A 72,089-nucleotide genomic window follows, 5' to 3' on the forward strand; every position below is an offset into this window, starting at 1 on the left:
CTGTAGGAGGACACACTGATCCCTGCCCTGGCAGGGGGCTCCACTTCAGGGGTCAATTCATCGTTCTCAACCAGAGGTTGTACCAGAGGAAGGTCTTCTCCAGGCCCTTCCACCTTATTATCCTATCCTGTGGCTTTAACCAGTGACTGCTGAGTTTCTGCCTAGGCTCTCAGCACATTTGGATCTCCCCCTTGGTGGTGCAACTCCTGGCTTAAAGCTCCTTCTCTTTGCAGAAAACCTTGAGCTGGGCCATGTTGGTCAGCTCAAACTCCATTCTTACAGGTGTGGACTCAAGCACAGCAGTCAGAGAGCATTCAGAGAAAGCAAAAAGACCTACCAAGAAGAATTAAAAATTTGAATTGGTCTCAGATATAGGCTGGTAGTGTACACAAATTCACTGTATGGCACTGCACAAACGCAAGTCATAATCCTCACCACTGATCATCAATGTAAGTATTTAGGTTGGTTGACTGAGGTGTGAACCCTGGTCAAGCAGCAAACACAATCCTTGTCAGGGTGAGGCACAAGTCAATTAACCCATGGTCAACTCTCCGGTAGCATGGCACAGAGCACTTAGGCTTAACTAAGAGGCAATGTGTAAAGTATTTGTCCAACACTTCAAACAGTAATATAGTGAAACCACCACACAAAAAGGATGCATCACTAAGTTAGAATAATAGAACTTCTTTTAATAAATAAAAGAAAACCAAAACGACAAAAATCCAATCAGTAGAACCAGAGATATCCATTTTTAAAGATTGTGGTGAAAATAGCTCTAAAACGCATGAAGCGCCAACTGTGGCTATCTGGAAGCACCAGACTGGGACAAAATCACAAGTTCAGGCCGACTGTGATGGAGTGTGAGCAAACTACAGGGGCCCAATTAGGACAGCTGAACAGAGTGTGTTAAATCCTGATTTGTGGAGCGTTGTGAGGACCCGTGTCGAAGATGCGCTGCAGAGGCAATGTATAGGTTCTGAGATGCAGTGAGACTGTGATGTGAGGGCCTGCATCATCATCAATGATCCCACTGACAGGGCTTGTGATCCAAAATTCGTCTTTGAGGATGCAGTGCACAATTGGGGCGATGTGTCAGTGCTGAAGAGCTGTGACGCTGCAATGCAGAGTCCGGCGTCTGGCCTGCCATTGATGAGGGATGCTAGGGCTTGCACTGAGGATATGTCAATCAGTGGCATTTCTGATGGAGCTGCGGCAGAGATGTGGGTCTCGGATCAAGAGATGCAGGCCCAGTCCCTCTCACCCAGGCAAGAGCACATCAGGCAGCACAGCCGGGCAGCAGTCCTTCAGAGTAGCAGTTCAGCAAAGTGGAAGTCCTTTCAGCAGCACAGCAGTCCTTCTTATTGACAGAGAATCCACAAGTAGAAGTGGGATGAAGTGGTGGTGTATGAGGTCCAATATTTATAACCAGTTGTGCCTTTGAAGTGGGAGAAGCTTTTAGAGGCATGCCTTTGAAGTGTACAGGTGCGCTACCTTTCTGGCCCTGGCTTCAGACTAACTACAGGGGATGTGCAGCCCTTTGTGTGGAGGCAGGACACAGACTATTCTAGGGTAAGTGGAGCTGGGCCATGCTTCTCCCTCCTGTCTTGCGAGTGATGTCCATCCAGTAACACCTAAGCTCCCTGTTGTATGTGACTGTCTAGGAGAAATGCACAAAGCTCAACTGTCAACTACATCTACTCATGTGACCCAGAGACAAGCTGCAGGCACTCAATCTTAAAGCAGGAAAATTGAAAAAAAAATAAAGTGTCAGTTTCAAAATTGTAATTTAAAACTCGACTTCACCATAAGGTGTGATTTTTCATTACAATTCCAAATACATAAAACATGCACTGGGTACCTGTTCCCATTTGGAAATTATAATTAAAAAATGTAAGAAAGTGACTCCAATGTTATCATATAGGAGAGGTAGCCAATCCAGTAGTAAAAAACTACTTTAGGAGAATGGGACATGTAAAACTTAAAAGTATATGTCCAACTTTTTAAAAACACAGCAACCTTCCCTCTTGGGTGTCCAGGGCCTACCCTGGGGTGACATATGTATAAAATGTGAGGTCTGGGCATGGCAAAAGGTTTCATTTGCACAGGTGGTGCCATTTTATTAGGGACCTGCAAGTAAATTAAATATGCCAATTGGATATAAACTAATCTTGCTATGTTTTAAGGAGAGAGCACAAGCTCCGTAGCACTGTTTAATAGTGGTAAAGTGCTCAGAATCCTAAAGCCAGCAAAAACAAAGTTAGCAAACAGAAAGTCTGAAGCAAACAAATTAGGGGGCAAGGATGCCAAGTTTGACACACACATTTGGGCACTTGGCAATAGATCATGCCCCTGTGCCACATTATGCAAAAAGCTGCTGAAGAAATATCAAAACTACTTTATATGTGGTTAATTTCTTGTTCTTACAGTTGCTATGGTGTTTTGAGGAAGGGTATTCAAAGCTGCCAGAAGTTGGGTCCATCCCTGAAACACCACACCCAACATCCTGTTTGGCAAGTAAAAAACAGTCCAAGGTTATCAGATGATCTGAAAGCCAAACGAGATGTGAAGTGTCTCCGGAGTCTTAGGCTCCTCCCACTTTGATTTTCTGTTTAGAGATGCTTTTTCTCTCTCTGTTGTGCTGCTATGGTTTTAGTATTCATGAAATCTGCGTGATTTGTAGGGAGTGCACAGAGATCATTGTCCTTAGCATGCACCTTCGCTGACCCCAGAATCTCTTCTGCTTCCACGCACAAGGACAAATAGTGTGTGTGTGATTTTTTAAAGGGGAACCCTCAACGTGAGATGTATTTTGTTCTTGGAGGAAAGACGTCACTTTTTTCACAGTCCTTTTAGTCCGCATTAGTTCAGTCACCTGCTGAAAAACTGATATATGATCTGCTTGGAATGTGAGGTTGGTGTTCCCTAGCAGTTTCTGGAAGTCTTTTATTGCTTTATAGAAATAAGTCGACTCTAATTGAATGTCCACAATGAAGCTATTTTGTCTGTTAAAAACGAGACAATATTTCGAAAAAGGGGTTGCCACCAGCTCTTTGACTAATAAATGGGCAGATTCCTCCGGTTCCTTGCATTTTACAGATTGTAAAAAAGTACAAGTTATGTATAGCATCTGGATCAGTCCTCAGGATCTTCCAGTTTGTATGAATCTTTAAGTAAACTAAGTTAGGTGCATGGAGATGTCCTACTTTGGTCACACGCCCTTTTCCGAATTCAGTCGGCAGGTTGTTCAAAATCTCTCTTTGTAAATGATGGATGTTTCATCTGATGATGTATGGTGGCGATACCCTGTCTCTAAAGCCCACCCTGAGGAAGTTATTGTCATATCTTCCGACCTACAGAACGAAAGTAAAGTAGCTAGACTTAAATTACGATTTCTTGCTGCTCTATATATTGCGCGCTCGGCCCAAACACGTTGGAGCACGTTACACAGAGCACCAGTTACATCACACAAGGTCAGGGTAATTCTCTCCTTGACAGGTCAGACTCCTTAAAGACAATTGCCCATTGCAGAGTGTTATTTTACAGGGATTAGATCTAGCGTTGACTAATGTATGGAGACATTCCAGCCCGACGAGAGAGGCTACTTACATGTATTTTTAACATTTAAAAAATGTTTATTGAGCTCATAAATTACATCACCATCCCACACAATACATTACATTAAACATTTAGCTAAAGCAAATAAAACCAAGCATGAGCTACTCTTGGTGCATTCCACAATTCACAAAAATTGAAGAATGTGAGTAGTAAGACCATACGCATCACTATCCATCACTATCTAAGTAAAGTGCAAGGGGTAGATGGCGTGGCACTTCAGTCATATAGTGCACGGTGGGTTTGGTGTTACTATGGCAATCAATAGCGAGGGAATTATTACAAGAACACTAGACTCTATGAAGCAGTGAATGTGATGTGATGTAGATAAGCCACGAAGTGAGGACTTTTGCAGAGGCACACTGAGTGTTCTTTAAAGTTAAGTTTCAACAGCAGGTCCTCTGGGGATCTGAGCCATGACTAACTTTTGAAGGTGGGATGCAGCTAACTCTGAGTTGTTGATGGGTGTGGCCATCATGGACCCTCCTGCTCTAATAAGTTCATATATGGGGGTTTGTGTGTCTGATGTCTTGTAGTCACAAGCTCTAGTCCCAGTGTGGCGGTGAAATTACTCTGCTGTTTGTCAATTGTTTAGGTCTCTCTAGCATTCAGTGCAAGTGGGAACATTCTTGGTGGATTCGTAGGCAACTCTCTTTGGGGACTAAGGGCCAGATTTATCAAAGCTTTTTGCATTCGCAAACGGTGCGAATGCCCGTTTGCGAATGTAAAAAGCCATTTCAGAATGTATCAAAGGCATTCTGAATGCAATTTTGAGGAATCGCTAAAATAGCGATTCCTTAAAATTGCGACCCTGTTAAGAGAGTCGAAAATTGCGACTCTCTAAATAAGAAATCACAAATAAGGAATCCTTATTTACGATTTCTAAAGCACATGTAACAAGCAATTCCTTAATGCGAATTGGGCATTAAGGAATCACTATTTACCACCAAGTTGAACTTGGTGGTAACCATGTGCAAATTTTAAAAATGCATTTAAAATGCATTTTTAAAATTTACATGTAAAGCACACATGCCCTTTTGGCATGTGTGCACCTTACATGTTGTAAAAAAATATTTTCGGGTGCAGTAGAGGGGGCCTAAGGCCCCAAGCACCCTGGACTTTGCATTTCCCAAAATTGCGAATTCCAGGTAGGAATTCGCAATTTTGGAAATACAAACATTCGCAAATATGGGCCTAAAGGCCCATAGGTGCAAATGGGGGCCGGTATCGCAATTTGCGATTCGGTAATAGCATTTGTGATTTTTAAGAAATCGCTATTACCGAATCGCAAATGTGATACATTGCATTTGGCGAATGAGAAATAGCGATTTCTTAAAAATCGCTATTTCCGATTCGCAAAAGGCCTTTTTCATACATCTGGCCCCATGTGCTGCCGGTGGAGAATCACCTATATTGTTTTAGGTGCTGCATGGGGGAATTACCCCTGTTGTTGTGGGTGCCCCCCCTCCACCATCACCAAGCATTCAAGAAATATGGATCCCAAGTTTTGGGGTCAATGTGCGTCATTGAGTCAACCACAGGTAAGAAATCAGGGCCAAGAGTGCAACTGGCATCAGACCCAGGCTACACCACTGAGTAGCATAGTGCCATTGAAGGTATTGCGAATGTACAAAAGAGGGTGAAATAGTGAGTAGATGGCGCTCCTGTTGTCACTTCTATCTATCCCTAGCAAATTCTAATAATCACGGTGCACAAAACTAAGGTTACACCCCCCAACACCTATACATGATGACAAAGTCATCCAACTAAACAAACATGTAATGGCACACGTGTAAATACAATAGATTCAGTACACAAAGCGTCCATGCTGTAAAAGCGTAATATTAGGTTCAAACTGTAGTCCTTCCCAAAGTTCGAAAGGTGTTTAATTCACAAAATTTAAGTTATACATCCTCATCATTGTATTCCATCCGTAAATTTTCACAATCAATTTGTTCCTATATTCCAATAGCATTATTTAATCCCAAATGGTCTTTTCCAATGACTTTTTCTGATCCCAAATTGGTCTCTGATCCCAAATAGTCTTTTTCAATCTCATTCACTGATCCCAAACGGTCAACACGTGTTTCATCCGGGGAGTGCCCCTGGATTTCTTCAGGACCTCCTTTAAATTCGTAGTTTCTTTGAAGTATCCAATTTTCTAAAGTTATACACTCTTTCCAAATTAGTCCGTTTGGACTATGTATTTCTCTGGCCCAGATTAATATCCGACATATCTCCCGTATAGAAACGTCCGATTCCAAATTAGGATTTCCTTGTTGCCGCGAGTACGCCGACGTTCATCTAACTAAAACTTTAGTTAGAGGAGGAGAAAAAGACCATTTGGGATTAAATAATGCTATTGGAATATAGGAACAAATTGATTGTGAAAATTTACGGATGGAATACAATGATGAGGATGTATAACTTCAATTTTGTGAATTAAACACCTTTCGAACTTTGGGAAGGACTACTGTTTGAACTTAATATTAGGCTTTTAAAGCATGGACGCTTTGTGTACTGAATCTGTTGTATTTACACGTGTGCCATTATATATTTGTTCCATTGAAGGTATTGCTAGTGCTAGTGCTAATGTGTAAAACTGTACTTTCCAGAGCCCAAATGGTTTCTTAGGGGATTGCCACTAGAGCCCCTCAACACAGCTGACACCACCTAGTCTACATTTAAGGCACATGCCTACAAGCAATTCCAAGACATTATTCACTTATGTTGTGGATAGTCCATATATAAAGTAATGATCATTCATCAGATGACACTTAAGCTCCAGATCCAAAGCCCAATTGGCTCGATTCAATTTGGCCTATCACAAATTGAAACTCCAGTCCTTCAGTGCAGTTCAGTCGATTTTAATCGGATTCAAATCAGCCTCTGATCAGCCAACAAGTGTTTTGTCCTGGGAAATATCCCACCAACTTTGGCAGGGCTGGTAATCAATGAAATCCCAATAGAATATATTATATCTGTCCAGTCTCTTCTGATTCTGAGTCCTTCAACTCTTCAAAAGTCTAAAGTAACTTCGTATCAGCACTCCCTGAGGGAAGTAAATCTCCATGTGCTGCGAGTACGCTGCCATAATATCTATTTACAGCTGACACCGCGGACCAGCGCCATGGATGCAAGGGCATATTTAAATTCAGAGTGCAAGATGACGATTCGTCTTGAATGGCTTAACGGGCAATGCTGGGTATGACTAAGGATTGCTCCTGTTTCTATTGTGAAGCGGAGGGTGATTTCTAGTTATTCAGGAATACCAGCCCTATTAGCCTGGCGTAGCATACAGTAACACTGAAGCGCTCACAAAAACGCCCTGGGGCTTAGCACCATCACAAACTAGACTCTAGGTAGAGAAAGATTGGAGATTGTGCACATCCAAGCAACTCTTACAGTCCCCGTTCAGTCAATTAACTGAGCCCTCTGAGGGGATCTTCCAGGTGGCTCACCAATTAGGAAGTTCATGAGTTGGGTTTCCTCAATGCTGGCCCCGGAAAACAGCAGGATTGTTCTTACTTCCCTGTAGGGGCGCAGACAGGGCATCCAACAGTTTCCACTCAAATTATCTGGCAGCGCAGGAGAGGTATCTGCACTCTCCCATGGGTGGACCAATATAATGATGTTGTGATCTTGATTTTTTGTAATATTGCTGCGCTATACTCTCATTCAGTCTTATAACATGGTTTTAAGTTTTATTTTGGAAGAATGCAGTGTTGCCAGGTTTCCCCAGGTTAAATTCCAATGAGCTATTGAAGGTAACAGGGCCAGGCCATATGTTTTATTTTACTAGTAGAATGGCCTCTATTATTCTCTCTTTGTAGCACTTTGCATTCTTCGACTTGAGGTTTTCCTTTTCCCATTATAAATATGGGTTCCTAGGCACAAGCATGCTGGTGGCTAAAACACCAGAACTGGTTGAAGGCTTCACACTAGCGATAAGGCCTATTGTAGCTATGAGAGCAGAACCCAGCCTCGTCCCTGGGGAAACTAAGGGCGAGATGTATAATTTTATTAAATGCCATTACATAATAGCGATTCCCTGCGAATTGCAATTAGGTAATCGCAATTCTAATGTATGAAACTCATGGAGTTTCATTTTGCGTTTCCTAATGGGTTGCAAAGCAACATGCCTCATTAATATTCATGAGGTTGGCCGCAATTTGCGACCCATTAGGGAATGCTAAAATCACAGGGATGGTGGCCTTCTCGACTCAGCAGACCACCATATCTTTGATTGCTTTTCAATAAAGCAATCTTTTGTTTTTTAAATACAGCCCGTTTTCCTTAAAGGAAAATGGGAGATGTTTTAAAAAGTAAAATGAAAAGTTTTCTTTTACTTTTTTAAGAGTAGGCAGTGGTCCCCTTCCGCTTTGCAATTGAGTTACCATCTATTGAAGTAGGTGGTAAAATGCGAATGTTTTCGCGACGACATTTCGGTCACAAAACATTCCTGCATACCGCTGTGATTTGGTATTAGGGAGGGACGCCCTCGACACGTCCCTTCCTAATATTGATTCGCTATGTAGTTGCAATTCCAATTTGTGATTCAGTGACAAGTTACCGAATTGCAAATTGGAATTCATACATAACAAAATGCATTTTTGCAGTCGCAAACGGTCCAATTGGGCAGTTTCCGATCGCAAAAAATGCATGATACATCTGGCCCTTAAACCTGTGGCTTCGCTTTGTTTCCTAAATGGATTCAAAGCGTAGTGATCTTGATGCTCTTGGAGGGCAAGTGTCTTCACAGAAGAGTCTGGAGCCACGCATGTAGGAGGTCAGTTATGTATTTCATGTTATGCCCAAAAGATACAGATACATCCTGAAAAGTCTTGTTAGGGCTTCATTCTCACTCCAACTGTAGCCTCAGTTCACAAACCCCAATATTCTATCATCCGCATGTTCTTTCAGCATCCACACAACATTCTCCTGTATTCCCACTTAGCCCAAGCATCACAGGTGCACCAGGTCACTACAGGCTCCCTTTGCAAAACATGTTGAAAATTGTTCTGAGCAAAGTATTTGTGGCCTTTCACCCTGACATGTGGCACAATAAGTAAATGAAGCAAGCAGGAAGATTGTAGTGGTGATTTTTAGCTTTTCTGAATTTTGACCCAACAGCAGTAAGCATTCTAGGACCCTTTGACCCATGTCTACACTGAATACAGTGAAACTAGCTATTGCACCATATAAGGTGTGGACGAAAATGCAATTTCTTACAGAGATATATATGTAATTTTCATGAAAATTGCATGTGTTGATTCAAATGCACGTGGCCGGTATATTTTTTCTGAAACAGATTTTATTGATTTTAATTGAAATTCAGCCATCATTAACACAGACCATATAAGTGACAATTTTCCAGTTCCCCATGTAGGCACTTTGTACGGTCGATCAGTAACATCAAACAGTCATTTATTCAGCAGTTCTGGATTATCACTTTAGGATAAGCAACCATATGACCTGTTATCGTAAAAAAAACAATACAACATTAACCCCCTTCCTGCCCCAGTTCGACCTGTTTTTATACATGTACGGGTCATAGTTAGCAAATCATACTCGCATAATAATGGATATCAATGTGGTTGTGTGGACCCTTAAGATATCAGCATATTGTTCTAGCTATTGTAGCCTTCCGCAGTGTTTTGGGGCATGATTCAGGCAGTGCTTTAAATGGAAAAATAGAAGTGCAGGTACTCTGTAACAGAGTACCTGCTTGTTTCTGAGAAGTGCCGGTACTCTCCAATTAAAAGTATTACGTTTTTCCTGAGATATGCCGGTACTCTCCCTCTCAAAATAAAAAAGTGCCGGTACTCAGTACTGGAGAGTACCGGCCCATTTAAAGCACTGGATTCAGGGGAATCGGGTTCAGGTTCTCTAAGAAAGTCAACCAAGTGATCCCAGGCCCCGACCTTGTCCATGGTGCTTTGGTCTTTCGCCACCTCCCGAAACAGTGTCTGTCTCTCAAGCCCTGCCCAGAGGGTCAAAATGTTTTTGCATCTAACCAGGCGGGGACATCTTGGGGCTTTCCATTGGGACGTAATCTCTCGTTGTGCTAATAGGAGGGCCACGTCTTTGAATTGTGTAGTGAGTTTGCAATTGCCAGGGTGAAATAACCCACCCAAGAGGCCAGCCAGGGGGCCCAGTGGAATCTGTTTATCAGTGACATACTTAATGCAGTCAAATACTCCTTCCCAAAAGTCTAATAGGGCAGGGCAGGACCACAACATAAGTTCTGCCCCATGTTCATTACATCAGGGGCAGTTGGCTGTCGTCGCTCCAAACGTCCTAATTATTTTACCCAGGGTAAGGTATGCTCTATGTAATATGTAAAAATCTATCAGTTTGAACCAAGTGTTTCGTGATAATGCATTGTTATAGGATGAGATAGATGTCCATTGTTCCTCCGTTATAAGGGACTCTACTTCATCTTCCTATTTAAGACGCAGTGTGTCTAGGGGGAGTAGCATCTCGGATGGCCTGGTACCTGAGTGATTGCTTTGTTCCTTTGTGGCACAAAGCACTCAGCAGCCCTGATGAATAACTGGTTCTGTTGTACCCTGTTTCCAGTGTTCCCTAATGCTGGCTACCAGTGCCCTATGTAATAAAAACTGTCCCTGTGGCAAACCAAATTCTTCAGTCAGGTCTTCAAAGGAGAACAATTCCCCATCTCTATATAAGCCTCCTATTTTTTTGGTGTCATGTATCACCTAAACTACAAGTCCCATATTGCCCTCTCTCCAGGTAGTATGGGTAAGCATTTCAGAGGGATTTCTGGGTAGTAAGGCTAAGTGGCAAAGTGGTTCTTGTGCGCTGTAGATAGCGAAGCCAACAACACTCAAGGTCCCTCCGGTGGAGTCTTTCTAGGCAGTAAGACGATGCGAGAGAGGGTATCGAAGGCAGGGGTTTCTTCAGGAATCATCCCCTCAGGTCGAAAGTGCTTGTAAAGCCACTGGGTGAACCACTGCAGTTGTGCAGCCAGGTAGCAGGCTTCCATGTCTGGAGCAGCCAATCCCCCCTCCAAAGTCGGGCGCTGTAGATTACTTGACGCCACCTGTCGTCTCCCAAGCCCCCAGATAAGCTCTATTAATGGTGTATCTAGATCGTGGAAGGTTGATCGCCGAATATAGACTGGTAGGGCAGAGAAAAAATACAGCAGGCGCGGTAGCGCTACCATTTTGGCAACTGCTATATAGCCGACCACCATGAGTGGAAGCGTTTTCCAAAAGGATACATGAGCCCACAATCTCCTCTTTGCAGTGCCAATATTGCCCTCCAGTATGTCCTGAGGGGCATGGTAGGTGTGTACTCTCAGGTATTTAATGATAGACTCCTCCCATGTTAGGTCATATAAGTTCTGGGTTGGAGGTATTCCCTGACATTTAGGGAAAAGGTGGGATTTCTGCCAATTGGTACTGATTCCTGACTCATTCCCAAACCATTCCAGAAGGGAGGCTGCACTTTGCAAATCAGTCTCCGCCTCCCAACGGAAGAGAATCATGTCATTTGCAATATAATGCCTTGATGGTGTGACCCACTAACGTATGTTTCTGATTTAGCTCCACTTGCCAAGGGCCCCACCATGACTGCAACAATAACGTGGATAGTGGCCGTCCGAGCCAGCTTCCCGTCCCGACAATGTAGGAATTTTAGATAGTTCAACCTGTTTTTACTCATGCTGTAGGTGAAGCATAAAGGCATTTAGTCCAATGGATGAATCCATTGCCAAGACCCAATTGTGACATGACCTGATAAAGGTAGTCTCATCTGAGGCTATCAAAAGCCTTTTCAAGGTTGATTGTCCTATTGAGAGCTCCTTCTACCTCCAGGTTTGGAGATTCTAGGAAACCCAGGAAACGTTGCATATTAATGGCTGTATTACGACCTGGGATGAAGCCTGTCTGATCAGTGTGGATCCATGTGGACAGAATGGTGAGAGGCGAGAGGCAAGGATCTTGCTAAGAATTTTGTAGTCCGTATTTAGCATTGATAAGGGGTGGTAAGCACTAACATAATTTTTGGGCCTCCCTGGTTTTAGCAACAGGACTACAAATGGCTCATTTGTGGAGGGGGAGGCATCCCATCTGTAGTGCTGCTGTATATAGTTCTACGAGCTTCGGGGGAAAGTCATCCAGATATGGTGCATAAAATTCCACTGGGAAGCCTTCAGATCCTGGTACTTTTCCCTGGGCCATTGACTTAGTGGCAGCTCTCACTTCTGACAGTGTAATGGGACCACCAAAGTCTTCTGCTTCTTGATCTCCTAAATGGGGCAATCCCATTTCTTCAATAAAGTCTGTTTGAGTCTGGGAAGGGGCATCTAGGGGAGATGCTCATAAGGAGATGTGTTACACTCCCAAAAAAGGGTGTTGATGGCCTCCTGGGTAAACAGCCCCTCTCCAGTGGAGGACTGTATCTCCAGGATCATGGAGCTTTGGGATGTGGGATTGACCAACCATGCCAGAAGGGTCTCTGCCTTATCACATTCAGCATGGGCCTGTGCCATGTAAGCTCGGTGTTCGAAACATCGCAGTTTCTTTATACAGACTGTTACTTGTTTTTTGGCCTCCAGGAGGGGCTGTTCCAAGTCTGGGTTCTCTGGCCTGTCTATCTCTAATGTACTTAGAGCTTTTTCTTCTTCCTCGATTTCATTCTCCAGAGTGTGCCAGGCCCCAATTATTTCTGTTATACACTTCCAACAAATGACTGCTTTAAAGGTTTCCCATTCCACTGCAAGTCAGTCAGTGGAGGAAGCATTTTCTAAGAAATAATTTCAAATGGCACCTCCAATCGAAAGAAAGCCGGATCTTCAAGGGCATTGATCTGCAACTGCCAGTCTAAGATACAAGGGTGTTCTCTGTGACATTTCAACAACATAAGTATGGGGTTGTGATCTGATGCCCTGCGGGACAGAGATATTCAGCATGGCAAATTGGTCCATGCACCTCCGGGGAAGCTAGAAAGGTGTCAAGTCTGCCTTTGAGATCATGCAACCCAGAGTAGAAGGAGCAGCCTCTAACATCTTGGTTTAAATGTCTCCTGGTGTTGCCACTTCCTAAAGACCTTTGATGTTCGCACTACTGGGGAGTCCTTCAGTGGTGGATGCAATCTGTCAAATAATGGATCTGTGACACAGTTATAGTCTCCTCCAATTAGGATAGGTTGTGTCATAAATGGGGCCAGTACTCGAGATAAATCAGTCAAAAATGTCCCCAGGTCCGAGTTGGGGGCATATACCCCACCCATAGTCAGATCTCTTCATGCCAGTCTGCCAGACACTTCTACAAATCTGCCGCTGGGGTCTTTCACTTCCCCAGTAAATTTGAAAGGTATTCCTGAGCTGACCCACACCAAAACCCCCCTAGCAAAAGCCAAGTACTTCATGGCGTAGACCTGGCCGTGCCACCATCTCTTTATAGTGTCTCTCTCTGGAACACTAAGGTGAGTCTCCTGAAGCAAGGTTACATAAACCCTTCTCCTTTTCAGGTAGGAGTAAATTTTGTATCTTTTGGGTCATGTTATTTAGTACCCTGATGTCCCAGCTGATAACCTTATAAGTCGTGGAAAGCGCCGTTGGGAGGTACTAAGGGGGTGAGGTAAGTTTCTGGGTAGCAACCCTCAAAAGCCCTCCTGGTTCCAGGGGATAATATGCATGTATTGGTATAGTGATAAGCTAGCAGAGGCGAGATGATGCAAAAATGAAACCAAGAAAAACATCAAAACTCCCCACCCCATGAGACGGAAATAAAACCTCTCCATCCAAACCGTCAAGCAATCATACAACATGCATGCCCACATACTATGCACAATGTCTAAGTGGGGTGTGGAGTGCAATCAGTGAGATTCCTCCTGGCTCCATATCACACCGTTCATATTTATTCCACCGGATGTGAAGAGCCCAATCCCCCTTCCTTGACCTCCCAACATGGGGCAACAGTTCTCTTGTGGCTCGACTTTTTGACATTTAGGGCCTGATTCTAACTTTGGAGGACGGTGTTAAACCGTCCCAAAAGTGGCGGATATACCACCTACCGTATTACGAGTCCATTATATCCTATGGAACTCGTAATACGGTAGGTGGTATATCCGCCACTTTTGGGACGGTTTAACACCGTCCTCCAAAGTTAGAATCAGGCCCTTAGTCCTATATGTCTTTTATGTTGTGGAATGTAGCCTTGTACAGAACATCAAAATGACTGTCTAAAAAAAAAACAAGGTCATGGCAATTAGAACATGTGACTTAAATATGAACATCAGTGCCATTGCTACATTATATAATTTCATCTGAGTTATCAGGCGTCACTGCTGGTGGGGAGATAGTGAGATTAAAAGAAGAGATTGAGGCAATGTCAGAGTCTGTTTCTCCTCTTGTGTCTTATACAGGGTCTGGAGATGGGTCAAAGTGTGCCCCGCTGAGGGCTGCCACAATATCAACTGTCTGTTGGCATTCCTTCAGGGCTTAGGTGCGGAACCGTTCACCTGGCACGGTGCTGAGTTTCGTGGTGGTGGTGATTTTTTCCGTGAGACAGCAGCTTCTTCATCCGTTTGTCGAGGTATGGATTCAATCCAGTACCATAGTTGAGGGGGATGTGAAAAAACGGACTTTGCAGGGAAGAATATGGTGGTATTTATCCTTAGAGCTGTCATATGGAGGCACCTGAACCTGGCCTTCAGGAGGCCGAAGGTCCTCTCTATAACCCTACTAGTTCGCCCATGTGCCTCATTGTAGCGTTCCTCTGCCCTTGTCATGGGATTTCTCACTGGGGTCAGTAGCCATGACAGGTTGGGGTACCCACAGTCACCTGCAAATGTCAAGGGACAACTGTTAGACACACACTAACCCTTAGGGACAACCCCAGACCCAGACACCTAGTCACACTGTATAGGGTCCATGTCTTCACCTAATAGCCACACACGGTGCCCTTGGAGTTGCCCCATCACATAAGGGATGCTGCTATTCCTCAGAATGTAAGCGTCATGCACTGAGCCAGGAAATTTGGCGTTCACATGGGAGATGTACTGGTCGGCCAAACACACCATCTGCACATTCATAGAATGGTAACTCTTTCAGTTTCTGTACACCTGTTCACTCCTGCGGGAGGGGGCCAAGGCCACATGTGTCCCATCAATGGCACCTATGATGTTGGGGATATGTCCCAGGGCATAGAAGTCACCTTTCACTGTAGGCAAATCCTCCACCTGAGGGAAAATGATGTAGCTGTGCATGTGTTTCAGCAGGGCAGACAACACTCTGGACCACACGTTGGACAACATAGGCTGGGACATCCCTGATGCTATGGCCACTGTCATCTGAAAAGACCCACTTGCCAGGAAATGGAGTACTGACAGCACCTGCACTAGAGGGGGGATACCTGTGGGATGGCGGATAGCTGACATCAGGTCCGGCTCCAACTGGGCACACAGTTCCTGGATTGTGGCACAATCCAGTCTTTAGGTGACAATTACATGTCGCTCTTCCATTGTCGACAGGTCCACCAGCGGTCTGTACACCGGAGGATGCCGCCATCTCCCCACCTGCCCCAGCGAACGTGCTCTATGGAGGAACAGCCAACACTGAGGTACGAAAACACTACTTTATTGCACACATTTTTAAATCCGCTATGTCCCTGTCTTAATGTGTACGCAAGGCCTAGATATGTGTGACGCATTTAAAATTAATGCCATGTGGCCCCCTGAAATGGCGGCTGCCTGACCTGTAATGTGGGACAAGGTGACATGAGGAACTGTGTTGGCGTTGTACACCGTCGCGGTAGGCGGTCGAAGACCGCGGCGCAATCCTGCATTGGTTAACATTGGACCCTATGGGTCCCAAGAGCCAATGACGATGTACGCCGGTGGTGAGGGTACGCACCGCCGTAGACGTGACCACCATTTTCTATCTGTTCACTCACTTGATACCTGATCTTCAACAGGAGAGGACCTACACTGCAAGTGCTGCTGTGATCTCAGTCTGGAAGAGACAATGGCTCATGTGTCTGGGGAAAGGGCCCCTGCCTTCACCACGGAGGAGTTGGAGAAACTAGTGGATGGGTCCTCCCCCAGTACACGCTACTCTACGGTCCTCCAGACAAACAGGTAAGTACACTGTGAGCATGCTGTGTGGGCAATGCCTGTGTGGATTGGTGTAGATGGAAGATAGGGGTGGGAGATTGAGGCGTGCATGAAACAACGGTGAGTGCATGTGCGTCATGGCAAGGGTAGGAACGCGGGCCAATGACTGTGACGGTCCAGACTGTTATATCTTCTCCTTTTCCCCTTACTATTCCTGTAGGTCAGCGCCCACCGGAAGAAGGATATTTGGCGTGCCATCGCCAAGGAAGTCCGGACCCTGGGGGTCCACCACAGACGGAGCACCCAATGCCGGAAAAGATGGGAGGACATTCACCGCTGGAGCAAGAAGACGGCGGAGGCCCAGCTGGGGATGGCCTCCCAACGTGGGAGGGGTGCCCGTCGCACCATGACCCCCCTGATGTTCCGGATCCTGGTGGTGGCGTATCCGGAGTTGGATGGGCGCTTAAGAGCATCACAGCAGCCACAAGGGGGTGAGTACACTCTCATTCAGCTGATTCAGCGTGCATTACAAAGTGTCTGGGTGGGGGAAGTGGGCTGTGGGTTCCCCTAGGCCAGGGCAAGTTTAGTAGGCAAGGTCCCTTCGTAAGGCAGGCCATGTGGCACCCCACCCTACCAGTGTTCAGAGCCAACTACACCTAGTCAGGCTCCTGTGACTTCCATGTGTGCATCAATCAGGCATAGGCCTTGTACCCCATGTCCCTGTGATTAATTAGGGAACTCTAAGTGCACGGCGTAGTGCAGAGGTCTTCTGTGTCTGTAGTGTCCGCCAACGGTAGCGGTATTGCATGCATTCAACATGTCTTTCTTCTGTCCCCCCCCCCTTTTTTTTTGGTGTCCCTGATCTTGTGTGCAATAGCATCATCAGGCGAAGGAGCAGTGGCACCGGAGCAGGAGGGAGCTGCATCCCACATAGCCCTGGAGGGCGAGACAACGGAGTCTGAAGGCACCAGTGGGACGGAGGGCGAGGGGAGCTCCATGGCAGTGACAGGAGCTGAGCCCAGTGACACGGACTCCTCCTCTGATGAGAGCTCCCTTGCGGTGGTGGGCCCCTCTGTGCCCCCCACATCTACAGGTACAGCCGCCACCCCTCCTACCAGCACCCCCTCCCAGCAGCCCCTCAGAGTGCGCCCTGTGGCTGCTCAACCAGGAGGGTGGGCATCTCCTTCGCCCCAGGCATCTCAGTCCTTGCCCCTGTCAGCCCTGCTGCCCTCAGTGAGGAGGCCATTGACCTCCTCAGATCCCTCAATGTTGGGCAGTCTACCATTCTGAATGTCATCCAGGGTGTAGAGAGGCAGTTGCAACAGACCAATCCATACCTGGAGGGCATTCATTGTAGTCAGGCAGCCCAACAGCGAGCTTTTCAGACTATGGCCTCAGCACTGATAGCAGCCATTGTCCCTGTGTCCAGCCTCCCCCCTCCAACTTCCACCGCCCAGACCCAAACCCCTGTACCTCAGCCTATCCCAAGCACACAATCAGACCAGCATGCACACACCTCAACACACAAGGGAAACTCTGGCAAACATAAGCACCACACATCACACAGGCTCTCACACAAGCATCATACCCATACAGACATACCAACAGCTTCTGCCTCCACTGTGTCCCCCTCCTCCTCGTCTCCCTCCTCCCTCCCTGTCACGTCTCCACTCACACCTGCATGCACTACATCTTCATCCATTACGTCCATCACCAGCACACCCATCACCACACACCGCTCACGTGGACTCACCACCCCCACTACCATTCACACATCCCCTGTGTCCTCTCCCAGTGTGTATGTGAGCCCACCTCCCAAGGAACACAAACGCAGTCACACACCCACCCAACAGCCATCCACCTCACGACAGCCTCCAGCCCATGCACCTTCACCCAATGTCAGCAAACATACACCTCCTACAACCACTACCTCTTCCTCCACTCCCAAACCCCCTCCATCTACCTTTCCCAGTGTGTCTAAAAAACTTTTCATGTCCAACCTTGACCTCAACCCAGCACCTCAGCCACCACATCAGCAGGAACAGTGGTGCCAGCAGTAACCGGCTTCTGGAGTGCGCCAAGCAGCAGGGCAGCCAGTATGCCAAGGAGCCAGACCACGGACAGTCCCCCACCTCAGAAGTATAAGAAGTTGGCCACTGCCCGAAGGGAGAAGGGTAAAACACCTGCCACCAAGGGCCCTCCCAGGACTACAGTTGGGAGTGGGAAGAAAGCTGCGCCACTATCTAAGGTGGGGAAGGGGCACAGAAAGAAAGGTAAGTCGCCGCCAACCTGCACGGCGGACCAGACCGCTACCAGCACCGCTGCCCAGGACACCGCCGCCAGCAGCACCGCTGCCCAGGACACCGCCACCACCAGCACCGCTCCCAAGCACACCCCCGCCACCAGCACCGCTGCCAAGGACACCGCCGCCAGCAGCACGCTCACTGAGCCACCCACCAGCACAGCAGGCCAATGAGCGCCGCAAGCACCGCTGCTACTGAGGCCGCCACGAGCAGGATGAAGCACTCTGGGCACGAAGCCCCGTCCAGAACCAGTGGAGAAAGGCATCCACTACCTCTGTCCTTGGCAGGATGAAGCACTCTGGGCACAAAGCCCCCTCCAGAATCAGTGGAGACTGTTATCCACTTGAGAGACTGTGGCTTTGCACTCCCCAGGATAAAGCAGTGGGCAAACCACCCACTTAAGAGACTTGAGAGACTGTGGCTTTGCACTCCCCAGGATAAAGCAGTGGGCAAACCACCCACTTGAGAGACTTGAGAGACTGTGGCTTTGCACTCCCCAGGATAAAGCAGTGGGCAAACCACCCACTGGAGAGACTTGAGAGACTGTGGCTTTGCACTCCCCAGGAAAAAGCAGTGAGCAAACCACCCACTTGAGAGACTGTGGCTTTGCACTCCCCAGGATAAAGCAGTGGGCAAACCACCCACTTGAGAGACTTGAGAGACTGTGGCTTTGCACTCCCCAGGATAAAGCAGTGGGCATGGAGCCCCCTTGTGGATCTGGCGTCGTGCACTCATCTGGCTGAGGTGCCCCCCCCTTCCCTTCCCCCTGAGGTGCCTTTTGTATTTCTATCTGATGCCCCTGCAGTGTTCTATCCATTTTGATCGGGTATCAAGTGTGGGCCTCGCCCACGCATTTTGGGCCCAGTGGTCCATGGACTATAAATGGTGCAATACCTGGACTTGTATTATTGGTGTATATATTTGTTTATAGTGTATATATATTTTTGAGTACTGGATTTTAATTGATTACAATCGTTACAATCATTTCCTTTTGTCTTTGCATTCTTCCAGGGGGGTTAGGGGTGTAACTGTAATGTATCAACATGTATTAGTGTGTGTGTTGTAGTGGGTGAGGGTGGAGGTGTTGTGTGTTGCATGTGTGTGTCACTCTCTTTTCCCTCTCCCCTCCCCTGTGTCGTGGGTGCAGTACTCACTGTGGTCTTTGCTGCCGGCGTTCGTGCTCCTGGTAGAGGAGCAGGAAAACAAAGGCAGGTAGAATATGGAGTTCTGGCTCCATGGCGTCCTAGTCCTAGTTACCTCCGCGGTGTTTGTTTGTACCGCAGTGGCAGTTGGAGTGTTAAAGTGTCTGTCTATGTTGGCGGTTTCCGCCATGGTCGTGATTCCATTTTTTCCGCCAGCCTGTTGGCGGTTTTACCGCTGCTTTAACACCGACCGCCAGGGTTGTAATGAGGGCCTATGTAATGTAGCTTCAAGATGGGCACTCGGATAGTCGCTGGGAGACGCCACTATATCATGTTGAGGTGAAATCTCAGTGCCAATCTGTGGTCTAGGGGTATCAGGTTCTCCTTTCTTACCAATTTTGCCCATTTTAACCCAGTAAAGGTATTCTCTTGATCAAAGGTCAATGCTAAAGCACCCTGTCCCCAGCAGGTCTGATCACTATCACAGGCTCAGCAGGGAACCACAAAACGTTATAATGCCTTTGGGGCACTTACAGCATACAGTTGTTCTGTGTGAGTAGAAGGTGATGGGGCTGCCAGTCCACCCAGTGTTGACCATCAGCAAGAGGAGGGAAAGATACCCCACTAGGCTCTGTAGTCATGTAGATATTGAGCTTCAGGTCTTATGTACCTATAGGAGCTTCAGCGCATGTTATTTAGTAGCAGGCCCCAGGGTTGGGTACTTCAGTGAAATCAAGGGTGTGGGAGCCCTGTCTTATAATTAGGGTGCCACTAGGAAATGGTTCAAAATTCAAAATCAGAGGGTGGCCCCTTGTCTCGGCCCCCATTGCTGTGGCTCCAAAGCAATAGTTAAACATGTGTTCCCTGGGTGCCTCTCTGTTGTTGTGCTCCCACATATGTAAAATAGAGAGGTAGTTGAGCCCTCTCTACCACTGCCTTTTCTTCTATGGTCTCCCAAACACTCCTTTGGGCCGACTCTGCTCTCCTGCCGATGCAGTGCCTCCTGCTCAAATGTGTGGTCCCAATGCCAGGCAGTTGGCTATTGGACATCCTCTCCCCAGACCAGGAGATTGGGCCATTCGCGTTGGACTGGTGCATGCTCCTCTCTCCGCAGAACAGCAGACCCAACCGGAGGCCATTGCTCTCCTCTGTCAGGAGGAAGAAGGGCCTAACAGGAGGTTTGCTACTCTCTCCCACGTCCCTCGCAGCTCTCATTGAGCCTCTGGCTCGTCCCCAAGAAACATCAGAGCCTCCATGTGCTAGGAGCCACCATCTTGCCTCCGCAGTCTTCGTCAGCAAGTTCAGCTACAGAGGGGTTCTGAAATCACCAAATGGCCCCTTGTATTCACAAGCACAGCTGCGGCCCCCTGGTATTGTGTATGGGGGTTCTAGTCACCGATCGGGCCACAGGATAGTCATAGATGGTGGGGTTTAGAATGAGGCTTGGACACTCGTGTGCTACTCCATTGATGCACAAGCCACTTGGCGGGCATCTTGTATAGAAAATTAAACTCAAGGGTATTGCCAGGGATCCTAGCATTCATGCTCACTGGGGACCGTGTCGAGAGTCACAGGAAAGCGGGCACATTTCTCAGGCTCCACAAAAAAACTTGCTATGGGCCTGCCTTAGAGTCTGGCAGATGGCCCAGTACAGGCTGGAGGGAGGAATCACAGAGTAACACGGTTCAACACTTCCCAGGCAAGGTGTAAAGCACCAGAACATTCTGAAAGAATCAGAACATTCCAGAAAAGCTTGAACATTTTGTAAGGAGCCAGAAGGTTCTCGACACTTCGGGACAGTAAGAGTTAAAAGGATCTAAGCACAAGTCAGAGCACTCTACTTTATCTGGCAACAACAGTTGTCGGGTTCTCTACTTCGGTCGCATTTTTCGCACAGTTTGAGTTCTCTGCACCTTTGTAGCTAGGGTTAACACTTTCCTCCACAGATTCTGAGCTGTGCTTGCTACCATTATGGAATTCCTGCTCTAGCTTGAAACTCTTAAAGTCATGTTGACTCCTGGTTTCTCTACTATTGGATAAGGTCCCTTATATGCGGTTCCTGGGCTGTATCCTGGTCACCTGGGTCCTAGCCATGGCCTCTTAGCCTCTATCCCCTGCTAAACCATTCTACTGTTAGTTACAAAGATTGTAACTTAGTGTACACTAGTATATATAGATTAATGATACCTTGTCGTATATGATTACAGGAGTTAACAGTCCATTGCAGACCGAGTGTCCTTGCCACATGCCTCCCAACAGCAATGCTCCAGAGTTCAGAGGGTCAAGACGCTTCTGGAGTGTTCCTTTTCTCACCATCTCCCTTCCCCTTTATACCCCTGTACTGTTGCTCCCGATTCTGGAATTCTTTACAGATCTTTGACTGAAAGGGGAAGGATTGGTTTAGCATTTAAGTCCTTGGCCTGCATTTCAGTGAAATCCTGACAGGTATACCTTGGGTGCAGAACTCTCATGAGATACCAGCAGGAGTCTGTTTTGAGCACAAGACATCTTTTATCCACAGTTTGTGCTATTCATGTGACAGTTTGTGCTCAAACCTCTCCTATGGGCAAAAAGTGCACACAATAATGTAACTATGTAATGGCAGAACGTTCCAAAAATTCGTGCAATAGGAAATATGTGAATTGTGTGGAATTTTGCAAGCAAAGTAACTGTTTTGCTTGGCCTCAAATAAGCAGCATAGTTGAAAGTCAACCTTATGACGTGGAGTTGGTTGACAGCCATGGATGTTCCTGGTGTTTTCAGTAAAGGTATGATTCCTAGTAAACGTGCACGCTTTGTACCTCCTGCTTTGGCATAATTCACAATGTCCAACCCATAATACTCAGATTATGTTATGTTAGAGAATTGTATCATGCTCTACAACCATTAGTATGCATTGCCTTAGGAATTAGGTTCCTTGACGTCCCTGACACGAGTATTCTTTTTTTTTAAACTTTTTCATTTTGATCCTCAGTAGTTTGGTGTTTAGTGTATATACGCTTGCGAGTGCACCATTATAAAGTGTTTACTTTCAGGATTTGCAATGTTGAAATGTCTTGCTCAGATTCGCAATGGATAAATAAAAGAATTCAGAACCACCAAAGATAAAATTATTTAAAAAGAGTATTTTTTGAGACAGCATGTTGGTAGGCATTTTATAATATATGTGTCCCTTTAAACTAGAACAGCTGGGTGGGAGGGAAGTATCTGTTTAATGTTATGTGATGTCATGTACTGGCCTTTTGTTTTTACGAATAATTAATTGTCACGAATTAGCCGAGGCTGCAGAATGTGGCACTTTCGAGCTGTTTGGATGAGTGTGCTTTGTCCAGATTAATATCTTTTATTTGGGGATCGTTATTGCATGTTTTTATTGTCGGTGATTTTGTAGTCTTGAAATAACACTGACGATATTCAGAAAAGCTCTTCCATTTCAAATGTGTGTAAGACACTCATCCTATGTTGGTATTTCCTTTGTTTTCTGTTAAATGTATTGCTGTTTATCTCTTTATATCTTTAGGGCGACAATTACCAAATTACAAAGAGAAAACCTAGATGACATTCGCCCTTGTGGCCCAGACAAACTTGAAAGCACTGTCACTTTAAGGGAACCTTTGCAGCACTGGTCCACTTCGTCAAAATATTGCAGCTCGTATGTCCCAGACCAGAACAAGCCGATCTCTAAAGTTGTCCCATTTGAGGCACCCAGTCCTGCCCAGTTCTAGTTCATGTATTTTCACTTTTCCAAAAAGATGACTGGGTTGGCTACATGTGCTTAACATGGGACAGCCAACTTCCATACGCTAATTTAACAACTTTTCCCATGTTTTCATATCCGGCATACATATCATTGTGAATACGCTTTTGTATACCAAACACGCTTGTTGAAGTACTTCCATATAGACCAATTCAAATACGTAAATGTGCTAGGTCACTACTGTATCCATGGGTGTTTTTTAGGAAGCACCACCCCAATTTGTCATTGCCAACCTTCCACTTTAACGTACTGTTGAAAAAACTGGAAAGTGTGTCACATGACTTTTGCCTCAAGAGTAACCACTGAAAATCACATGACATGAACTGGATTAAAGATCGGTGGAAAGGATTGTGTGGTAGATTACATTTTGCGATGCAATAAAGAAGACAACATATGTGATCACCTTAAAACACTGTGGCAGCCCCAATCGCACTAGCACAGTGTCACTATCTTCAGCATCAGCTTTGAGGCATCCATTTAAAAAGACCTTACAGGTGTCAGAAGTTTGTTGGTTATTTTCTTAAGCCCTTCGCTGCCACGCCTTTTCCCCCTCAGGTGCAGGCCTTTTTTTTGGCTATTTGAGGCAGTTCGCGCTTAGGCCTTGATAACGTTTTGTCCACATAAGCTATCCATGCAAAATTTGTGTCCTTTTTCCAACATCCTAGGGATTCTAGAGGTACCCAGAGTTTGTGGGCTTCCCTGGAGGAGACCAAGAAATTAGCCAAAATACGGTGAAAATTTAGTTTTTTTTGCAAAAAATGGGGGAAAAAGGCTGTAGAAGAAAGCTTATGGTTTTTTCCCTGGCAATGGCATCAACAAATGGTTTGAGGTGCTAAAATCACCATCTACCCAGATTTCAGGAATAGGCAGACTTGAATCAGGAAACCATATTTTTCAAAACAATTTTGTTATTTTACTGGGACATACCCCATGTTTACTATTTTTGTGCTTTCAGCCTCCTTCCAGTTAGTGCCAGAAATGGGTATGAAACCAATGCTGGATCCTGAACAGCTAAATATTTCTGAAAAGTAGACAAAAGTCTGAATTCAGCAATGGGTCATTTGTGTAGATCCTTCAAGGTACACAAAGTAACAGATAAAAAATCTTTATTGAAGTTGAGGTGAAAGAAAGTGCAATTTCTGTCCATGTTTTCTTCTATAACTTTTTCCAGCTGTGGCAAATTTTTTAAAGCAATATACCATTACGTCTGCTGGACTCTTCTGGTTTTGGGTATATATAGGGCTTGTAGGTTCATCAAGAACCCTAGGACCCAGAGCCAATAAAGGAGCTGCACCTTGCAATGGGTTTTCATTGTATACCAGGTATACAGCTATTCATTTGGTGAAATATAAAGAGTGACAAATAGGTGTCAAGGATACCTTTGTATTTCCAAAATGGGCACAAGATAAGGTGTTGAGAAGCAGTGGTTATTTGCACATCTCTGATTTTCAGGGTCCCCATACTAGCATGTGAATTACAAGGGATCTCTCAAATAGATGTCTTTTTTACACACTGTCTTACATTTGGAAGGACAAAATGTAGAGAAAGACAAGGGGGTATAACACTTGTTCTTCTATTCTATGTTCCCCCAAGTCTCCCAATAAAAATTGTGCCTCACTTGCATGGGTAGGCCTAATGCCCGCGACATGAAACGCAACATGTGCACATCATGTTTTTACAATGAAAGCTGACCTTTTTTTTTTTTAAAGTGCCTAGCTGTGGATTTGGCCTCAAGCTCAGCCGGCAGCTAGGGAAACCTACCAAATCTGTGCATTTTTTAAAACTAGACACCTAGGGGAATCCAGGATGGGGTGACTTGTGGGGCTCTCACCAGGTTCTGTTACCCAGAATCCTTTGCAAACCTAAACATTTGGCAAAAAAACACCTTTTCCTCACATTTCAGTGATAGAAAGTTCTGGAATCTGAGGGGAGGCACAAACTTCCTTCTACCCAGCATTCCCCCACATCTCCTGATAAAAATGGCCCCTCATTTATGTGGGAAGGCCTACTGCCCGTGACAGGAAGTGTCCCAAAGCACTACGTGGACACATCAAAATTATCAAATACAAAACAACCTGTTTTAGTGGGTGGAGCAGCTTTGTTTTTGGTCCTGGGCTCAGCAGCCATCTAGGGAATCCTACCAAACCCAGACATTTCTGAAAACTTGACACCCAGGGGTGTCCAGGGAGGTGTGACTTGCGTGGATCCCCCAGTGTTTTCTTATTCAGAATCCTCAGCAAACCTCAAATTTTGCTAAAAAAAAATACCTTTTTCCCACATTTCAGTGTAGGCTCACCGCACCGGCACAAATTTCCTACCACCCAACGTTCCCCTCAGTCTTCTGATAAAAATGATACCTCACTGTGTAGGTGGGCCAAGTTCCTGTGGCACGGAAGAGCTAAAAAGATGTCAAAATTTAGGGGGAACCAAAGCAGGTTCAAAAGGGCAGTTTGGAAAATAACGTTTTTAGGCCGACAAGTGGGGCAGAATTTTTATCGGTATAGATGCAACAATGCTGGGTGGTAGGAATTTAGTGGATTCCTGTAGATTCCAGAAGGTTCCATCACAAAAATGTGGGGGAAATGTGTGATTTCAAGCAATGTTGGAGGTTTGCAGGGTATTTTAGGTAAGAAAATGGTGCGGGGTGCATGTGAAGCACACCACGCTGGACTCACCAAGACGTTTAGTTTTCAGATGTGCCTAGGTCTCGTAGATTTTTTTACATGGCAGAGTCCCAAAGTCCAAAAAGTGCAGCCCTCACCATTCCAAGTGGGACGATTTTGAGAGTTAGACAAGTTCTCATGGCCCAAATGTAAAACCAAAACCCAAAATAATGAAATGTTCTCTTGCTTGCCGTTTGGATAAGATCATTTTGTGTGGGGGGAGAGCTGAAAGACTGTTACCCTCTTCAGTTGGGGCATAACCATGCCAATACTGGTTGGTAGCCACCACGCCACTATTTTCTTTTCCCCCTGGCATCTATTAGGCTTTTTGCCCCCCCTGGGGAGTGGATCAGGGGTAATTGCCCCATCTTTCCACCGGTGGGCAGAACAACTTTGTCCCCATTTACTGGGGGTGGCGGTATGTCCATACCCCACTGTCTTTAAAAAAAAATAATAATCTTCCCTGGTGTCTGGTGGGCTTTCTGCCCCCTTGGGGGCAAATGAGCCTTACAAAAATAGGCTGATCTGTCCCCAAGGGGGGAAGAAATGGCCTAAAATAAATTTGCCCCCCATGGGAGAGACCCTTGCCTAAGGGGTCGCTCCCCTTGTGTAAAATTCGTGCTAAAAAATACCTGGTGTTTAGTGGTTTCTGTCCCCCTTGAGGGCAGATTGGCCTAAGAAAAATAGGTCGATCTGCCCTCAAGGTGGGCAGAAATGGCCTAAAATAAATGTGCCCCCCAGGGGAGCGACCATTGCCTAAGGCGTCTCTCCTGTTGTGTAAAATTGGTTCAAAAACAAATCCCTGGTGTCTAGTGGTTTCTGCCCCCCTTGGGGACAGATTGGCCTAATAAGAATAGGCACCCCATTTGGCAGTGTAGGGGACAGTAGCGTCATTTTTCATGGCACTATTGATGTACTCTGCAGGAGTAGTGCCAAAATATTGGCACTACTTCTGCAGAGTACATAGGGCCCCATTCTAAAGAATGGAAGACCCCTTTTAACGCCTGCTCTTGAACTCTTGAGCAGGCGTTAAAAGTGCTGTAAAAAATGGCACAAGGAAATCTCATAGATTTCCTTGTGCCATTTTTGCGGCTCCCCTAACGGGGGAATGCCCCCTTTGCATACATTATGCCTGGCGCAGGCATAATGTAGCGCAAAGGGTTACAGAGTGGCACAATACATGCATTGCGCCACTCTGTAAATAAAGCGCTAAGTGTGTCATGGCCCAAAGACAAAAAGGCTGCCAAAATGTTCCAGAAGCAACATTCTACGCATGCCTACAAGGCCCAGCAGTAACATCAGTTGAAGCAAATAGATACTAAACAAAGTTGATAGTCATTTAAATCATCGTCAAACAGTTCTTCCTCCTCAATAATAATTGAAAGTGAAGAAAGTGATTGTACCATGTCGATGTTTACCTCAGAGAAACGTGCACATGTCAAACTGGTCACATGTGAAGGAAAGGGTCAGTCAAAGAAAAGTCGACGTGCCAAAGCAACAAAATCATACAAACACTGTCCAAAGATTACATTGAAAATAAATGAATGTTCAATACCTTTCACTATTGACAGTGGTGCATCAATAAATATGACGCCTGAAGAGAAATACAATAAACTGTCTCCATTACTGTTGCTTACATCGTCAAAGACTTGAAGTTTATACTTGGGCTGCATTGATGCCCATGAAGAGTCAAGGTTAATTTGTGGCAATAGTGATACAAAAGAAAACAAAGGTACACGCTCTGATCCATGTGCTTCAAGGCACGGCGGCAAGTGCCTGTTTGCTCATTTTCAACACAGCTGATGACATGGGACTGATTTCTGTGAATTACAACATGAATGCTCATCATGAAATAGTAAGGCATGTCCCTTTATTGTTTAGTGGTTCAGGAAAGCTAAAGACTATGCAAGTAAAGCTGCACATTGATGAGGTTGTCCGTCCTGTTGCACAGAGACAGACGAGTTGCTTTTCATTTTCAAGAAGCTGTTGAAAAAGAACTTAAAACATTACTTAAGCATGACATTATTGAGTGTTCTACTAGTCCGACACCACGGGTTTCTCCCATATTAGTAATGCCTAAAAAGGAAAGAGAAGGAGATGTGCACCTTTGTGTTGACATGCGTCAGGCAAACAAAGAAATTGAATGAGAACGACATACAGAGCTGCACATTGATGACTTGATAACACAGTTGAATGGTGCCAAGGTCTTTTCTTGACTTGATTTGAATAAGGGTTATCATCAATTGGAATTTGAAGAAAGCTGCAGGTATGTTATGACCTTTTCTAATCATGTTGGTTGTTTAGATACCAAAGACTTAGGCCCATATTTATATTTTATTTGCACCGCATTTGCATCATTTTTTGACATAAAAGTGGCGCAAACTTACAAAATACAATTATATTTTGTAAGTTTGCGCCGCTTTTGCATCAAACAATGATGCAAATGCAGCGCAAAAAAGTATTAATATGGGCCTTAGTTTTGGTGTGTGATCGGCTGCAGAACTTTCCCAAGACTTAATTCGATGCATCATACAGCCTGTTGTGAATGCATTAAACTATAGCAATGACATTAGTTTTTGGAGCTACACAGAAGGAGAACGATAGAGCTCTCACACAAGTATGTCAACTACTCAGTGATACAGGTTTAACTATGCAGACAAGTGAGAGTTCAACAAGATAAAACTGAAATTTTTTGGCCATATCTTTTCAGATAGGGGTATGACGCTTGATCCTGCAAAAGTACAAGCTTTGTTAAATGCTGACACCCCCCAAGATGTTTAAGTGGTATGTTCTTTTCTTGGCATGACCAGTTACTGTTTTAGATACATACAAGACTTTGCCACTGTTAGTGCGTCATTACAAAAGTTGACAAAGAAAATATGTTTCTTTTTAATAGTCACAAGAATGTGAGAAGCATTTAAAGAGAATCAAACACGGCATTGAAAATGTTATGGAAATTACATACTTTAATCCAAAGCTTAATACAGAGGTTGTGGTCGATGTTAGCCTGGTTGGGATAGGCGCTATCCTTACACAGCTCAAGGTGGGTGGGATAAGCCGGCATGCTGACTGGAACTCTCATGTCTAGGGCTGGATGCTGTCATGGGACTGCTCTAGGGGAACCCTATTCCTTGCTGCCTCCCGCAATTGACAGCAGTGGGTCATAGGGTGTGGAAGGCCGCCCTAGATTCATAGGGTGGGGCAAAGCACTTACACGACTGACTCCATTGTGGGAGGGCACATAACTTAACCACTCAACCCACCTCACAAGTTTCCAGACCTGGGATAGAGTAGGTCTCACAACTCTCTGTGATGTTTGGCGAAATGGGCACCTCTGTTCCTTTCATTATCTGCAACAGCAGTTCTCCTTCGCACATACTCAATTTTGCCAATATTTATAACTCTGCCACACATTTTCCTTCCACCTAAGCGACTTTGCTGATATACCCAAGTTTAGCCTGCTGGAGGGCAAACTTTTAATGGGTCACCTTGGCTAAGGCACAATATCCGATATATATATATCGTACTTTGGTGGTTCATGCACCAGATAACTTATTAATGCTTAAATAGAGATGGAAGAAGTGGGTGTCTCCTTTGGACGATGCAGACTGGCAAGATGCCTGTCAGACCTCCTGCAACATTGGTATTTCCTCCAAGATGAGACTGATCCAGCTTCATTTCCTCCATATCACATACCTCACGCCAAAGCACCTATAGCATGCAGGTATAGTACCCCAACCACGATGCTTTCGTTGTACCCACACTGACACAGATTTTTTTTTTCATGTGGTTTGGTCTTCCCCAGGATAACGTGCTGCTGGCAGGAGCTGGAGAGATCACTATCACAGCTCCTTAATAGTATTGTAGGGTCAGGAAATAAAAGAACGACACAACTCTGTTTGGCAGATAATATGAGCATTTATGAATATCAGCCGGGAGGGCAGCACAGCTCTGTGACTGATACTGCACTCAACTTTGTCAGTACAAACAGCTTCTTTTATATCATCACGATACCTTGAATTCATCTTATCACTTGTCATGCATTTTGATTTAAGTGCTTACTTTGTACATTGTTATCTCTACGTACGTTAGCACAAAGCCACATTTCTCCTTGGGAAAGCATCTAATTACACATTTAAAGAAATGCGAAGGTTATACATCTGTCATGGACACATATACTAATAACCACAGTGCCTTTTAATCTCACGTTCTGAAGCCTATTGGTACGTTCTTCCTCAGCTAACTCCACGCTTGGAAACATTTCTGTCTGTCCTCCCTTGCACAGCTGCTGTCCTTCAAGCATCAAAGCTTATTGTGTTCCCTTTCCAAAACCACCATGGTGTACACTTTCCCTTGCGAACGTGGATTGGAATGTGCGCCCTCCCTGTGCATGTGTTATCAAGCTATGGCTCAAGCTTTCTATGGCCTTCTACTTGCATCTGCATTATGAATAAATGTTTCTGCTTGTCCCTGTCCTTGACTCCCTGCATCCTATCCTGGGCTCTCTATTTGGACATCATGAACATTCTAGGCCTGTATCCTTTTCTGATCATGTATGATTCTGCACTTTTTCTCCTAATTCATGCATTAGCAAAAGTGGGCCTTCTCCTTTTTCCTTATTTTTAGTAACAATAGACAATTGGAACTCTCTCCACGAGTGGGACTGTTGGGCATATTAGAAGACTTGGGTAGCCCGAGATGTGACAGGATTATGGTGGGGGTTGGCCACAATTGTGACCTAGAGAGATATTGCCCACAAACGGAAGTCCACTTGGCCTCCTGCACAAGCAGAGTGAGGCATGGATTTGTGCGCTAATATGGAGCAGCTGCTTAACCGAGCAAGGGGATGCCCACAGAAACACAAAAAGATCTGGGGCAAGTAGTGGGAGGACTACCGACTTGAGGGAGTTCGGTGAAAAGGTATTGGTGGAAATGTGACGTATTGGAATATGCTTGCTATTACTGCAGTGGATACGAAATGCGTTATATTAATGGTTGTGAGGAAAAATAGAAATTTTTTATAAAAAAAAACTACTCACAAAGCCCCATAAAACCTATTCTGAGAGTGCCCAGCTAGCTGCCCAGTGTATGGATAGAACAAGATCAAGCACCTCCCATTCTTCCACAAAGTTCACTGGGACAAAAGCTAAGAGAACAAGCAGAAACTAACACTCTAGTACACCACAGATTTGTCAAACATTGATCCTTGAAGCGTCTGAAGCACAGAGACTTATTTCTGACAGTGTGAGGTCCCAGGCTGCGAAATTCCCTAAACCTCAGACTAGAATTGACCCACAACAGTCCTTGAAGCATCTGAAAACAAAGCTATTCAACCTTGCTGTCTACTGAAATCCTTGCAGAACAAGGGTGGCGATTGATGACCGTAGGGTAGGATCCCCTTTACTCATTTTGATTCTAATTTCGTTCATTTCTGCATGAAGTTGACGTACTGAAAATCCTCAGGACCCTGATATAAACTAAAAGTAAAGTACAGTGCGTCATCAAAACACGAAATAAATTCTGCAGTCTGCTTCCCTTAGCAGGCATCAATCCTTTACAACATCTAGAGCTCCATTTCCAGTGATATTTAACATTTTTTAATCTGCTGTAAACAACTCCACTGTCATGGCAAGAAAAAATTGAGAACAGTCATTGATCATGGTTTTCCCTGGGTAAGAGACATAAATTATCTTGGCACTCTCTCTCTCAGGATACATAAACCGGAGCAGAATCGGCTTTAGGGCAGGATGACTGGTGCAGCCGCACTGGGCGCTGGCCTGGAAAGGGGAGTGGGGGCACTGGCCTCAGAGAAGGACACTATATTTACCAATAACTTACAATTTAAAAGCACCTGCTGCAGAGTTCCTTGTGTGTCCAGCTTGCAGGCAGCAAAAAAATGTCAAGTTAACTCCTGTGATTAATGTTCCTGCTAGAGAGAAAGATCAGAGGCCCGAATTTATACTTTTTTAGCGCCGCGTTTGCGTCACTTTTTTACGCCAAAGCGGCGCAAACTTGCAAAATCCAATTGTATTTTGTAAGTTTGCGCCGTTTTTGCGTCAAAAAGCGGCGCAAATGCGGCGCTAAAAAAGTATAAATACGGGCCAGAGTTTTGCCTTTTGACTCGCCATAAAGTAGAACAGAGGGTTAATGTTCCTTCTGCAAAGAATATATCTTTATTTTATGTGAATAGCTGAGTGAATAAGTAAAGACAGTGCTTAAAAACAAATGAAATGTATGCGAGAGAGAGGCTATGGAGAGTTTTGGGGCATTTCTGTTAGGTGGTACTGAGGGAATCCGAAGAGGTCATGGGGGGCAAAAAAAGATTGTCGCACCGCGTGCCACTAGCGCTAAAGAATCGGCCCTGAGCCCGAGGTCCTCAGATGAAAATTGACTAAGGGGAGATGTGAGGGAGATGGTTTTGTTCTGCTATGTTTATAACTTTGGGGCCCTGCTCTCGTATGCGTTTTTACTACAGCTACTAGTTGTAAGATGTAGACCTGCAGACAGACACGATATCAAATGATGAAATGTACAGAAGCTCTTGCAGCACATATTCTAACGTTACTTCCTTCAATAAATATACAAAGCGTTGTGAAAGAAGGAAATCGTGTCAGAGTCTTTCAGTAAATGGAAAAATGAAGTAACAAGAGGCAAAACCGGAAACTATTCAAGAGGATTTGCTAATTGTAACGAAAACAGATCTGTAGAACTTAATAACGCATGGGGGCCTGATTTCAGGTAAGGTGTAAATTTGGGTGCTTAATCCCTTTAGGGGGAATTATATTTTCATTACAACTTTAGCGGTTTTATCGTTTGATTTAAATATGTAGTTGACTAATGGATGTACACAGCTTTTGACCATATTTTGTCTTTTTTTCCCCACGAGCTTTTAAATTGTGCTACTATGCGGCACAATATCTAAGCGAGTGATCTTTTAATGTAAGCAGTGGTAATAACATGCATGCAAATAATTTCAGGTCACTATTTTGCTTATCAAATCACTTACAGAAAACCACTTTGACCAGGCATTGATAAGTGAATGGTTATGCATAAAATAAATGAACCCTATACACGAGAGACAGTGGCTGCCCCATATAGGTGCTGACCACGAAAAGGTGATGTTAAAAATAAGTGACTCAGATCATTGGAGGATGCTGTCAAAAATCTAGGTTCTGGATGTTACATAGCCATTGCAGAAACCTTCCCTACAAAGGGATTTAGCAAAGTAGCTTGTCTCATATACTTGAAATAATATAAACATTTTCGGGGCTATTTACAAAGGCATTTTGGAGTGTGGAAACAATGTCACTGTATGACTCTTTTACACACAATGACATGCCTTTGTGAATGAGAATATTCAGGGAAGAGTCCGATGAAAAATAGAAAGGACTGTGCTCTATTTGCTCGTTAGTAATAGGGATGGCTCTGTTAGGGTCAAATCATAAAGACGTGCAAGAGTAATACAAAAAATACTTCCATATAGTACTATGTCCCGTATTCATAAACACTTATATGAATCAGCCCCCTTGGCACTGCAGGAGCAGGAAGACATCGGTAACAGGATGGAGCCTTACTTAGAGAAGACAAATAATGTATAATTACAAGGGACATGCCAGTTTCAACAGATATGAGTAATTGTTGCAAGAAAACCACGGCTACCGGTTAAAGAAAAGACCCAGTGAGTGAGGGTTGAGCAATAATCTCCTGTGATTCAAATTGGAGACCCCATTGTATTTTTCCACTAGGTGGCGCCACACACCAAACAATTTTCGGAAGCCTCACGTTACAATGGAATATGTTCCATTATAGAACAAGCATGGTAAATAGTGTTCACTCACTATTTGAGACGCATGGGGAACGAAAACCTCACATGACCGTCAGGCATCCGCAACAAGGTGGATATTTGTATCACCTTAGGGCGCTTCGTTAAAACTTATCTTTGCTTACATTGGACCCAGGTCACATTGCTCAATTTGGAAAAGGCAAATCTGATTCCGTACGTTTTCCTCTACTTTGGGGTAGATTTACGAATTTCACACGATTCGCCAATAAACCAGGACGTATTGTATTGATATGGACATTGCACTTTGCGTACCACTGCAAAGTAATTTTGGAACTATACAACCACAGAGTTCCAGGAGTACTGTCAAAGTTGATTTATGCACATTTCCCACTTAGCAAACTACGCAGAAAAGTTTATTTTAATGCCCAGACCATTGGGGCATTACAGTTATGGACTGAAGGGCCCCGTGGAGAGCCGACGCAGTCTAGACTCGCCACGGGATCCTTCGTGGCCGAGATGACGTCACGGGACAGGGGATTGGAGGGGTGGGAAGCAGGGGATGGCTCTGAGGGTGGGTATAAATAGTCAGTTAGGGAAAGGGGCTGGCCTCTTCGGCGCAAATCACTTGCGCTGCTGAAGTTGGCCACCCACCCGCCAAACATAGATTACGAGATGGGGCGGTATTAAAGTTGGGAATTACTAGGTAGGGTAAACTGGGATCACCAGTTTAGGGCAGGTTGCAGCGAGTGTGGCAGTTGATGGGGGAGGTTGGAGAGTTAGATGCGGGCCTGGCCACCCTTCCAGGGGGGAAGAAGAGGCAGGTAAAGGATGACAGTGGGGGGCAGGATGCCCGAATGAAGCAGGGGATGAAAGGAAAGTGTAGATAAGAGGTGAATGAAGGCGGAGAATGGGTGAACGAAGCAAACTGGGGGAACGAAGTGGAAGACTGAAAGGTGGGGCGTGTCAAAAGGGGTAGTATAGGAAATAGGCTGGGAAGCGGAATGTACTTAAGTTGTTCAAATGTTTTGTTATTAATTACAACCGTATCCTAATAAATGACTTTTTACACTACTATGGAGAGTGATTGTGATTCTATCACGATGCGCTGTAGCAAGGTTTCTCCTCATGCCTGATATCTCTTTTGCAGCTGCCCAGAACTGCGATAACCAGCCTCCTATTTTTGCCTCACAAACATGAACCTGTGGTTCGCCATCTTGAAATCCTTCTAGCTGCCTGTCATATAATCTCGCATTAGGAAATCTATGTCATTGCCAGTCTGTTTTTTCAAAACTTTTTTTCGCTTATAACCTAGCACTAGTTATTAAATGTTCCCTGTTTTTGTTACCAGCCCTAGGATGCCGCTCTTCCTCGTTTGCTTCTCCCACTTTATAGAGGTGGGCGAACCAACAAAGTAACCGGGAAAGCCGAGACGGAGTCGAGAACAAGGCTCTGGCTCAGATCTTAGAACCAATGACTGCGGAGACACGAAAATATGTGTTGTGTAAATCATACAACAAACCACGTGAAATATGATAAAGTCTCTTTAAAGTTAAAGAAGTGCATTTCTTTAACATGTGGAAGCTTGACATTATTAGGGGACATTATAGCACTGCACTGAGAAGGTCTTCTTGATTCTGATAATTTTGTACAACTGGTTGTCTCAATTCACATGTTCGAAAGTGCTTTCATAAACAATATTGAAGAAAAAAGAGTTATCGTGAAATAAAATATTTGCCTAAGAGCACGCAATTTAAGCAGCGGAGCCACGATTTATCCAGGTCTTCTGGTTTCACTTTGTACAAATCAGCCAGTAAATGAGTATCTGTATGTTTTTCTGGTACTGAAGTGCTTTACATGAGCACCGGTTACACTACACAAGGTCACACCCATTGTTTATTGGCATGGGAAGATTAAGGGCCATATTTATGCCATTGGGAAAGGGCAGAAATGAGCTGTATCTACAAGATACTGCAAATTTCTGTCCTCTCCACCTGCTGTGGCATACAAATGGCTGCCTTGTGCCATTGCTGACACTCTTGCAGCAGTGGATGCCACTTGTCAACTGGGGTGACGGGGCAAGGGGTATTAAAAAAAAAAAATACAAAAAATGTACCTTTTATGTTGGGAGAGACGGTTCTATCTCTCCTTCCTCCTCTGACTCCCGGAATCACACAGGCTTCCAGACTCCCCTCCAATCACGACGCTGCTGTCAGCAGCATGACAGCAGCATCGTGATTGCTCCCAGCGCCCTGTTTCGGAACTCAGACAGGGAGTAGGGACCTGTGCACTTTCTCTTCCCAGCTGTTCAATGCAGCCGAGCAGAGAAATGCAAAGTGTGCATAACAGTTTGGCTGACCGAACATAGCCGGCCAAAGCATCATGCGCATTTCGGTGCACATAGCCCTCCTCCAGCCCAGCCCGGCTCTAACTGTGCTCCAGAAGAAAAATAAAATTATAATAACATTAAGTTATTATCATTTTATTTTTCCCTTTCATCACTTGCATAAAGCAGTGGTTTGACACTCCTCTGCCTTAGTGGAGGAACCACCCCTACATGCACCATGGTGCCTGTGTTGTTGGGGTGTTTATGTGCAGGAAGGGGCACCTTCCTCCACAAAAACAATCAATGGAGGTGATTTCTTTATTCTATGTGTGCTGCAGAATGCAGGACACAAAGAAAGAGATAAAAAAGGGGAGAAATAAAGACTGTTGCGTCACTCTTACACCACCTCTGAGGTGGTGTAGGCTTTTGATGCATTCCCCGGTTGCAAAACCTTGTAAAACTGGGAATGTGTCAAAATCCATAGATGTTGCGTGGGAACACCTGCGCAAACACCCAAGGAAACGCCTCCCTGATGCAAAATAAGGCAACACAGTGACTTGCGCTGCACTACCTTACTCCATATCTACAAGGCCATGTAAAGCCATGCAAAGTGGCTGTGAGTGGCACGGTAGATATGGGTGTGGAGCCTGCGCTACCAGTGCATAACAAAAAGTGTTTTGCCCAGAATCACATGATGGTGAGCCAACTCTAAGCTTCTTGAACATGGTTCCCGAGTTCCATAGTCGGCTGCTCTGGCTGTAACACCACATCCTGGGTAGAAGCCACCTGAAAGTTCGACATGTTATTGTCATGAGGTTCCAACAGGACCTTGAACTGAACCAGAGTCACGCTTCAGACTCAAGCGTGGCTCCAGCTCTCAGTGGCTCAACCACCTCTACCACATTATGGTACAATCTGCCATTGGACTTATGACCACTTCCTCCTCTGGGGAAAATGGAATAACTCCTATTTACCCATCAGCATAGACAAATAATGGCTGCAAGCTTCTAGCACCTTGATATCTTATGGTGCACTTGTGCTAAACTATTGGCAATGGATGCATCAAAGATGCTGAAATCTCAAGAACCACTGTGCACTTAAATGTTCTGACATGTTTTTACTTTTCATTCACCGATCCAACTTGTAGCAGAAAATAAAAAGATAAAAAAGCACCTACTTCATTTTATAAGCATACACATGCGTACGCTCAGAAAATGACACAAGCTACTGTGGCAGTAGCTAGAGTATAGCAGGGTGCAAGCCCTGCTTTTTGACCTTTTGTAATCTATTCTGTGGGCTTTAACCACACCCATCTCACACCCATCATTTTCATTTGTTCCGGGGCTTGGCTTTCAAAAATCCCTTGATGTCATTGGTAAATGCCTTACGTTTGTCATCCTTGGGACTCTTTTCTTATGCCTTGAAGACTGACCCTGTTATATGGATTATTGCAGGATTGGCAATATACATTAGCGAGGGTGAACTACTTTTTTCTTTTGTCTCTCCTGTTCATGCTCCATGGTGGCCATGGCACTTTGAAGTTTCATAGAGCGCGAACAGCACAAAATCAATCTGCTGTATTGGAGCACTCGTCACATTGTTCACGCTGTTACCTAATTGAAGTCATTTCAATTTCGCTTTTGTCTCTCCCCTTCGTGCTCCATGTCTTTCAAATATCCCTTGTAATTGATAAATACTTTAGTAAAAGCACAGGAATCATGAAAGTGGATGTCCCAGCACAGCGGGAGAGCCGATACTACAATATTCACTGCACCCGGGAAACTCGCCCTATAATGCTTTGCGGGGCATTCCGTTTACAAAACATTTTTGCTCATAACTCAGCCTGTGGTGGTCCTAGGACAATGGGACCTCCTTCAAAATGTTCAACACAAGGTGCTCTTTCTAACTACTCTGGGCCTCCACACTGGGTTAGTTTGTGTTTTAAAGGCCTTGTTAACCCCTCCCACCATTCAGTGTTATATACAGGGTCACTGGAATTATGTGGCATGAAAAGTCCAGTTATGCATTTGTAATGCCAGGTTGCTTTAAATAAAGCCAAACAAATGCAAGACCTATTGCATTGCAAATGCTTGCTGCACAATTTTGCATGTTGTGATGCACCTCCACCTTTACTCCCTTCTGTGATTTTTGGTTATGTGATGACTTTCTTTCAGCAAACTTCATAGGCTTTATGTATATTTTTCTACACAGGTTTTTATAGCACCCTCACCCCCAATTAGTAAAATCATACCTTTTGATATTAGGTCTCACCTTTTTGAGACATTTTGTGTTCTAACAGTGGGCTTTAAGGGGGTCCTTTGCTTACCATCGCTTGGCTTCATCGCCTCTTTCAATTGCTTGCTTCTTACAAGTCAGTTGCTCTAGACCTCCTTCCTCTTCATGTGCTTGTCTCTCTTCTGGAGCATGGACACATTTCTTGTGTCCTTCCACTGCTCATTTTGTTAGGAGCTACTTTTGTCTTTGTGTTTAAACCAGTGGTTGAAGTGGGCGGGATCAGAGGGGCACAACATGTTCGTACTTTTTTCATTTATGAAAAACGTTCCCCTACTTTTTATGAGAAGGCAACCGTCGGGGACAGTGAATTGTGAGTGCAAATGCTTCAGCTTAAGTTTCATTCAGGGAGTCTCCTGTGCTCTGAGACCGATGGAGAACAGGGAGTTTAAACAAGGAACAGGCCTTCTTGCCAGGGTGCCTCTTGCCTGAAAGAAATGCAAATGCACACAACTGGTTAATCTGCAAATGTAGAGGGGGCTTGGGAGCCAGTACTGGTTTAAATGATTGATCTAATCACATGAAGCTTTGTGATGACAAAGAATTAGGGCCTCATTATGAGTTTGGTGGTCCGTGGACTGCCATGGCGGTGGGCAGACCGCCATCAGCTTAGCGGTTGGACCATTGTATTATGATGCATGTGGTTCCATACAATAAAGACAGCTGCAGTCCCACTGGGACTGTCAGTCAGTGCAGAGCACCGCAGTGGCGAGACAGGCCAATGAGTCTGATAGAGACAGTGTTTCTGTCGGACACATTATGATGTTGCCTTCCACTGATGTGACCATAGTGGTTCAACCACCATGCCTTAGAAGGTGGAAATGGAGAGTATAAAGAAAGAAACTCACTTGAAGGCAGCATCACACGTCTTGTGCAGCCATGGAGCTGATCACACATGTCCTGCTGCTGCTCCTACATGGGGCACAAATTCCATGCCGTCATGGACGCAACTGATGGTAAGAACACACACCTACCTGTGCCAGTAAGCTGAACAATAGATTGTCGCGCCGTCATCCACATGATATGGGTGTCACGCTATGTGGGCCAAGTACAATTGTCATTGTGTTCTGGGGCGGACACATTCACAATGAATGACACATTTAAAGCCATTAAAATGCCCCCTTTGGGCAGGTCACTGACATTGCATCACCACACTCCACAATAAGACATGTCTGCTCATCTTAGGGACAGTGAAGTGTATAGAACATTGTATCACACAATACCCACACCACATCAACATCATACATAATTCAAATGATACCCACACATTGATCACATGCCATAGACTGTCATCAGATTGAAGAAACATATGTATGGACGTGCAATATAACACAAACACCCTCCCATTAAATATTCCTGTAATGGACCCACACATATCACCCGCACTGCAACACAATGGAAGGTCAACAGGATACACAATATTTTGTGAGACAAACATCCAAAACTTACAATGCAAACAATACCTGCTCAATAGGGCGAGGGGAAATCAGGAGCACTCATGGAAGGATTCTGCCCTGGGACACATTTCACTTTGCACAGGCCCTAAAATACAATTTGCACAGGAATTGGCACTACACGTATCTCAGGGACAAACAATAGTAGAACCAAGTGACATGCCTATCTGTATAATGTGTAAGTTGAAATCAAGGAAGCAAATGCACTAATAACAGCAGAAGAAGTAGCTGCAAGGTACACATATCAAAATGGACAAATGGTCAGTCAGATGTAAAGGAAGGTAGCACAATTGAACACCCTCCATGTGTGGACAAACAAAACGCTAGCTTCCACACATGAGATGAATGTACATATAGCAGAGTTTGTGTTTAGGAGGGGGCGGCTGTTTCTTCGGGGATGGGCTTCTTCTGGGGGAAAGGGTAAGGGGTCTTGCAAGGGGGACTGGTGTGACAGGGGAGGACTTGTATGTGGAAGGGATGGATTGGGATGTGAGTGGGGGCCTCTTGGGTTTGGGAGGTGGGATGGAGATAACAGGGCAAAGGAAAAAATCAAAAGGAAACTTTCTTTGGGAAAATAGGTAGAGTTATCAGAAGGGACTAGAGCTTTGGAGATTGAGGGAGTGGTGGTCTTGTCTGTGGGTGTTGATGCTGCTGGTGTGAGCATGTATGAAGTATGCTTGTGTTTGGGTGGTGTTTGTTGCATGTGTGGGCATTTGAGTGTCTTCGGGCTGGGGGGGGTGGAGGTGCTGGGTGATGTGGGAGTGATGGATGTATGTGTCTGTTGGGGTATGACAGATGTGTGGATGTGTCGGTGTGTTGGGGTTGTGTCTGGGGGTATGGTGGATATAGTGGATGTGTCTCTGTGTGTTCGGGTGGTGTCTGGGGTGTGGTAGATGTGGTGGAAGTGTCTGTGAGTGTTGCAGTGTTGTCTGAGGGTATGGTCTCTGAGGTGTGTGGGTCTGTGAATTGTGAGGTATATGGTGGATGTGTTACTGGGTGTTGTGGTGGAGTCTGTGGGTATGGTGGCTGGGGTGTGTGGGTCGGTGGGGGTGTCTGTCGAGATGGTGGCTGTTATGGAGTATGTGGGGAACTGTTCTTATGGCGTCTGTGTCTATGTGCGCTGCTTGTGTGTTGAGGTGGGTGTGTACAGATGCAACTCTGTGCTTGGGACAGGTAGGGGAATAGGGATTTTGGATTGGGAAGAAAGAGTTGTTGGGGGGATGTTTTGTGGGGGGGAGATGGCTGCCATCGGTGAGGAGGCCAGAGCCTGAAAAGATCTCTGTAGGCCAGAAATGTCACTATTAATGCCTTCCAGGTATGCATCTGTCTGCTGCAGTTGGCTGGCCAACCCCTGGATGGCATTCACAATGGCAGTCTGCCCCACAGACATACTCCTCAGGAGGTTAATAGCTCTTTGGTGAGCGAGCATGGCCAACTGGGTGGGAAGCAACATGGAGGGTGGCAGTAGAACTGGGGGTGTGGATAAGGATGGTACAAGAGCAGGTCCCGATGGGTCCGTCACCACTAGGGAGTGGTCACTGGAGGTAGAATCCAAAGATGATGAGCTTGATCCTTTGTCCTAGGTGGCACTCCCCTCACCCTCCGGGCCACTTGGTTCCTCCGTATCGGTGGTGTCATGACTGGAGGTACCGTGGCCAGATGCTTCACCACATCTCCTTTGCCTGCCTGGGATGATGCTGCAAAGAGAAATAGGCTCACAACATGTACCTGATCACACTTGAACAACAGCTGTGATTAGCAATATTATCATGACGTAAAGTAGGCCCGACAACAAACTCCATCAAAGTGGCTCCTACATGTAACACACCATATGCATTCATGCCGCATGAGCTGTCAGCAGTTGCCCACAGGTAAATCAGGATCTCAGACAACTCCAATTGCATGGGTGAAGTTGTGTCACACAGTAACCATTGAACAAGTAAGAGACCTCATCACCTTCAATGGTTTGCCTCATGTACCATACCTCATTTACCTGTTGTCATACAACAGTAGGCCAATACCATGTTAATTCCCACAAATTCCACTCAAGGTCATGCACTCCTCTATTTGTCACATACACAATACCACAATAATAAGAAATGAAGGCCCAAAATCCTGGCAGGTTGCTGACAGAAGAACAGTAGCCTGAAGAAGGGGGCATGAAAATACCCATGTCATAGTGGAAACAAATCCACAATGCTCACTTCACCATGTGTAAGTTGTCATAATGGACTAATGGAGGTTGTACTAATGTTCCTCAGAAATACTACACAGCTCGCATGGAAATGTACACTGTAGACAAATTGTGCAAAATTTCAGGGAACTATGGGCCTGATTACAACTTTGGATGAGGGTGTTAATCCGTCCCAAATGTGACGGATATACCACCCGCCGTATTACGAGTCCATTATATCCCATGGAACTCGTAATACGGTGGGCAGGATATCCGTCACATTTGGGACGGATTAACATCCTCCTCCAAAGTTGTAAATCAGGCCCTATGTATCCAAAATCCACAACACAATGAATCATCTAGTCCCATGGAAGTCACCTCCCTTGTATGGCACCCCTTACAATGACATACTCTGATTGCATCAGTAGTAGCTAATAGTTCTTTGAATGGAGGCCCAGGGATTCTCAAGTACTTATAGAAGCCTCTCAACATGTTGCCCAATTGGAAGCTAAATAACTGTCTCCATTTCATTTGTGCAAACCCCAGATTTCTGTGGATGAATGGTTGCACACAACCACATATGATTCCGACATAACTGCATGTCATTCCATAATGCATGCCAACAGTCAGGTAACAAACCTTCCCCATTTCACATGTGCAGAGCACTTTGCTACATGATACCACATCAATGGCACAGAAATGCACATTGTGGTTAAAAACTGTAGTCCTAGCTGTCATGTCCCTCATTAGTACTGCAGTTGTACATGCCAAATGACATATATTAACGGGTGAGGGTATGTGTGAGCCAACAATCATTGGTGACACACTCCTGTCTGTGGCGCCACATGAAATGTCGCCCCATCACATATGTCCAGTTACAAACAGATGTTGTCATGCACACATATGTGAGGGAATACAGAAATCATCCCATGAACAGGAAAACCATGCATTAAACAGCAGTGAAAATAATTTGTCAAAAGTGAAAGGAACACATGCTAACATGCAGGCAAAAGGAATTTTGGCAACAGTGATGTCACACAAATCATGCCAATGGACATGCCTCACTTGCCAAAAGAAAGTATTGCTCTGCAGCTGCACCCAAAGAAGAATGTATGCTCTGTCACATGTATGATGGCCACCTTCACATGGCAGATATTAGTGAGGCACCAGCACTTGTGACACACTGAAGACAAGAGGCTTCTGGGGTGCAGATGCCAGATATTCACTTGAGCAGACACATAGCGGAGGACAGTGATCCATCACTTCATTTAGTTTGGTCTGTCACACTGAGGAGTAGTGGACAATTGCGTACAATTTAGATACACAATAACAACCAACATTACTTGATTGATCACTGTACACAAACGTGTTGTCCCTGGAGAGCAAATTGTATGTGGACTGTACTTAGTTGTGTTCTAGGTCCTTGGGCTAATAGGCAAGGCCATTTATTATGCATCAAATTCCATACCTACACAAACAGTTACTCATCTTGTGTGTCACACATGGCTCATCCCCAATCGTCAGGGGGAGATGTCAGAGCCTAACACATCAACTTGGCTATGCGACAGGCAGGAATATGCCCTGTACTCACCTCCTTGTGGATGCTCTGCTCCCTTCAAACACCCATTAAGCTTGGCGTAGGCCATCACCAGAATGCAGGCCATTGCGGGGGTCAGGCTCCGACGTACACCCCACCCATGTTTGGAGGACATCCCCAGCTGAACCTCAGTGATCTTCTGGGCCTAGAGTCTCAGGTACTCCCACCTCTTCGGCCAGTTATGGACCCCCAAGAAAACACCAAGCACAAAATAGTCAATTTGCCTACACACCACAGATGTAAAGCACACATGCTGATAAGTACAGAGTCATAACTACACACTTTAGAAGTTATCTACAGACTAACCAACTACCCTGCTCATTGCCTACAATGACTAAGCAAGCTTAGTGACTTCATGTAGCCCATGCTCCGGCAACATGTACTGTGATGCAAGCCACAATTAAATACTACACACCAATGTGACTTCTGAAGGATAAACTCCTTAGGCCTGACTGGACCAACACATTTACACTCTGCAACATTGACTCACTGCATACAGTCCCTACAGTCAACTACCATACTACACACTTCACCTTAAGACTTGAGTTACAAGGAAAGGGCTGGCACAGTGGCTATAGATAGTCTCTACCCTCTTTATGTGTGGACATGTGGCCTACCAAATGCCGAATTGTGCCACTTCAGGGTGGATTTCTTTGGTATGTACCTGTACCACAGAACACACCTTTGACCATAAATGGCAAACCTACATATATGGCATCCAACTGCTATGTAGCCAAGCTACTGAATCATGTCATGGCCTCTCTGGCATCTATGCACTATCTGCACTGTGGGTTTGCCAGTTGTGCAGTACGCCAGTCCTGAACAAATATGACTTATGTGAAGTTGACAACAGAGCTGTGGGAGTAAAGAACCTGTCATGAGTCAATGACACTAGCTACACAAAAGGATAACGGACGGAGTGTTGAACCTTTTTAAACACTCACCACCAGTCACAGATCTGGGTTTAATTGTAGGAGTCTGGCCTGGCTTGTAGTGGGTACCAATGGTACTTACACCTTATGCCAGGTCCAGTTATCCCTTATTAATAGAGTGTAGTAGTGTTCTAGCAGCTCAGGCTGATAGAAGTAGCTATAACAGAGCAGCCAAGGGTGAACTAGGAGACATGCAAAGCTCCTGCAATACCACCATATCATATAGGTACTATATCATAAGAAAGACAATACTCATAGTTACTAAAAATAAAGGTACTTTATTTTAGTGACAATGTGCCCAAAAATATCTCAGTGGATATACTCCCTTAGGAGGTAAGTAACATACACAAAATATACACAAATAACCAAATCAGGTAAGCAAAACAGTCAGAAAGTAGTGCAAACACTGTAAAACACAATAGAATGCAATAGGCCTCGGAGCAACACAAACCATATACTAAGGAAGTGGAATGCGAACCATGAATGCACCCCTAGGCAAGTGTAGTGTGTAGAAGGTCGCTGGGAGTGTAAGAAAACACCAAGGGTGTAAAGGAGACCCCACCCCAGGACCCAGGAAAGCAGGAGTAAAGTAATACTATTTCTCCCCCAAAACACACTCAAGTCGTGATAAAGGATTTTGCAAGGACCACAACAGACTGCAAAGCACTGAAGATGGATTACTGGACCTGAAGACCTGTAAAGGAAGGGGACCCAGTCCAAGAGTCATTAAAGTGTCCAGGGGGGCAGGAGCACCCTAAACCCTGGATGAAGGTGCAAAATGACTGCCTCCAGTTGGAAGATGCTGGTTTTGCATCAATGAAAGGAGGTAGGAGGTTCTGCTTTGTGGAGAAGGTGTCCTATGGCGTGCTGGTGGATGCAGAGTGATATCCTCGGCAAAATACCGCAAACAAACCTTGTTTCCTGCAAGAGTCACGGTTGAAGAAAAAGGGTGCTGCCCAGGCCCAGGAAGGACCAGGATGTCGCCACTCAGGAGAGAAGACAGAGGGGGCCCTCAGCAACGTAGAGAGCCCACTGGAAGGAGGGAAGCACCCACAGGAGTCCTTGAACACAGGTTCAAGAAGACTGAACACGGTGGTCGTCTCAACACTGCAAAGAGAGGTCCCACGACACCGGAGGTCAACTCAGGGAGCTGAGCATCGCAGGACGGAGTGCTGGGGACCTAGGCTCAGCTGTGCATGCAGGATTTCTTGGAAATGTGCACAGAAGCCCTTGTAGCTGCAGATCACATGGTGCACAGGATTAATGTCTGGGGAGGGGGGGCAAGGACTTACCGCCTCCAAATTCGGACAGTTTGACCACAGGACAGTTGGGGTCTCTTAGGTCCACCACCTGTGTTCTAGGGACTGCGCTCGTCAGGATGAGAGGGGACCCAGAGTACCAGTGAGGCTGTAGTTTGGTGCCTGCTGAAGCAGGGGGAAGACTCAGTCAACACACAGGAGATTTCTTCATGGCTTCCAGTGCAGGGTGAAGGCAGGCAGCCCCCAGAGCATGCACCACCAGGAAACAGTTGAGAAAGCTGGCAGGATTAGGCTCTACAATGTCGCTGGTAGTCTTCTTGCTACTTTGTTGCAGTTTTGCAGGGGTCTTGGAGCAGTCAGTGGCCGATCCTTAGCAGAAGTTGAAGAGAGAAGTCCAGACGAGTCCTGGTGGTTTCTTGCAAGTCGTAATCTGTAGAGAATCCCACAGGAGAGACCCTAAATAGCCATGAGAGGAGGATTGGCTACCTACCCAGGTATGCACCTATCAGGAGGGGTCTCTGACGTCACCTGTTGGCACTTGGCCACCCAGAGGCCTCCAGAGTGTCCCCACACCTCTGAAAACTAGATGGCAGAGGTCTGAAACACACTGGAGGAGCTCTTGGCACCACCCCTAGGGTGGTGATGGTCAGGGGAGTGGTCACTCCCCTTTCCTTTGTCCAGTTTCGCGCCAGAGCAGGGACTTGGGTTCCCTAAACTGGTGTAGACTGGCTTATGCAAGGAGGGCACCATCTGTGCCCTTCAAAGCATTTCCAGAGGCTGGGGAGGCTACCCCTCCCCAGCCTGTAACACCTCATTCCAAAGGAAGAGAGTGTAACACCCTGCTCTCAGAGGAAATGCTTTGTTCTGCCATTCTGGCACTGGGCTACCCAGACCCCAGGAGGGCAGAACCCTGTCTGTGAGGTGGCAGCAGCTGTAGCTGCAGTTCAAGCTTCAGAGAGCTGGTTTGGCAGTACTGGGGGTCCATAGTGGAGCCCCCAGGATGCATGGAATTGGCTCCCCCATACCAGATTTGGAATGGGGGACACTTCCATGATCTTAGACATGTTACATGGCCATATTTGGAGTTACAATTGTGAAGCTACATATAGGTATTGACCTATATGTAGTGCATGCGTGTAATGGTGTCCCCGCACTCACAAAGTACGGGGAAATGGCCTTGAACTATGTGGGGGAACCTTTGCTAGTGCAAGGGTGTCCTCACACTTAGTAACTTTGCACTTAACCTTCAGCAAGTGAAGGTTAGACATATAGGTGACTTATAAGTTACTTAAGTGCAGTGAAAATGGCTGTGAAATAACGTATGCGTTATTTCGCACAGGCTGCAATGGCAGTCCTGTGTAAGGGTTTGTCTGAGCTCCCTATGGGTGGCAAAAGAATTGCAGCAGCCCATATGGATCTCCTGGAACCCCAATGCCCTGGGTACCTAGGTACTATAGACTAGGGACTTATAAGGGGTGTCCAGTATGCCAGTTAGAATTGGTAAATGTAGTCACTAGCCTATAGTGACAAATTTAAAGGCAGAGAGAGCATGAGCACCGAGGTTCTGATTAGCAGAGCCTCAGTGACACAGTTAGGCACTACACAGGCATACACATTTAGGTCACAAACTATGAGCACTGGGGTCCTGGCTAGCAGGATCCCAGTGAGACAGGCAAAACATACTGACATACATGTAAAATTGGGGGTAACATGCCAAGAAAGATGGTACTTTCCTACATTAATCCACCATTCTTTTGCTCACCATGCCACCCCAGTTTGGAATCAGCCATATGCAAATCAGTCTTGACCCTGTTCCCCATGGGAACAGTCCAGCCTAAACTGCCAGGCCAGGTCCTCCCTGGACCAGAAAGAAGCATCCTGGGGCCGGTTTCAGGGTATCACCCTTCATCAGCCAGGCTAGCTTGAATCCAGTGGCACAGTGAGAACGGGGCCCATGTCTGGGTATACCCTTCCCACTTAGGGTTTAGCAACACAAAAGGATGACAGACGGAGTGCTGAAACTTTTCAAACACTCACCTCCAGTCACAGAACTGGGTCAATGACACATTGACAATGTAGCAAAATGCACATATGGACCCCTATTCCAAATCTAGTCAATGAACTGGGGCATTTAGGGCACGTTTTGCCACTAGAGCCTCTTATTGGCCACATCACAGGATCTGCAGGTCTACAGGGGGCACATTGCCACAGTTGCATAGCCACAGTGACTTTCCCACAGCCTGGTGTATATCCCATGCTGGGAGATACATTTGAAAGGTCCTGGTCTCTGCAGGCTGGACATACAGAACCTACATGACACTCACATGTCCATCACTTTCATGCATGACAGTACATCATGTGGCCATCAGCAATGTGGCTTGTGTGGCAGCCTGAAGGGCACAGTGAGTCATGATATGCTTTCCTGAAAACAGTTGTCAATGCCAGATGTGGGGTGAAAGATCTGTGGCATAATACACATTGCTTATGAGATCCTCAAATGATTGAGACAAGATGCATACACCGCTCATGCTGTCATGCACATACATGTTGTCTAACATTTACAACCATCATAAACAAACAAATGTCACTGTATGACAGGAAAGTCTCCTTGCCTAGTTATGTGCTTCCAACACAAGGAGACTATGGGGCCTCAAAAACATCACACAACAGAATGTGAATGTCCACAACATATAGCACTGTTTTCCAAAACCTGCACCATGTTCATCCCATTGATGCCACATAAACTGCAACAACAGGCACACAAGAAGTCTAACCGGCACACAGGGGCACATTGTAGCCTGTGAGTAGGGAAAGGATGGTGTTGAACAGAGTCAATTGTGCCTATGAGGTACTTACCTGCTCCTCTGGTGAGCCATATAGCTCATCATACATGGGAAGGACCTCGTTCACAAGACTCTCTAGCTCCTCAGGAGAGAAGGCAGGGGCCCTTTTACCTGCTGGCTCCAAGAGGCGGCACGCAGCAGCTGAAGTGGTGGAGGTGTTGCTGGCAGCAGTGTTAGGAGTCAAGTGACTGATTTTACGAAATGTGGAGTACACATATGCCACAAACGTGGTCATCACCATTGACGGGCACAGCCATTGGCCTGCGACCATCACAGGCAACAAATTTAGCCTATGGCTGTGTCTGCCGCGATTACTACTGCCCACCACATAGACGACTTCTGCCGGTGGACACATGCTGTTCATGATGGCCAGTGGAGTATGTCAGGCATCCATCATTTTGGCAGCTTGAAATACTGTAAATGGCCCTGTAAAATGCGTCACAACAACAATATTTGTGTACGGCCATCACAAACATCCTAAATCTGTCTTGTTGTGTAAGTCCTTCTACACAACCACCATTTTAGTGTGTTGCAGAGCACAGATGGCATATGATGGTGGTGCACTGCCACCACCACTGAAGCTATTTTTGGCGGTCCAAAAAGACTGTTATATTTTGAGGGGCACTTGAGTAGCAGACAGTTGGGTGTCACCCAAATCCATATTGTGTACACATGTGTTCACAACCATGGGGGTCACTTTGAACCTTGTGTAGTCGACAGCTGTGAGATGTACTGGGTGTAATGTATTTTCTAGTCAGAAATGCTTTGTCACATGATTTTGTTGGTATGCATCATGTATGTTGGTTTGGACACAGTGACTAATGTTGCAAATCATGTTTATTCACACATAGGTACCGTGGGAAAGGGAGGATGCAACAACTTCCTGTTTATCATCCATTGCCAACCCTTCAGGCCATGGAGGAATGCCACGTTATCCAGCTCTACCCTCTGAATAGGCAAACAATAGTGGATTTATGCCATCAGTCGGAGCCAGATCTGATGCCAGGTTACAGTGATCCATACGGCATACCACCTGTTTTTCAAGTTATGACAGTATTGCACTTCCCGGCACAGGGCTCTTTCAACATATAGTTGCCCTATCTGGTGGTATGTCCCAACCTATGTTCAGTCTGGTGTTGAGTGATTTCCTCTCAGCAGTGCTGAAGCACATTAACAGCTACATCAGGTTCCCAAGATGTGAGGATTCAGTCAATCTGAAAGCTGACTTTTATGGTTTTGCCTGCCTCCCCCATGTGGTGGGAGTCATTGATGCACATGTTAGCTTGGTGCCACCGCAGGCCACTAACAAGTCTATTGCAACAGAAAAAAAATTCAATTCCATCAACGTACAAATTGTCTGTTTGTCGGATCTCTACATCTCAAACTTCTGTGCCCTGGATCAGCCCATGATTCCTTCATAATGCGTAACAGCACCATACCCCAGCTGATGTCACAACTTCAACCAGAGAGGGCCTGGCTGGTTGGTAAGTCACATCTGTCCTGATTGTGCGTGAGCAATGTCAGGTGCCACAATCAGGAAGCCAGTGCTTCATCTTTGCACTTATGTCCCATTCTTTAACAGAAGACTCCGCATATCCAAACCGTCCTTGGTTATTGACATCGCTGAGGAATCCAACTGTGCCAGGGGAAGTCCGCTTCAATGAGGCCCATGGAAAAACACAGTGGGCAGTGGAGAGGGCTTTTGGGTTCCTGAAGGCCAGATTTCGCTTGGGAAAGTGTGTCAGATCACTGTGGCATGCTGCATGCTCCACAACATCGCCCTGCTGAGGAATATCCCGTACATCCCAGGGGAAAGGAGCCTGCAGTGCCACTGGGTAAGAATCCTGAAATGCCAAATGAAGATGACAGTGGTGAAGAGGAAAGAGCTGACTTGCGTCATGTGATGTCATGAGTCTGGCTGTACAATGTACTGTAGTTGTGAGAATGTGTGGAGTTAAGTTTTTTGAAACAGTTAGGGAGCTGATACTCTGCAAAATTCAGGCAAAGACTGATTGATGAGAGAGCTTTTGATACATTCCCACCTTGATGATGTTGCATTGTTTGTGTCAGATTTCTTGTGTCATATTACTTTGTTCTCCAGATACTTGCTATGTGGCTTGTGTCATATATGTGGTTTCACATCTTTACTCTGTTTTGTTTTTTGTACAAGCACCTTCACCGTGACATCTTCATGTGGGCATTTCAGAGGTGTGACATTGGCAGGTACGTGATGCTATTCTGACATACAAAGTGAACATGAATTGTTCCAGGCAATGTAGGTCACAGAGTTTGGGTGTAGGAGACCTGTGCTAAGACAGCTTGCACAGTGTTTGGATGTAGGTTTAGAAGTGTCAATTGGACTTGTTTTGTGTCCTGTGGTGGGCCTGATGCATCATGTGTGTCATAATGTGGTCAGAAAATATGTAGTCCTAGGTGACGACCATGTCAGTTCCCCTTCACATTGGCTAAACACTTTTTTGAATGACCTGTATGTAGCTGTAGATGTAACATCATTGTAGGCCACAGTACCTGTGTCAAAACACTGACATATGTTTGTGTCATGCCACCAGATGCATGAGCACTGGATTATAATGACCATGTGACCAGAAACTGTTATACTGCCATCTGTCTGAATCTTGGATTATGTAATGTTGGATTACTTTGGTGTCATATGTGGTAAGGCTCAAGCAGATTACATCAACCACATCAATGTTTGCCCATTTTACAGGACAATGTCTGACAAATCCCTTCCTTCCGTGGTCTGGAGGTCTGTGCCTATAAATATGTTCATTTACTCAGTATGATTCAATCATTTATGATTTGCAATGTTTCAGACATCTTGACAGCCTATGTGCTGGACAATGTAATAAAATTTCTTCTTTGACCAGACACGCTTATATATGTGTTCATGTTGGATGGTTGTAATCTTGGACTGGACACTGTGTACATGCAACTTATCCCATCTTGAACAAGTACCTTGATCATCATTATATTGTTCACATGGGTTGACATAAGTACATGGCAAAATGTGAAATTAGAGAGAAAAGACAATGAGTTTGTGACAGGGGCATTTCTGTCAGTGCAAAAGCATAAAATAAAATTGGGGCAGAAATGTGATTAAAAATTAAGTGAAGGGTCAGTCATGGAGGATGAAATCATTGGAGTAGATGCGACACCATTGGAGGTCCAAAGTCCAAAGTACTACTCTCATTGGAAATGGAAGGTGGTTCAGGATCAGTCCACAGAGTGAATGTGTGACACACAAAGGAAAACCTTAAGGAAGAGGATTATTGTTGGCAGTGGTAGGTGTCTTGCCACCCACACCTCATGGAATATTTGCTGCATGTCCCTGCTTGTGGGGAGATCAGCTGCTACAGAGGCAGGGGTGTCTGTGGCTGGTTGTTCCTCTGGCAGGGCTTCCCTGCCTGTGGCTTGTGCCGATGTACATGGGTCTGGTGTTGATGAGCCAAAGGAAGAGGAAGATTGGTTTTGAAAACCATCCTCAGGTCCCTCAGCTCCCCTGTTAGGGAGGCCATGTTGGAATTATGGGCCTCCATTCTTTGACACGTGTCCCTGTGCAGGTCCCTCTGTAGCTGCTTGATTTCTCAGAGTTTGGCCAACACCTGCCCATCACGCCTTGGGACTCCTCACCAAGATGTGGTTGATGGCTTCCTGGCCAACAGCAGTGTAGCCTCACTCTGCTGGCCTACAGCATCTCTCCCACGTACCCTACCTCCATAAGCCTATGCCTTTGGAACTGGGTGCCTTCTCCAATCGGGTCCTGGACCCTCAGTGTCCAGAGTGTTGAGTTGCACCTCAGGATCCAGGATTTGGGGGCACTAGATGGTAGAAACTGTGCTAGGAATGCAGGTTGGGGGTGCAAGGTTGCCTGTGATGTAGAAGCAACAGGACTGGGAGATGATGTTGTGGGCAGAGTGAGACTCACTGTTGCCATCTGACCAGGTTGCCCAGATGGGCCTCGACCTTCTCCACATCCACAAGTCCAGGAGCACTGCTGTCACTGAGGGCTTCATCCAGGGGGTAGTGGTGGTCTGTTCTGTTGCATCCATGTGCCCAGTGGCAGCTCGACCTGTTGATGAAAAGCGTACATTGTTACTGGATGAATTGTGACATCTACCTCCAAAGGTTTTGTATTACAGTAAGCAGAGACCTTGGACATAGTTAAGCTGTAGATAATCCAATTGTGCAAAGTTACCATGGTATTGGGTTATTTGACCTGGCATGTGTGATGCACTCAAGCAGCTGATGAGATATGCGGATCAGTTGCATTTGGGAAGATGGACTGAAAATTACATCTTACCTCCAGTGAAGCCATATGGATCTGACCATTTGGAAGCCTAGTTGAGTGAGATGGGGGCCAACCCAGGGCTTTGTTGTATATGTGACTGGAGTCATCATGCGCACAGTGCTGTGTCAGTGTGTCTACAGCCAATACCAATTCGGTGATGCAGCTCGAGACAGTAGGAATACTTGTTGTGCACACTGGGTAAAGTGTCATTCCTATCCTCAATAGCTTCATCTTGGGTTAGCAGGTCAAGATGGAGCAAGGTAGACAGACATGTCTCTGAGTTGAGCATGATCTGTATCTTGCTCACTCCGAAGTGTGTGCACTATAATTGAAAGTTACCAAACAAGGGTTTTTGGACCAATGTACACTGGGCTGGTATTTGGAATTACAGACACAAGGTCTCCTGGGAGTTGCAATCAGGTCACTCTACTACACACACTATACACATGGTATCCTCCCAGGTGAGTACACTTCATGTGGCAGTTCACTAACAGATGTATTGGGCCAAGTGACCACTGGTCTGGTGTTTGGAGTTAGAGAAACAGTGCCTCCTGGGAGTTGAAGTCAGGTCAGTCTCTCTACTACACACACTATACAAATTATATCCTACCAGGTGAGTAAACTTCATGTGGGAGTTCACTAACAGATGTATTAGGGGCAAGTGAACACTGGTCTGATCGTTGGAGTTAGAGGAACAGGGTTTACTGGGCTTTGCAGTCAGGTCACTCCGTCTACTTCCCAACACTTGACAAATGGTATACTCCCAGGGGAGTGAAGGGCATTTAAGGGCATACAAACAGATGTATTTGGGCAAGTGAACACTATGCTGGTGGTTGGAGTTACAGAAACAGGGCTCTTGGGAGTTGCAGTCAGGTAATTCCCTCTACTCCTCTACACTTGACAAATGTTGGGTATTACACATCTGTATGTGGGGTGCATTTAGGTTTGAGCATACATTTACATTTTTGGACATACTATGAATCATGGAATGTGTCTTTGGTATTGTGAGATTTACAGGCACCATTTGGACATATGGCATGGAATGGGCCTTTGTAGTGGGATATTGGGTCCAATAATGCGCAGTGATAGTGTTAAAACGTAGAAACTTTGAGTATTGAATGTTAGTGGGGCACATGAACGAGACAGTGGCAAAAGCTGAGTTATGAGCATGCGTAACGTTGTAGGTTAGTGACAGTTTTTTGTTGTTACTTACCAGACTCCATTCCCCCACGTATTCCTGTCAAGCCCTCAGGATGGCCAAGACTTTAACCTCCCAGGGAAAGAGTCTTAATGGGGTACTGGGAGGGCCACCACCAGTCTTCTTGGCTTCCAGTTGCTGCCTGGAGACCAGGGAATGGACTTTGCCCCTGAGGGCGTTCCACCTCATCCTAATGTCTTCTTTTGTGCACAGGGTAGTGCCCACAGCCTTCACTCTGTCGACTATCCTGTCCCACATTTCCATTTTGCTGCTAAGAGGAGAGTCCTGGACTTGGGCTCCAAACAATTGTGGCTCTACTTTTATGATTTCATCCACCATGGCTCTCAACTCATCTTCTGAAAAATGGGGATTTTTGGAACGTGACATGGTGGACAAAAACTAGTGGGTGATAGAGGCTTACTTAACAGGGAAAGTGCAATAGGGAGTGAATGTACAAAAGTGTGTACAGGGTGTTCTAAGGGATGGTGGAAAAAGGGGCGCCTAATCCATGAAAATTAAAAAAAATGCTGGTTGTGGATATTTGGCTCCCTGCAAAGGATTGTGGTCTATGAAGGGGTGTGTTTTATAGTGTGATTTGCAGGTGTGTCCACTGGAGCAATGTGTGTCAGCTGTGTTGTTTTTAAATTCATCCAATGTGCAGTTGTCTGTTACTTTGCTGGATACGTACCTCAGTGGTCGACCACCATGGGCTAACTGCCTCTAAGAGACACCCACAGCAACTGTGTGTTACTAATGGGCTTGGTGGTTGGCCAAGGTGCAGATGGCGCTTGAGGTCGGACTGCCTAGATACAGAATGCTGCGCCGATGGCAGTCTGCCTTTTTTGCTTAGCAGGCGGCTGTCCTGCTGGTTTGCATTGTAATATGGCAATCTGGGGACCTTCTGCGCAGCTGTCTTTTTGGGACTGCCAACATGGTGGTCTGGAAGTCGGACTGCCAAAGTTGTAATCAGGCACTTAGGCCCTCATTATGACCCTGGCAGTCTTCTGCGGTGAAGACCGCCACATTATGAGTCCACATCTACGATCATACCGCTAGGGGGGTCGGACCCGCTGGGCCAGAGATGAGCATCTCCGACCCGGCGGTCCACAGAAGACCGCCGGCGGTATTAGAAGCCACCTTTTCACCAGGGTTTCTACTGCGGCAGCACCGCCATGAAAACCCTGGTGGAAAGGCTACCGGTGACAGGGAATTTCTTCCCTGTCACCTGTAGACGACTCCACCCCCAGCAAGCACAATAACCCCCTCCCCCTCTCCAGGTATAGCGCCCCACCCTGCATACATGCACACAGACACCCAGACGCACCACGCATACACTCATTCACCTACACTTACATACACGCATTCACTCACGCATCCATATACCTCGGCACTCATACACGCATTCAACCACGCATGCACAAACCCATCCAAACATGCTACACACACCCATACATACACGCATACACACACCCATACATACACATATACACACACCCATACATACACGCATACACACACCCACTCACACACGCACACACAACACCCACCCTCCCCTGTCAGACGATTAACTTATCTGGTCCGCAGAGTAGGTCGTTCGGCAGGGAACGGGCGCTGCCACCTTCGGCAGGCCCCGCCATCAGGACTCTGCCAGGCCGTATTATTACACATAATACGGCGGGCGGTGTCCTTCTGCTGGGGCAGGGCCAGTGGTGGAACCACCCCTGCGCCTCTTCCTGCCAGCACGACTACTGCTGGATTTCTGCCCAAAGTGTGGTGGAAATCCACCAGTACCCGTAATAGGGCGGGCAGAAGACAGCAAGCACTGGCAGTCTTCTGGCGCCCGCGGCTTTGGCGGTCTTCATAGAAGACCGCCAAAGTCATAATGAGGGCCTTAGTCTTTTCAACTTGTAGTGCAAGGGAGTTACGAGTTGAGCTGTGAAGTGTATGCTTTTCAGGGAAGTTATTTAAAAAATAAATTATTCAGTACAGGCTAGGTGTTACTAAAATCTATATTTTAGAAGCACCATTTTATCTGAAACCTTTTGGTGCATTTGGTACCAGTCTTTCTTATACTGTGTGTATTGAAAGCTTAACATAATGACTTTCCTTTTCGCAGTGCTTTCTGTCACAGGCTGGGCCCTCATAGCACTAACAATACACAAGCCACTATTCTCCACTGCATCAACCAAGATCTCATTCTGTGGCTTTCTGGTTACACACAGACCTCTGCAAAGCATTTACTAATAGATGTTTCATAATGTACAATAGTGCACTTACCACTGATTAACTCAGGGATGTGGCACTCCTATCACCTGATGCTAGGGACATATTGTTTGGGGTCAAGGACAACAAATTTTCATATTTATTTTGTCTTTGGGACAGGTAGGCCAATGTCCTGCAGCACAAACCCTTTGGTTGCCACTTTCCAAAGAAAGGAACTGTCTGCACCTGAGGTAATATGTGTGTGCAAACTAATGCTGTTCAAACTTGTATTTATGGTTCATTAACTTAAAGCCTTCATTATTAAGGTGAGAGCTGTAAATATAAGTTTTAGGTCACAATGCCCTACTGACAATGGTCCCAGTAGGAAAAAAAAGCACACGTTTGAAATGTTTAACAATATGAGATAAGTATAATGCTTCCAGAATGCCCCCTGATTAGATGTAAATGTTTGCAGAAAAACAACAAGCATTGGTAATAAATAGCATAAAATAGCTAGGACCCTATATTTGCTTTCAAAATAAAATGTTCAGAAAAAAATGCAATTAGTAAAAAAACTTTTCACTACTATGAAACTTTAGGTGCAATTTCTTCGAAGAGTCAGTTAGTAAAATGTGTTGATGCATGCTAGTATTCCCCAAAATTATTCCTAATGGAAAATCAGTGTAACCATTTTCAACAAGATTATGGGAAGCATGAAAATAGACAAGCACTGGCAAAGCCAACCGATCTGACATTTTTTTATGAGTCTTTTGGTTTTGTCAATGCATGTCTTGTTTTGACATGGCTTTTGTAACACTTTATTTTTGTGGTAACTGCCAGGCCTTCACCATTGTAGCAGGAGCTGGCAAAAAATAAAAAATGTTTTGGTCTCAAAAAGCACACATTGCCACCAGTGGTGTGACAAAGGCCCCGCAGCCCCCCTACAGGGTGCCCCCTCAGCACAGCACCTGCCCTGAGTCTGAAGGGGGGACCCCTCCATGTTCTTTGCAAGGGGGGCCCCTCCAGTTTCGTTACGCCACTGATTGCCACAGTAGTTCCTGGCAATGAACAAAACTGTGTTGTGTGCCAATATGCTCCATGTAGAAGAGCAGAATGCGATCACTCACAGTAAAGCCAGTCGATAGACAGAGAGAGAAATAGAAGTTTAATAAAAGTGTTTTTATTAATGCCAGACCTAATTAGGGACCCAATTCTTGAAGAAAGTCACAAAAGTGCACCCATGATATATGTCTTTGAAGTAGCGGCTTTCATGAATTCACATGAACTTACAGAAGTAGACCAGGAAATCGTACTCCTTGACAATATTTGTGAAGTGTACTTTCGCATGAGCAAATATGCATGTGATCTATTGTCCGTTTATGAGTTCACGTTCCCTGCAACCACTTATTTCCCAACCCTGAAAGAACTTCTGCTCCTGCACTTGTCAGGAGTAAATTTCCAACCTTTCTCATTATGGGAAAAGATTAGAGAACAGCTGGTGAAAATCCTTAAAACATGCAAGCTAGTAGGTTTGCAGACTCAAAGGTATTCCAGACCTGGAACTATTGCGTACTGCTTCCTCCAGCCCCAGTATGTAGATCTGCAGAAAGGTATCAAAATAAGGAAATTGCTACAATAGGAATTGAAATTGCAAGTATTCAAGCCCTAATATAGTAACAGCCCTAGCATAGTCAGAGAGTCTATTATCAGAGCTCTTACATAATGAGATTGCTGCCACAATTTGTTGCCACACTAAATGGCATCAAAGGGGCAAGTAGATTTGTTTTACAGAACACGTAGATTTAAGAAGCAACCTGTCCCATGGACAAGTATTTTATTAAATTCTACACCTCTGTTAACTTAACTTTTTAAAATTTATTTTTCATTTAAGCTGTGTCTTATTTTATATGTAGCTACCTGAAGGTAAAAGACCAAACAAATGTACAGACCGCTTGTTTAAACACTCTATCAGCGTGTGTCTTTTTCAGCTGGCTCCCTTGCATAGTTCTCTCCCCTTTGTGTTTCTCACTCCCTCTGTCCCTTTTGTCTGTGCTACGTGCCTCCACCTGCCAGCCCTCCCTCATTTTTTTTTGATTGACCAACCTTCCCTCCCTCATCCATGTTACTTGCCCCACCCACCATCCAGTCTTCTTTTGCTGTCCATATTGTTGCTTGTCCGTACCTGCCCTTCCTTTCTTCTTCCATTGTTGTGTCGTTGCTTGATCTCCACCCAAACCTCCCTCTTTCTGTTATTTTCTGTGTTGTGCCTTGCCCCAGCACCTCCCACCCTCAGTTGTCCATTAGCTTGACATCACACTTCATTGTTCATGTGCTCTCTCAAAGCTTCTCTTTTACACACTTTGTTGTCCATGTTGCCCCCTGACTCACCCCCTCCCTCAGTGTTGCCTCCTGACTTCCCTTTCTCGGTGTTGCCTCTTTCCTCATACCCTGCAATAAAAAATAGTGCAATGAGGCGATCAGTGCTGGCCCCGTCATAGTGCTTTTTCCCCACAACCTTTGTTTTCCATGTTGCCTCCTAAATGCACTTCCTCCCTCCGTGTTGCCTCCTATCCAACCAGTAATAAAAAAACGCTCAGATTCTGCAAGCACTGGCCAAATCATAGCACATTTTGGTGGTCATTCCAACATTGGCGGTAAAAGGTGCATACCGCTGTCAGAAGACCGCCAACATACCGCCGTGGCCGCGGTAAACCGCCACGGTCATTCTGACCCACAACACGGAAACCGCCAAAATACAGACACCGACAAAAGTCCGCCACACCAAAGGCCAGGGAGAAACTGGTGATAACCAAACCGACACCGTCACGCCAACAGTAATACGCCCACACTATCACGACCCACGATTCCACGCGGCGGTCTTTCAAACGCGGTATTCCATTGGCGGTACACACCGCCACGCTCAAAATACAAACACACTTACAAAACACAGCCACATTGGACAATTCCAAATACACACACCTGATACACATACGCACACCACTCCCACACACCCAATTAAATATAAAACACACACCCACATCACCACAAACCCCCACTCCTAAAAAATCGGGACCACGCACAGAGAAATAGAGAACCGAGCACCCAGACGCGCATATTACCATCACCCAGCACTATTACCACGCACTTCACACAACACACCAATACACATCACCACACTTAGCACCACACAATCCACCACACACATCACCTACACCACCCCATGGCACCGCAAAGACACCCCAGGTTTTCTGAGGAGGAACTCAGGGTCATGGTGGAGGAAATCATCCGGGTAGAGCCACAGCTATTCGTAACACAGGTGCAGCAGACGTCCATTGCCAGGAAGATGGAGCTATGGAGCAGAATAGTCGACAGGGTCAACGCTGTGGGACAGCACCCAAGAAATCGGGATGACATCAGGAAGCGGTGGAACGACCTACGGGGGAAGGTGCGTTCCGTGGTATCCAGACACCGCATTGCAGTGCAGAGGACTGGTGGCGGACCCCCACCTCCTCCCCCAGAATTTACAACATGGGAGGAGCAGGTCTTGGTGATCCTGCATCCTGAGGGCCTCGGCGGAGTATCTGGAGGAATGGACTCTGGTAAGTCTCATCTTCACTACTTCATCCCCCCCACCAGCATGCCAACTCATACCCCCACCCTCACCCTCACCTCCATCACTCCTACTCCTTGCAAATGTCTCACCATCACAACCCACCCATCCCAACACCAAGCCCTGCATGCGACCACAAAGCAAGGACACCCATCACCAAAGCATGCCCACTGCACATACCCATCCCCCCCCCCAAACCACCGTCACAAAAGCCCCCACACAGGAATGCAAGCACTGGGGTACACGGGCACCCACCCATTGCACACCATGGCACACACAGATGCAATAATCATGGTTTTATACCCCTGCAGGACCCCAACGCAACGTCACCGCGCAGGAGAGTCCACAAATGTTCACTCCACCCCCAGAAGATGCCCACAGTGATGCCCACAGTGATGACAGCAGTTCTGTCGACCTGGATCTAGATGACCAGCCCGGCCCATCGGGGACCTCGGGACAGTCGGTTCGCCTCACACAGCCACAGGCCACAGCAGACCTTCCCCCCTCTGGGAACACCAGCACAGCACCCACCCAGCGGGCCCATACCTCTGTCCCCAGGACACGTCAATCAGCGGTGTGGCCACCACTACAGGGCACCCAGGTTAACCCACCACCCAAACAACAACAGGGACCTTGGGGCAGTGGCAGTGGGCACACGGTCCAGGGGACAGAGGCCCAGGGAAACAGGGGAACTGGGAGGGCTGCTGTGCGACAGGGGGGGGACAGGCCCAGGGAACCCACTCTCCATGAGGCCCTCTCCAACATCATGGGAGCGTACCATCATTCCCAGGAGACGATGGCGACGGTACTGGCCAGGTTTCAGGAGACCCAGCGCCTGCAGGAGGACCAGTATTTGGGGTTCAGGGAGGATCTACGAACCATCAGTTCCACCCTGGGCACCATCGTAAGGGTTCTGAATCTGGTAGTCACCACATTGCGGGACACTGTGGCACCACAAAGGGCCCCTGACACTAGCATGGACCAAGAACTGCCTACCACCTCCGCCGGCGCTAGTGAACAGGAGGTCCCGACACAAGACCAACAGGCCACCAGAACCCCACCCCCTGCAGAAGGAGAAACACCCCGCAAGCGGGCCCTGAGATCCAGGAAGAAGACAGAGTAAGATGCCAAGACCCCCGCCAGGAAAGGATACCACCCTGATTGTCATCGCACTGTCCCACATTGTCACCCTGTCCATCCTTAAACTGCCCCAACTCCACTTTCCACAGGCATTTGGACAATGCACCTGTGATACTAATAGTCTGGACTCTGACATGGACATTCCTCCACCATCACCCCTCACCAATTTGCAACCACCCTCCAATATAGAGCACTTTAATAAACACAGTTATTGCACAAAACAATCAGGAGTCTGGCTGTGATTTTGAGCAAATGTATTAGACATTACCGTGCCAAAATGCTTATTTACATTGTGATGCCAACATACCAATGTCACACAGCTCTAGTCCATGGGGAAACAAAGCAGATGTCACACAGTGGGGCCCACATCTCTGAAATCGGAAGGGAAAGTCACAACTCAGTTACCATACACTGGGTGAAAACAACAGACAGTAGAGAGGTAGTAGTGGTTAAGTACATGTAGCATGCCGGTGTGTATTCTTACCTGTGTGTCATTGGAAATATTGCTGTATTACTGTTCTTCTTCGGCTTCCTCGTCTTCACTCTCCACAGGCTCCACAGCTGCTACAACATCACCATCTGGACCATCCTCCTGCAGAAAAGGCACCTGTCGTCGCAAAGCCAGGTTGGGAAGCATACAGCAGGCCACGATGATATGGCACACTTTCTTTGGTGAGTAGAATAGGGATCCACCTGTCATATGGAGGCAGCGGAACCTGGCCTTCAGGAGGCCGAAGGTCCGCTCGATCACCCTCCTAGTTCGCCCATGGGCCTCATTGTAGCGTTCCTCTGCCCTGGTCCTGGGATTCCTCACTGGGGTCAGTAGCCATGACAGGTTGGGGCAACCAGAGTCACCAATTAGCCACACACGGTGCCTCTGGAGTTGCCCCATCACGTAAGGGATGCTGCTATTCCGCATGATGTACGCGTCATGCACTGAGCCAGGGAACTTGGCATTAACATGGGAGATGTACTGGTCTGCCAAACATACCATCTGGACATTCATGGAATGATAACTCTTCCGGTTTCTGTACACCTGTTCACTCCTGTGGGGGGGACCAAAGCCACATGGGTCCCATCAATGGCACCTATGATGTTGGGGATATGTCCAAGGGCATAGAAATCACCCTTTACTGTAGGCAAATCCCCCACCTCAGGGAAAACGATGTAGCTCCGCATGTGTTTCAGCAGGGCAGACAACACTCTGGACAACACCTTGGAAAACATAGGCTGGGACATCCTTGATGATATGGCCACTGTTGTTTGAAATGACCCACTTGCTAGGAAATGGACCACTGACAGCACCTGCACTTGAGGGGGGATTCCTGTGGGTTGGCGGATAGCTGACATCAGGTCTGGCTCCAGCTGTGCACACAGTTCCTTAATAGTGGCACGGTCAAGCCTGTACGTCAGTATGACATGTCTCTCCTCCATTGTCGACAGGTCCACCAGCGGTCTGTACACCGGAGGATGCCTCCATCGCCTCCCATGTCCCAGCGGATGGTGCCTATGAAGGACAACAGCGAGCACAGAGTCAATCAACCCACAGGTACGTAACCACAGCTTGCACAGAACACGATTCTTAATCCATAGAATGGCAAAGTAAGCCATGTGGGCCCATGAAATGGTGGCTGCCTGACCTGTAAAGTGCGACAATGGGATGTGAGGTAACTGGCTGGCGTTGTACACCGTGGCGGTAGGCGGTCGAAGACCGCGGCGCAATGCAGCATTGGTTAACATTGAACCCTATGGGTCTCAGGAGCCAATGACGATGTGCGCCGGCGGTCGCGGTACTCACCGCCGCGGACGTGACCGCCATTTTCTATCAGCTTAATCACTCGATACCTGATCTTCGACAGGAGAGGACCTACACTGCAAGTGCTGCTGTGACCTCGGTCTGGAAGAGACAATGGCCCTCATTCTGACCTTGGCGGGCGGCGGAGGCCGCCCGCCAAAGTCCCGCCGTCAGGTTACCGTTCCGCGGTCGAAAGACCGCGGCGGTAATTCTGACTTTCCCGCTGGGCTGGCGGGCGGTCGCCTTCAGACCGCCAGCCAGCCCAGCGGGAAAGAGGCTTCCACGAGGAAGCCGGCTCGGAATCGAGCCGGCGGAGTGGAAGCTGTGCGACGGGTGCAGTTGCACCCGTCGCGTATTTCACTGTCTGCGCAGCAGACAGTGAAATACTTGTAGGGGCCCTCTTACGGGGGCCCCTGCAATGCCCATGCCAGTGGCATGGGCACTGCAGGGGCCCCCAGGGGCCCCGCGACCCCCCCTACCGCCATCCGGATCTCGGCGGTCCGACCGCCGGGATCTGGATTGCGGTAGGGGGGGTCGGAATCCCCGCGGCGGTGCAGCAAGCTGCGCCGCGGCGGAGGATTCAATGGGGCTGCGGTACACTGGCGGGACCCCGCCAGTGGTGCCGGTCCGACCGCGGCTTTACCGCCGCGGTCGGAATCCCCATTGGAGCACCGCCGGCCTGTCGGCGGTGCTCCCGCGGTCCTCCGCCCTGGCGGTCAAAGACCGCCAGGGTCAGAATGACCACCAATGTGTTGTGTTCTGTGTAGTTTGGCACGCGGTAATGTTACCGCGTGCCGAACCTTTTTCATGTGCTGCCGGCTGTTGCGTTCTCCCGTGCTCGAGCGCGAGAGAGAGACGGTTGAAGACGGCGGAGCCGGAGGATGTGACAGCGGCGGTTTCTGTTTTAGGATCTAAATAAAAAACACTCCAATCATCTATGCTTCTCACCTTTTGATTACAACATCGGAAATTTGGCGACGAGGGAGCCATGACCGCCGCTAAGCACCCACGCATTCCTGTATAGAGAGATATCCGTCTTCTTCCTGCTGGGAGCATATGGTACCTGTTAGCCTGGCTGGGGGAAGATCGTGTGACTAATTGGCAGTAGACATCTGGTATGGAACCCTGCAGGTGCTGTGTTTGTCAATTTTAAGCGCCATTTTGGATGTAGTTGGTGTTAATGCTACATTGGGCCACAGTGTTAAGGTTACCAGTGGAAATACTTTTACAATACACTGTATCATCGTAGCAGGGATCACCAAGGAAAATCACTGAGGAAAATATGTCTGTAGTGCTTTGAAGTACTACAGTTTTGAAGTGCTACAGTTTTATTGAAACAATATTCATGAGAGCAAGTCTTTTTTTTTTATTAAGCTGCCTCTTGTTTTGTGCTATGCAGTCTGTTAATCCTCCACCAGCCTTTTTGGAAACTCCAGGTGCTCCTTCCATCCCTTGGAGACAATGGTTTGACGGTTTTGAAACTTACCTTGGAGCTATTGGAGCCTCTCGTTTTCGCCCTGAAAGGAAGAAGTGTCTTCTTTTACATTCGTTGGGATATGAAGGCAGAGAGATTTTCAAACACTTACCGGACCTGCCGCAAACTGATGAGGAACTTGATGAATATCATATGACCACCAAGAAGTTGTCCACAAGGTTTGATGTACTCCCGAGTTTGGTGGTTTTACGGCACAAATTCTTCAAGCGTCAGCAGTGTCAAAGTGAGGATGTTGACACATATGTCAGTGCACTGAGACAATTGGCCTCGAAGTGTGAATTTAGAGATTTACAGGACCAGTTAATAAGGGACCAGTTTATTGGTCACTGCTCAAATAAGCACATTCAGCAGAAGTTACTTACCATGGGCAATCCTACCTTGGATGATGTCATTAAAACGGCTAAAAGTGTTGAGCTGGCGCAGATATCTCTAAAGGAACTTTCAATAAGTACTGGGGTGAAGGACTCTGATCAAATGCATGTGAATGTTGTTACTAAAATGAGTGCGGTAAAAAAAGGTGACTCGAGAAAATATGACAATCCTTTCTTCAGGTCGTCTAACATATGTTGTAGATGTGGGAACATGCCTCATTTTAAGGATGGCAAAAGTTGTCCGGCAAAGAGTGCTGCATGTAGGAAGTGTAGTAAAGTAGGTCACTTTGCTAGAGTATGTCAATCCATGTTTAATAAGCAAGCTAAGGTCTCAACAGTGGTAGATGAAGAGGGGGAAAATGAAGAGGATTCTTTTATTAAGGCCTATCAGGATATGATTGCGGTAGTCACTGAAAGGGTAGGGGGAGTTAAAGATCAAAACCATTGTGTAGATCCCCTTGTTGATATTCGGGTTGGTGATAAGTGGCTTCGATTGTTAGTGGATTCTGGGGCACGTATTACTATGATCACATCGGATCTCTTCCACAATGTTTGGGGTGATAGGGAATTATTGCCTCCCGATAGATCACCTGTGTCTTATGAGGGCAGGAAAATTGATTTGGAAGGCTACATAGAAGATAGTCTTGAGTTCAAGGATCAAAAGATTTTCGGTAAAATTTATGTGGCGTATAAAGGTTTGAACATTTTAGGATGGTACCACCAAGGGCTGTTTGGCATGGTGTTGAAACCTGGTGCTAAAGAACAAGTCCTTGTCGTAGGGAACTCAGAATCGAAGGCACCATTTGAAGAGGAGTTTCCTAGCATTTTTGTACAAGGTTTGGGTAAGATTGCTGGGTTCAAGCACAAAATTAAGGTAAAAGATCGGGCTATCCCTGTGAGACATAAGGTCAGGTCGGTGCCATTTAGTCTAAGAGAGGATCTTAAGGCTGAATTACACAAACTACTAAATAATGGTGTAATCGAGCCTATAGAGTCCAGTTTGCGGCTTTCTCCATTGGTGGTTGCCCGGAAACTAAATGGGGACCTACGTTTATGTGTGGACCTGAGGAGTCTCAATAAGGAGATATGTGTAGACTCATATCCTTTACCTAAGATTAGCGACCTGCTCGATGAGCTCAGAGGCTCTGTGTGGTTTTCCAAAATAGATCTTGCATCAGCCTATCACCAGGTGGTGTTGGATGAGGATTCGCATCATTACACAGCTTTCAATTCTCCGTTGGGCACTTTCCAGTTTTGCAGGATGCCATTTGGGTTGGCCTCTGCTGCGTCAGCGTTTCAACGTATCATGCACAAAATGTTGGGGGAAGTACAAGGCATTCTGGTTTTCCAAGATGATGTCTTGATTCATACTAGGGAATTGGAAGGTCATCACAAGAAAATCAGATCTGTCTTTAAAAATGTTCAGTCTTATGGCATCTGTGTAAGGAAAGAAAAATGTGAGTTCTACAAGAAAAAAATTGAATTTTTGGGTCATTGTGTGTCTGGGGATGGTGTTACACCACGACCCGGTTTGGTAAAAGCGATTGTGGAATCGCCTAATCCCAAGGACAAAGACGAGTTACGATCTTTTGTTGGCATGTGTGAATACTATTCTAAGTTCATTTCCAATTATGCTAGCAAAATGAAGATTTTGTCCAACTTGCTCAAGAACAAAGTACCGTTCATTTGGGACAGCGAGTGTCAAGCTACATTCGAAAGGGTCAAGCAGGAGTTGGTCGATGCTAGGCCATTGAGTCCGTACGGCCCCAGCCAATTGTGCACCATCACTGTTGATGCTAGTAGGTATGGGTTGGGTGCGGTGCTGTCTCAAGGTATGGGGAAGGAAGAGAAGGTTATTAGTTATGCCTCTAGAGTATTACGTGAGTCAGAACTCAATTACTCTGTGATTGAGAAAGAGCTGCTAGCATGCTATTGGGCTAGTGAGAAATTTAGAAGCTATATATGGGGGAGAAAATTTGTCGTTCAAACGGATCATAAACCATTGGTGTACATTTTGAATGGGGACAAAATCAATTATACGACCCCGCGTATAGCACGCCTCACCACGAAACTGTTACAGTATGACTTTCATGTCAGATACATTCCAGGAAAAGACAACTTCACAGCTGACTTTTTATCTCGTTTACCGATTAGTGATGAATTTACTGTTGATGTGGAGGAGGATGTGGAGGATTGTTTTATAGCGGCTGTGGATGCTGATGAATCCAAAGTGTGCACGGAAACGGTATGGAATATGGCTGAAAGTAATGATGAGGTGCTTTCCAGGGTTAAGCAGTTCATTGTCAACGGCTGGCCAAAGGAAAGGAATTTGAATTCAGAAGTCCAACCGTATGCCAAGGTGGCTGATGAATTATCAATTGAGGATGGCATTGTGTTAAGGAATGATAAATGTGTACCCCCGTGTGAGCTTAGACAAAAATTGGTGGACCATGCGCATGATGGGCACCTTGGTGGCACCATGACAAAAAGACGGATCAGGGCACTGTATTGGTGGCCTTCTATGGATAAGGATGTAGAAAGGGTTGTTCATGGATGTGTTGTGTGCAATGGTGCCGAAAAGGGGTTGAAGATTTTGAAGCCACCATTACAACCCATACCTTTACCAGATAAGGCTTGGGTTAAAGTGGGTGTTGATATGGTTGGGCCCTTCAATTTTCTCCCTAATCACATGCACTATGCTTTTGTACTGATGGATTACTTTAGTAAGTGGCCAGAAGTGTGGTTTTTCGCTAAGCCTTCTGCAAGTTCTGCCATACAGTTTCTCAAAGAGATCTTTTGGAGGGAAGGTTTTCCGGAATATTTAATCTCGGATAATGGTGTACAGTTTGTGAGCAATGAAATGGAAACCTTCCTAAGAGAGTCTGGTGTGAAACATTTGAAGAGTTCGCTGTACCATCCTCAAACGAATGGTTTAGTCGAAAGAATGAACAGAGTGTTGTGGAGTGTATAAAGTGGGCTAGAACGAGTAGATTGGATGTGGAAGAGGCTGTGTATTCGATGTTGTGGTTTTATCGTACCACACCACATTCAGTGACGAAAATCTCCCCGTTTGAACTGTTGAAAGGTAGGCGTAATACATCTAAACTTTTCCCAGCTTGGTTAGCCAAGATTGTGTCAGGTAAATTTCCTGATGTGGTGGACAAGGATAAAGTTAGGGGTGAGGTAAAGAAAAATCAAGACAGGGTGAAAGCTAGATATGACCAGAATTTTTTTACAAAAGAACGCTTTTTTCAACCGGGTGATGTAGTGCGCATCAAGTTACAGACCTTTGTGAGGAAAGGGGATGCTTGTTATGGAAGTCCAGTTACAGTGATGAAAGTGTGTGGTAATGCTATCATGGTTGAGGGTGGTCGGTGGTGGAATATGAATAAAGCTGTGAAGGTGAATGACGACTGTGACGGTGGAATGGAAAGGTGTAGTCGAGCGGTGTCAGAGGGTATGGTTCAGGAACGGTTGGCGTTAAACAATAACTTAGGAGTTCCTCAAACACTTAGAAGATCTGTTCGAGTGAAACGGATGCCGCTCAAACTTAGGGAATCTCATTACTGTTAGCAGGAAATTTACTTGTTGTTATGCCTATTTTCACTAATACTGTTAGTGGTTTAATGTTATGTTATTATTATTTTGTTCTAATGTTGGGTTATGTTTCTCTGGTTTGGAAGTTAAAAAAAAAAAAAAAAAAGGAGATATTATGTTGTGTTCTGTGTAGTTTGGCACGCGGTAATGTTACAGCGTGCCGAACCTTTTTCATGTGCTTCCGGCTGTTGCGTTCTCCCATGCTCGAGCGTGAGAGAGAGACGGTTGAAGACGGCGGAGCCGGAGGACGTGACAGCGGCGGTTTCTGTTTTAGGATCTAAATAAAAAACACTCCAATCATCTATGCTTCTCACCTTTTGATTACAACACAATGGCTCATGCGACTGGGGAAAGGGCCCCTGCCTTCACTGCGGAGGAGTTGGATAAACTTGTGGATGGGGTCCCTCCCCAGTACCCGCTAATCCACAGTCCTCCAGACAAACAGGTAAATACACTGGGAGCATGCTGTATGGGCTATGCCTGTGTTGAGTGGGGTGGATGAAAGATGGGGGGGAGGGGAGCGATTGAGGCATGCATCAAACGACGGTGAGAGCATGTGCCACATGGCAAGGGTAGGGATTGGGGGCCACTCACATTGAGGGTGCAGAAGGTAATGACTATTCTTCTCCCCATGTACATTTCATATAGGTCAGCGCCCACCAGAAGATCGATATTTGGCGTGCCATCGCCAAGGACATCCGGACCTTGGGGGTCCACCACAGACTGGGCACTGACTGCCGGAAGAGATGGGAGGACATCCGCCGCTGGAGCAGGAAGACTGCAGAGGCTCAGCTGGGGATGGCCTCCCAACGTGGGAGGGGTGCCAGTTGGAATTTGACCCCCCCTGATGTCCCGGATCCTGGCAGTGGCCTACCCCGATTTGGATGGGCGCGTGAGGGCATCATAGCAGACACAAGGGGGTGAGTACACTCTCATTCTGCTGACTTTGCGCGCAGTGGAGGTGTCTAGGTGGGGGAGGAGGGCTGTGGGTATCCCTAGGCCCGGGCGATTTCTGTAGGCTAGGCCCCTCCGTAAGGCATGGCCCTGTGCCCCCGCCCCCCACCTCTGTAGGGTGCCAAGTACAGCTATTCATGGCCCTGTGTCATCTATGTGTGCAGATGTCGTCCATAGGCTTGTAGGCCATGTCCCAGGGATTGAGTAGTCGACCCCAAGTGCGCGGGGGGCTTCTGTGTCTGTCCTGTCCGCCAATGGTGTCACCAATGCATGCACTCAACATGTCTATATTCTGTTTCCCCCCCCTTTTTTTGTGGTCTTCCTGTTCATGTGTGCATTAGCATCATCAGGCGGAGGAGAAGTGGCACCGGAGCACGAGGGAGCTGCATCCCACATGGCCATGGAGGGCCACACAACGGACTCTGAATTCACCAGTGGGACGGAGGGTGAGGGGAGCTCCACAGCGGGGACTCGGGCAGACATCAGTGACACCGACTCGTCCTCTGAAGGGAGCTCCCTTGTGGTGGCAGCAACATCTGTGCCCCCGCAACAACAGGTACAGCCGCCACCCACCGCACCAGCACCGCCCTCCCAGCAGCCCCTCAGCGTTTGGCCCGTGCCCGTTCACCCAGGAAGGTGGGCATCTCCTTCGCCCCAGGCACCTCAGGCCCTGCCCCAGTCACCCCTGCTGCCCTCAGTGAGGAGGTCATTGACCTCCTGAGGACGCTCACTGTTGGGCAGTCTACCATTTTGAATGCCATCCAGGGTGTAGAAAGGGAGGTGCACCAAAGTAATGCATACCTGGAGGGCATTCATTCTGGTCAGGCGGCCCTTCCGCGATCGTTCCAGACTCTGGCCTCGGCACTGATGGCAGCCATTGTCCCTGTCTCTAGCCTCCCCCCTCCAACTTCCTCCACCCATACCCTATCACCTGTACCTCTGCCTATCCCAGACACACCATCAGACCAGCCTGCACACACCTCAACACCCAAGGGAAGCTCAGCCAGACATAAGCACCACACATCCCACAGGCAGTCACACAAGCAACATCCACATACAGACATACCAACACCCACTGCCTCCACTGTGTCCCCATCCTCCACGTCTCCCTTCTCCCTCCCTGTCACCTCTCCGTTCACACCTGCATGCACAACATCTTCAGCCACTACGTCCCTCAGCAGCACACACACCAGAACACCCCGCACACGTGCAGTCACCACCCCCACTGCCATTTACACGTCCCCTGTGTCCTCTCCCAGTGTGTCTGTGCCCCCTCCTTCCAAGATACAAAAACGCAGGCAGCCACCCACCCAACAGCCATCCACCTCACGACAGCCTCCAGCCCAAGCACCTGCACCCAATCCACCAGACTTACAACTCCTACAACCACAACCTCTTCCTCCACTCCCATACCCACTACACCTACCCGTCCCACTGCTCCCAAAAAGTTTTTCATGTCAAAACTCAACCTCTTTCCACCAACTCCCCCACCCCGTCCATGTCATAGGACTACAGTCAGCACCTCAGCCACGACAAAATCGGTCCCTGTCATCACAGTCTGCCATGGACAGTGGAGTGCCCCACCCACCAGGGCAGCCAGTTTGGTGCGAAGCCAAGGCACGGGCAGCCCACCCCCGGAGAAACATCCCAAGATAGGCAGTGGCTGGCGGGAGAGGGTGAAAACACCAGGGACTAAAACCCTTACCAGGGCTCCGGCAGGGAGTGTGGAGACAGCTGGCACACCGCCCAAGGTGGGGAAGGGCCACAGGCGATCAGGGAAGGCTGGGAAGGGCAGCACGCCCGACAACACCGCCATCAGCCCAGCTGGCCAGGAGGGCCCCGCCAGCCCCATCCCAGGTGGGCAGGAGGCCACCAACAGCCCCGGCACAGCTGCCCAGGAGGGCCCTGCCAGCCACAGGACAGATGGGCATGAGGGCCCCGCCAGCCACAGGACAGGTGGCAAATGAGCACCCCGCCATGGCCGGGACCGCTGAACTGGGCACCGCCGTCTGAAGCACTGCTGCACTGGGCCCTTCATCTCAAGCACCGCTGAACTGGGCACTCCATCTCAAGCATCGCTGCACTGGGCCCTTCATCTCAAGCACCGCTGAACTGGCCACTGCCGTCTCAAGCACCGCTGCACTGGCCCCTTCATCTCAAGCACCGCTGAACTGGGCACTCCATCTCAAGCACCGCTGCACTGGGCCCTTCATCTCAAGCACCGCTGAACTGGGCACTCCATCTCAAGCACCGCTGCACTGGGCCCTTCATCTCAAGCACCGCTGAACTGGGCACCGCCGTCTCAAGCACCGCTGAACTGGCCCCTTCATCTCAAGCACCGCTGAACTGGGTACTCCATCTCAAGCACCGCTGTACTGGGCCCTTCATCTCAAGCACAGCTGAACTGGGCACCGCCGTCTCAAGCACCGCTGCACTGGGCCCTTCATCTCAAGACCGCTGAACTGGGCACTCCATCTCAAGCACCGCTGAACTGGGCCCTTCATCTCAAGCACCGCTGAACTGGGCCCTTCATCTCAAGCACAGCTGAACTGGCCACTCCATCGCAGGCACCGCTGGCCCATGAGCGGCAGGGGCTGGGCCGCATCTGTGTCGGGCAGGGCTGCACGAGGCACTCTGGACACCAGGCCCCCTCCAGAACCAGTGGGGACACGCATCCACTACCTCTGTCCTGCACAGGTAGAAGCACTCTGGGCACCAGGCCCCCTCCAGAAACAGTGGAGACTGTTATCCACTTGTGAGACTGTGGCTTTGCACTCCCCAGGATTGAGCAGTGGCCAGCCCACCCACTGTATAGACTTGTGAGACTGTGGCTTTGCACTCCCCAGGATTGAACAGTGGGCAGCCCACCCACTGTCTAGACTTGTGAGGCTGTGGCTTTGCACTCCCCAGGATTGAACAGTGGGCAGCCCACCCACTGTCTGGACTTGTGAGACTGTGGCTTTGCACTCCCCAGGATTGAACAGTGGGCATGGAGGCCCCTCGTGGATCTGGCGTTGTGCACTCATCTGGCTGAGGTGCCCCCCTTCCCTTCCCCCTGAGGTGCCTGTAGTTTTGCTATCTGATGCCCCTGCAGTGTTCTCTCCGTTAGAGTCAGGTATCCTGTGTGGGCTTTGCCCATGTGATTTGGGCCCAGTGGTCCACGGACAATGCCTGCTACAATGCTCGGACTTGTACATTTCT

The sequence above is a fragment of the Pleurodeles waltl genome, chromosome 11, assembly GCF_031143425.1.
Source record: "Pleurodeles waltl isolate 20211129_DDA chromosome 11, aPleWal1.hap1.20221129, whole genome shotgun sequence".
In the NCBI taxonomy this organism is placed as follows: Eukaryota; Metazoa; Chordata; class Amphibia; order Caudata; family Salamandridae; genus Pleurodeles; species Pleurodeles waltl.